General features: G+C 34.6%; 4 protein-coding genes across 5 annotated transcripts; 2 read left to right on the top strand and 2 right to left on the bottom strand.

Annotated features, from left to right (window-relative positions):
• Positions 1-6,749: 6,749 nt before the first annotated feature.
• Positions 6,750-25,050, bottom strand: Mms19 (MMS19 nucleotide excision repair protein). 2 transcript variants are annotated; one of them, XM_089637055.1, is made up of 7 exons: positions 24,927-25,050; positions 24,460-24,843; positions 23,136-23,485; positions 19,939-21,402; positions 18,764-19,027; positions 17,570-17,737; positions 6,750-8,980 (listed from the first exon to the last, which is right to left on the bottom strand). In XM_089637055.1, the coding sequence occupies exons 1-7, from the start codon at positions 25,015-25,017 to the stop codon at positions 8,774-8,776; spliced, it is 2,928 nt and encodes a 975-aa protein (XP_089493181.1). In that variant the 5' UTR covers positions 25,018-25,050; the 3' UTR covers positions 6,750-8,773. The 2 variants fall into 2 exon arrangements, with proteins under 2 accessions (XP_089493181.1, XP_089493182.1); XM_089637056.1 differs by lacking the exon at positions 24,460-24,843 and having other exon boundaries at positions 24,927-25,037.
• A 1,887-nt stretch (positions 25,051-26,937) lies between these two features.
• Positions 26,938-28,619, top strand: COX7B (Cytochrome c oxidase subunit 7B). Its single transcript, XM_089637054.1, has 3 exons — positions 26,938-27,075; positions 27,550-27,710; positions 28,399-28,619. Exons 1-3 carry the CDS (start codon positions 27,033-27,035, stop codon positions 28,453-28,455), a joined length of 261 nt encoding a protein of 86 aa, XP_089493180.1. The 5' UTR covers positions 26,938-27,032; the 3' UTR covers positions 28,456-28,619.
• A 3,954-nt stretch (positions 28,620-32,573) lies between these two features.
• Positions 32,574-68,541, bottom strand: Sec3 (exocyst complex component Sec3). Its single transcript, XM_089637334.1, has 15 exons — positions 68,015-68,541; positions 62,447-62,642; positions 53,635-53,795; positions 53,184-53,290; positions 52,932-53,052; positions 52,470-52,600; positions 51,505-51,757; positions 49,643-49,816; positions 47,609-47,686; positions 44,423-44,676; positions 42,549-42,765; positions 40,941-41,088; positions 38,830-38,975; positions 38,386-38,580; positions 32,574-38,190 (listed from the first exon to the last, which is right to left on the bottom strand). The coding sequence occupies exons 1-15, from the start codon at positions 68,264-68,266 to the stop codon at positions 38,038-38,040; spliced, it is 2,586 nt and encodes an 861-aa protein (XP_089493460.1). The 5' UTR covers positions 68,267-68,541; the 3' UTR covers positions 32,574-38,037.
• Positions 68,542-68,929: 388 nt separating this feature from the next.
• On the top strand, positions 68,930-70,457 carry Pfdn2 (prefoldin 2). Its single transcript, XM_089637053.1, has 2 exons — positions 68,930-69,111; positions 69,318-70,457. The coding sequence occupies exons 1-2, from the start codon at positions 68,981-68,983 to the stop codon at positions 69,613-69,615; spliced, it is 429 nt and encodes a 142-aa protein (XP_089493179.1). The 5' UTR covers positions 68,930-68,980; the 3' UTR covers positions 69,616-70,457.
• Positions 70,458-72,089: the final 1,632 nt, after the last annotated feature.

The raw sequence follows: 72,089 nt of genomic DNA, 5'->3' as shown, positions 1-72,089 counted from the left end.
ATTAAATTTTAAAAAGTCTCTATTTTTAATTAATGAATTTAAAATAGACATAACTAATTCTTGCTTTAACACTTGCTGCAATATGAAATATCATACTCTTGATGTTTCTCTTAATTTTATGTACTTAGAAATTTATTTTACTTTATTTTTAATGAATACATTCAAAATATATATATGTATAACCTTTTCTTACTCAAAAACTCGCTAAATAAGAAATATTATACACTTAACATTTTTCTTTATTTTATTTACTTTAATCTATTTTCAATCAATACAATTAAAATACATACTTTTATTTTTTGCTATAAAACAATATACAATATGAAATATTATAGGCATTCTTTTACCTTACTTTATTTGTATTAGCTTACAATGATATATTATTCTAAAGACTTTTAAAATTGTTATTTATGTTTTTCATAATTTTTCTTTTGCTATATTTATGTAAAAATTTGAATTTTTTGTTTTATACATATAATTGTAAAAATGTAACTGTAAATTCACTATAATAAGATTTATAATGAAAGAACCCGTTAGACAAACTGCTAAAAAGCAGTTTATCGGGACGTTTTTTACATTATATTTGTAAAGTGTATAATAAGAGACGAGACAGAGTGCTAGATCCATTGCGAAGGATCACACTGTGTAGCAGTGTGTCACACCTCGCCACCGATCACACTGTGTAGCAGTGTGATCAGTGGCGAGGTGTGATGGAGAAATATTTTAGTTTTTTTTTTATTGAAAAAAAATATCACCGAACAGCAAAATGACATCTACATTTTTTTATTCCAAATGTGCTCACAGAATCGCTGGTAAACCCTTAGTTTGTTTAAAATGTTTTATATTTGATTAAAAACAATTTGTGATATGGTTTGTCTAGATATGTAATTGTTCATGTCACAATAAATTAAATGAAGAATTACAAATCCACCCAGAAAATTCTGTCAAAAATAAGAAATACTATAAATTAAATAAATCAACTTTATAATAATGTTAAACGTTTTCTGACTATGAGAATATGTTTTCAATTTTAAAAATAATTGCTAAAATGAATAAATTAATTCCTTATTACTTTGGTTTTATCCTTATTATTGAAACAATATCAATACATTTCTGCTATAGTGTAAAAAAGTTGCTAGAAAATAAAGGAAAGGTCAAATTAATCAGTTATTTGATAACTCGGTTCAAACACCAAGATTATAAGAAGACACTCCAGAGGAAAAATAGTATTCGTTATTATATTATCAGACTTGATACAAGTGTTTATAGCAAGATGAAAACAATTATGTTGATTTTGGTTTGCACAAGTTTAATGTTTTCGTGTATCCACTCGCAGGCACTATACAGAGGTAGTGAGACATCAGAGACTACTAAAAAGGTTGGAGAAATTGTGCAAGGAACAAGCTATGCGGTACTTGACACTGTTAGAAATATTTTTGGAATGTTTGTTCCGAAAACACCACAGGTCGTTCCAAACCCCCAACCAGAGCCTATTCCGGAACCCAAACAATCAAGTGAGGAAGAGATTTTAAGGCAAGCCCAGGAAATATTAAATAGGAGAAGAAATGATGGAAACAAAGTAGCAACAGAGTCAACCTCCAAAGCTAACAAAGTACAAATAACCGAAGAAGAAATTGCAAGACTCGTCGATGAAGAAATTAAAAAATCCAATTACCAAGAACGAAGAAGACAGTCGAAGCAGAAAAAACTTGAAGCCAATTCGGTTTGAGGCAAAACCGACGTTAATTTACTTTGTTAGAAGCATGTTATAAATTTTTTTTTATTTACCATTTGTAATATTATGTTTATCATGTGGTGGGTTTACCATTGTTGAAATTTATTCCAACCAACGTCAATTTACAGTGTATATAAAATTAGCATTTTCTAATAAAATATATTTTTATGTAAAACAACAAAAAAAGTGAGATGATAATAATGTTTATGTTTATACATTTGCCTAGTAAAATGTTTTTGTTTTCAGTGTTTAGAAGAAAAAAACGTAAAATGAGCCATTTTAAAAACTTTTTATCATTGCATTAAAAATTATATGTATATTTCTAATAATAAAATTTTAAAAGCATTTTTCATTAAAAAAAAAAACTCTGTTTAGTTTTCGGATATGTTGAGAAATATTCCATTTATTTGGATTTTATTGCAAAGTGGAAATACACAAATTCTCCAATAACGACCAATATGCCAGAGGCCTGAGGGGTTCAAAATAAAGTAGTCTTGGTATGGGGAAGGGATTGAGAAAGGGAAGAAACGAGTTGCGGAAGTGAAGCATTGAGCTGGTGGGGAGAGAAAGTGACTTATCTATAATTTTGTTGATGTAATGTGTGAATGAAAGAGTATGTGTGCAAGCGAGATGGAATGCTTGCATAGTTAATAAATAGGTATGAAAGGTAGTTCTCGTCCTCTTTTGCCTGTGACAATTGCCCGATTAAATACCACAAGATACCAACCAAAGTGTTCTCCCTTGTACCCACATCGGCATACATCCAAAGGTATCACATTGGCGCAGCTGGTATTGGAAGTAAATATCAAGATCAAGGAGAAGCAAAATTGAAGACGTCAGATTGTAAGATCCAAGACGCAGAAATCGGGAGAAAAAAAAAATCCGGAAGAAAGTACAACATACAACATATCGTACATTCTGGAGAATATTGTTGCAGAAATACGCAATAATCACAAACGTACAATCCGTGGAGGAGTTCAAGAAGAGAAGAGAAATCAAGGCAAGGGTTTGATTTCTGACGCCGCAACCAGTTCAAGAAAGTGGGAATCAAGGCAAAGGCTTGGTTTCTGCCAGTTCGAGAAAGCCGGAAATCAAGGCAAGGGCTTGGTTTTTGTCGCTGCAGCCAGTGGAGCTTGGACAAAAGGGCTAAGGATCCGCAAGCTGCAGGGAGACGGACGCGTGAGATCAGCGGTCGGACGGGGCTAGCTGGACGCGCGAAATCTGTTGCTGTCGCTGTACTGTCGCTGTGAGGCTTCGGTGTGGCGTGGTCGTCGGCCGTATCCTGAGATAAGTTCATTAATAAAATTTGTTTCAGCTTTTCTCCCATGGAGGGTTTGTGTAAAAACCTGGGGACGTTCTGCCATAGGAGGGGAGATTGGTCTCTGTTCAGAGAGAGATTGGACCAGGCACTCATTTTATATGATGAGAAAATATTGTCACCGGAACGCAAAAGAGCGTTTTTGTTAAATAACCTAACAGAAGAAACTTTTTCTTTGTTAACTGATCTATGTTTTCCTAAGAAAGTTTCCGAAACTACTTTCGAGGAGCTATGTAAATTCTTAACCTCACATTGCAAACCTATTCATAATGTGTACGAATCTCGTGAGATATTTTATAGATGCAAGCAGTCTGCTTGCGAAACAGTTAAAGAATTCGCCGCAAAGTTAAAGAAAAATAGTTTACTATGTAATTTTGAACAACGATTAGAATCTTGTCTGAAAGATATTTTTGTTATTTGATTATTTAACGAGAAAATTAAACATAAATTATTTATGGAGGCTTTAAATAAACCTTTTTCAGAGTGTGTAAATTTGGCATCTACTTGGGAGCATGTATTAGAGTTAGATAATTCTAATTCTAATTTAAACATTGTGCAAAAATTTAATAAGCGTAAAAATAGATGTGAAAATCGATCAAGTGATAGAAACTCGCGTACTAAATCTCCTTTTAAAAATAACAGTAATAAAGCATGTTTTATTTGTAATAAAAATAACCATTTTCAGAAAGATTGTTGGTATAAAAAGTTACAATGTAACGTATGTAAAAAGTTGGGTCACTTCAGTTAAAATTGTAAAAATAAAAATATGCTAGGCATGACGAATCATAAAGAGCGCGTGAATACGATATACGCGGTAAATGAATTCTCTGATAGCGAACCTATATACGTGAATTTATTTATAGACAACATTACGCTACGTTTTGTGGTCGACACAGGTGCTAGTGTAAATGCAATTTCTTACGAAACTTATATGGAAAACTTTGCTCATAAGGCATTAGTGAATTACGAAAAAAATTTATTAAGCTTAATCTCGGTTAAGGTCGCATTTAATTATAAATGTGTTGATAGGGAAATTCATCGTAATTAAAAACGGTAGTACAAGCATCGAAGGTAGAAATTTTTTGAAATGTTTTGGTGTTAAATTGAGTGGAATAAATCTAGTGAATAATGAGGAAGTTGATCATAATATTCCAAGTGTTTTAAAATTAAAATTTCCTAAAGTTTTTTCTGATAAGCTGGGACGTTTCAAAAACTACGAGGCAAATATTGAGGTTAGGTCAGACTTCAGGCCAAAGTTTATTAACCCCAGACCGATTCCATATAGTTTACGTGATAAAGTCGAATGTGAATTATTAAAAATGTTAAAGGAGGGTATTATTGAAAAAGTGGAAATTAGTGATATAGCTAGTCCGATTGTTATTGTTAAGAAAAAGGACGGTTCAATAAGAATATGTACTGATTTTAAAAATACGTTAAATCTAATTTTAGCACCTTTGAAATATCCTTTACCCAGAATTGAAGATTTAATCTCATCGTTAAATGGGGCGAAATATTTTGCAAAGATTGATTTGCGTAATGCTTTTACACAGATTTCGTTGAACGAGAAGTCGAGAAAACTGTGTGTAATTTCAACTCATATTGGTTTGTTTGCATATAAGGTGTTACATTTCGGACTAACAACAAGTCCGGCTATTTTTATGCAGATAATAGCATCTATTATGGGTAGTTTTAAAAATGTTCGTGTATTTCTAGACGATATATTGTTATTCGGTAACTCGAAAGAGGAATTAAATTCTGTTTGCGAAACGGTACTAAAAAAATTAAATGATTGTGGTTTGACCGTTAATGAACGTAAATGTTATTTTTATGAAACGGAAATTGAATATTTAGGCTTTAGAATTTCTCAGGAAGGAATTATGCCGTTGGATGACAAAATCAAGGCGATTAAGCATTTAGCCGTGCCGAGAAATGTCTCGGAACTACGAAGTCTATTAGGGGCAATATCATACTATAGAATGTTCATACTGTTATCTCAGATATTTTGTCACCTCTCTACAGTTTGTTAAAGAAAGGAACCGAATTCATATGGTCGGAGGAATGTAATATTGCTTTTAATTTAGTGAAAGAACATTTAAAATGATAGATAACAAGGTTAAAAACAAAATGCTAATTAGTCAAAAGAATCAAAAAAATATTACCGAGGTAAAAAGTTTAAGAAATTCTTTGAAATAGTGTCTAAAGTTTTGACTAAAGATTTTAGAAATAATAATAATAAATGGATTCTTGGAACAGTGATTAAAAGAATGGGGAGTAGAATCTACATCAGTCATACTCGACCTGCGGCCCGCGGGCCGCAAGCGGCCCGCCAAGCTATTTTGTGCGGCCCTCAATACATTTAATATCAGGAACATGATTTACAAAATCTGGCATTCTATATGGCTAGCTTTAGACTTGTAAGTTTTTTCGTAAATTTACGACTTCTAGCCAATGGGCATATTGCATTTTGAAAATCCAATATACCCATTGGCTAGAAGTCATAAATTTACGAAAAAACTTACAAGTCTAAAGCTAGCCTATCACGTTAATTTGAGATTAATTGCGACTTTGACGTACAGACATTGAAACCGAAGAAGATAGCCGTTGTCGTGTCAACATCAGATCTGGTATAAGAGTGTTGCTACTGCACACGCTAGATCTATCTCCAAAAAACAAAGATTTGACAGACAAATATGCGCGCAAATAATTTTGCTCGTGGCAACACATAGATTTTTTACAGCTCCAAAGTTAAATGGTTACCAGTGCTGCTAACCGAAGGCGATTTATCGCCATTTAGGCTACTCAGAACGAGAATCGGCGACGAAAAAATCGAAAGGGCGATATAATATTTTTTGCGACCGGAAAAATGTGAGGAATTTTTCGAAATGGAATTCCGTAGGTACCCCCCCCCATGGGTTTCGAAAAATTGTTGTGGGGAATTACATATGATGTTTTTGGCTGTGCGGAATTTTTTTTTCAGCGAAGTTCTGTAACAACCCCCACTCCATGGATTTCAAATATTTTGTGGGGAGCACTCATTTTAAACTTTTATAACGGGGGTGGTGGGTTTCATGATATATTTTGTCATAGCAGTATAGTGTTGCGGCCCGCGTAGCTTTACAAATATATAAATGTGGCCCGCAGAAGAAAAAGGTTGAGTATCATTGATCTACATGATAAAGATAAAATCAACGGGTCAAGTTTGGAAAAGACATCATGATCAATTAACTGAAAGGAAAGTTAACTGGGGGGAGAGTGATTCTGATAATGTGAGGGACTTTGGTCCACTCTCAGATGTGGACATAGCCGATTTTAATCCCCATGTTTTTTCCAGATCTTGCTCTCCATGGGAGGAGAGGCTGTGACCCAGGGGACCACGCCCACGCTACCCGAAGTGAAGAAAATGAATTACATATATATAAATATATAGTTTTTTGAATTGTATAAAATAGGTGATTAAATATATATATGTAATTGTTGTTTAAGTGTGGGGGTGTAATGTGTGAATGAAAGAGTATGTGTGCAAGCGAGATGGAATGCTTGCATAGTTAATAAATAGGTATGAAAGGTAGTTCTCGTCCTCTTTTGCCTGTGACAATTCCCCGATTAAATACCACAAGATACCAACCAAAGTGTTCTCCCTTGTACCCACATCGGCATACATCCAAAGGTATCACAGTTGAATATCAGATAATAGCTCATTCCAAAGCTCATGCAAATTTATATACTAACTCAATGATTAATTGTCTGAATTATTATAAGACATACAAGATTTTTTTTGTTCAACATATTTTTATTGTTATCTATTTTGATCAACAAGAATAAGCCCACAAAACTTATCAACATTTATTTTTTGAATTATTCACATATTGTTTGCAACACTAGAATTATCTAACAAGGTTTATATAAATAACAATTTAATTTCTTACCATTTATTTCTTACTAAAATCCTCAATCTATTTAGTTTTTACACATGTATGTACATTCATGTGTACTCGAAAAATGACCACATTCAACATTGTTTCCAAAAATATTTAAAAATTAATTATGGTTACTAGCTGAAGTCCCTGGCATTACCGGACTTACCACAGAGTTTTTCAAAATCAGATGTAGACAATAATTTTCCTCTTCTTTTAAGATCACATGTGCGAAAATTTTATCAAGAAGTATCATAATTATGCTTTAAACGTGGGAAAGAGGGGGTTGGGGTGATTTTCAAAATCTCGTGTAGACAATGACCTTCCTCTTGTTTTAAAGATCAAGTGTGCAATGTTTCATTTATCTCGGAATAAAACTGTAGATTTGTATAACAAACAAAATAGATAGAAGAGGATCAAAGTACATTTTTTTTTATTTTTTACATTAGATACATAAAGGAGACATAACAGTAATAATATAGCATAATGAGAGCATATATTTAAAATGAGTAGGTACAAGTGTTATTACGTTTTGTTGGGTCGAATTTAGTTCCTAGCTAGGCAGATTGCCTGTTCTAAGGAACCAAATGTTAGGAACCAAATTAGTACGAGATATGAAGATATTTATAGATACGAGATATTTTATTAAAAAATATATATATTTAACTAAGCAATTTGTAATATTATAGAGATTCACCACAAAAACTCTCCCGTGGTGAAAAAGGGTATTATTTTCTCATCCCCATTTCAAATCCAATGTGAAAGGGAATTTATTTATATTTTAAGAAAAATAATTACCATTAGTAAAAGTAGAAATTAAAATTTGAAGGATTCAAATAATATGTATACTAGTCCCATCGTACTTACGTACATCATCTTCCTTCTCACACGTTTTGTTTGAAAACAAAAAAGACAGAAGATAGTAGAACGATGACACCACGTACGACCTCTCGCTGGGACTAGTGTAATGAGTTTTGTCAAATAGACCTATATTTGATTTGTGCTTGTTATGAATGTCTACACTGATCCCTCCGAATAATTTTAATTTAAAACAGTGACATGCACTTATTATTTGCTCATATGCAAATAAAGAAATTACACATTTTATTGATTAATCGGTGTTATTTGCTTATGCAGTTGTCATATCATATGTACATATTTCATAAGCCATAATAATAATTCATGTACGTACATACATAATATATGTATGTATTACTGAACAAATTCCAGGATCATTGCATATAAAATATGTACATAATATATGGAATTTGTATGTATTACTGAACAAATTCCAGGATCATTGCATCATTTAAAATAACATTAAATATGTATTTATATATTCTACACCCATACAGGCTTTTACAAATATTTGATATACATAATAATTTAGTGCTACAGTAATCAGGAAATAAAAGTTTGCCATTAGTTACAAAGAATATCAATGCAGAAGAATAGTATTATGCTTAGCTTAGTTATTAATATTATTGAGTTATGTTACTATAGCCTTCTTGTAACTATATTCCATGCATTTGAATACATCTACAATTTATGCAAAATCATTGCCAACTGCATGTAATCTAGGTACAAGTGAGTATCTAAATGACTCAGTCATGATATTGTTGTTGTGATTAAAAAGAATTTTCGATCGAGTAGTTCTACATAGTTGGTGTGTTGAAGGTGATTAGGTTCAATAAATCAGGGCTGTCTATAATACCAACAACAATTTTAAAAATAAAATATATGTATACATACATAGATAAAATTATGATTACTATTTTACAAATGGTTAACTGATAGGAAACGCGTCTATGATTGAATCTTGTCTTCACCTGGCGACCCCACGAGGAACCAGCGAGTTCTGGCCTTGACAGCTACACGCCGCACCAATCTTTTAGGATCGTCTAAGGTTGGTGAAAGCTGAGTTATCATGTCCTCTTTGTAGGGCAGAAGAATCATAGTTGGATAAAAGTTTGCTATGTCAAACAAACACTGCAAACTGCCCATGCGAAGTTTCTGCAAACAAATACCTTAGAATCAGTGGCGGCTCGTCTATGAAGGTCTTTTGGTCAAAGACTTCCCAAAATATGCTACAATAGTATTAATATAAAAAAGGATTTAACGAACTACCCGATTATTAATTTATTTTTAATATTCGTGCATATTCGTACGGTAATAGCGAGTTCCAGCGCCATCTAGCGTCCAAATGAGAAGCTGCTGTATGTACCTAGCGTGGATCACTTCAAGTTTTATCCCAAAGCTATCACCTTTCTTTCTCTTTGCTATACAGACGAAGGAGGTAAACGCTATCATGTCTGACGTATGCTTAGAATCATACAAAATTTATTTTCAAGGGATTTTCGGACATGACCGCGGGGAGATAGAGATATCTACGACCTAAGATTATTAAGGTATTAGAGGGAGATGTGAAAAAATTTCAGTCGTAAGTTTTTTGTATTATAAATGATAGCCATCTTGAACTTGAAATTATGTTTATCTATTGTTGACGTAATTTGTATGGAATAATTTAAAATGTCAAATTCTGTGGATATCATATCGAAAGAAATCGCAAACAATTCATTTATCGTGACAAATGTATTCAAATAAAGTGACAATTAGGTTATGTTACAAGAGAGAAAAATAAAGAGGTTAAAATCAAAAGTTATCATTTTTATCCGTGCATTTGGGTGCAATAAAATGAATGTATAGGTACTTTTGATTTCATTGTTTATTTTTTAAGTCTACTGATAAAAAATTGACTGAGTTTGGAGTTAATACAAATTAAAATTAAAACTAATAATAGGAAAAGATATTTAAAAGAAAAAAAAAACAATAATTAGTTTTGTGTAAATAAATAATCTTAAATTAAACAATATTGTACTACCGGCTTCAGAATAGGTGGGTACCGGGAAATTAGTTACATACATTGGCGTTTTTATAGTATTCACTACGCATTAGCAATATGAATTAACATTTCATATTAATTTTTTTCGATTGACCTTCCACTTTCGGACCCCTGGAACCGCTTCTGCTTAGAATTAATCCCAAATCTCACTGATTCTTTAACCTACTGAATTCCCCTTATCAGCAGAACTACTTGAGAGTAAACATAATATTACGGAAGCATGTTTTATTAAATACAGAAATATTTAAGAATTGAATGAATTGAGAAGAATATTTGGTGGGATTAAATATTTATGGCAGTTCCACAATGTTTCTCCTAGTCCCTTTTCTAATCCTATATTTCAACATACGGTACACTTACAATATTGTTTGACATGTTTAACTTAGGGCTTTAAAGAGTTTGATGCGGCTAAATCTAGAATAGATCGGCTAGATCCTAGGCACCAACATACTTAAACTTTTCTCTAAATATATATAGGGCCAGCTTTGAGCCAAAATGCAAGAGTCCCAATTGCTCCCAACCGTCTACAGCCAGTGAGACAATTGCATCCCCAATCGGGGTGAGGCTGAAGGTAGTGGAGAAGGGAAGGAGATAGGGAAGAGGAAGGTGGGGAAGTACCTGGCTATTCAGATCTGGTCATCTGGTCAAACATGACCAAAGCCATTTCAAACCATTTTTTTTTTACCAAAAATTGCTGATAAGTCACACATATTATATAAAAAGGGAGGAGGGGGAGGAAGGGCGAAAGGTTCAATCCACAGTCAAAGCAATTTTTTTACTTCGTTTAAATTGGCTACTAGCCAGCCCAACGGTGTAAAATTGTAAATAGATGTTTTATAGTAAGAAAAAATGTTTTTTACTGGTTGGTTTTTTCTTTGAATTCTTCTAGCCACCCCCGCACACCCCACAGGATAGGAAAATTTTCAGTTCTCAGATATTCTCCAGCAAAGTATCCGGTAGCTGGAACCATAGTGACAACCCATTCCATGTATCAACCATCTCTTACCAAATAGAAGTAGGTACGTATAACCCGTGTTTCAACGTACGTAAAAGGTGCCACTTATTTGTTTGCATGAACGCAAATTGACTGTAATTATATTATTTCCTTTCAGTTCTCGAACGGTTTATGTATGTGTGCATGACCAACTGCGTAGATATGAGAATAGTACACATGAGTGTGTGCTGCGGTTAAATGCCCGTCGAAAATGACTGATACATGGTAGAGTTACGTCACCTTTATTTTTAAAAAAATGTTGTAGATACTCTAAGTATCGCCCTGGCAAAATACCACAGTTCAGAATAGAAACATTGATTGAAATGGCTTTAGCTTTGTTTGGTGACCAGATCAGAAAAGCCAGGTAGGTAATTTCTAACATTTCACAACCCCTTCACCTCATCATTCATTTCAGCCATACAACATACCCCAATTGGGACTCTTGTGCGCATTCCCATGTCTATTATGGTATAAAAATATCAAAAATGCATTATTTCACAAAACACTCACCCTTGTAATATAATTAGCACAGGATCAGACATTTAAAATAATTACATATTTATTCGTTAATATATTATCGTTATAATGTTTACACAAGTTCCTGTCCGGGGCGACTTATTTCTAGATTTGTAAAACGTTGCATTCAAATATCAACGTAATGAAATGGTGAATGACCACCATATTTTAATTATTGTAATTTTTAGAAAAAATATCTGATAGTATTATTATCCTAATGACTGAAAAGTTTCGGATAGTTGTAAACGAAAGTGGCACCCTCTGTTATATTTAAAAAGAACCGTTGAAGTTTTCAATCAGCAACCCTGATAAGAAAATGTCAAAAAAAAAAATTTAAAAACTTGGAAATTCTCAGTTTCAAAATCTTTTGCCCAATTTATCAGAATTTGTCTTTCCGGTAACAAAAATTTTACAAATGAATAATTTCCAAATTTCACATAACAAAATCAAAAACATAAATGAATTTATAAAAATATCCCGAACAATTTTGGAGCTAAAATTTTCCAATTTTTTACGTTTTTACAGAAAGAATTATTTTTTCGAGAATATTAATTACCAACATGGAAAATTTACTAACCTCATTTAAAAAATGTCTTCCCGATTCATTTTCCGATTTTCACAAGAAATTTTTGGTTTTTAACAAATTCAAAAAGATAAAAGTCTAGTAAAACACAATGTTTTCCAAAGTTAAATTTCAAAATTGAACTCATGAACCCAACTGTCCGACGATATTCCTGTCACGGTTTTGTGACTGCTGCCACCTATTGAACCTACGAACCCAGCTGTTCGACGATATTCCTGTCACTGTTTTGTGACTGCTGCCACCTATTGAACTCATGAACCCAACTGTTCGACGATATTCCTGTCACGGTTTTGTGACTGCTGCCACCTATTGAACCTACGAACCCAGCTGTTCGACGATATTCCTGTCACTGTTTTGTGACTGCTGCCACCTATTGAACTCCTGAACCCAACTGTTCGACGATATTCCTGTCACGGTTTTGTGACTGCTGCCACCTATTGAACTCACGAACCCAACTGTCCGACGATATTCCTGTCACGGTTTTGTGACTGCTGCCACCTATTGAACCTACGAACCCAGCTGTTCGACGATATTCCTGTCACTGTTTTGTGACTGCTGCCACCTATTGAACTCATGAACCCAACTGTTCGACGATATTCCTGTCATGGTTTTGTGACTGCTGCCACCTATTGAACTCACGAACCCAACTGTCCGACGATATTCCTGTCACGGTTTTGTGACTGCTGCCACCTATTGAACTCACGAACCCAACTGTCCGACGATATTCCTGTCACGGTTATGTGACTGCTGCCACCTATTGAACCTACGAACCCAGCTGTTCGACGATATTCCTGTCACTGTTTTGTGACTGCTGCCACCTATTGAACTCATGAACCCAACTGTTCGACGATATTCCTGTCACGGTTTTGTGACTGCTGCCACCTATTGAACTCACGAACCCAACTGTCCGACGATATTCCTGTCACGGTTTTGTGACTGCTGCCACCTATTGAACTCACGAACCCAACTGTCCGACGATATTCCTGTCACGGTTATGTGACTGCTGCCACCTATTGAACTCACGAACCCAACTGTCCGACGATATTCCTGTCACGGTTTTGTGACTGCTGCCACCTATTGAACTCACAAACCCAACTGTTTGACGATATTCCTGTCACGTTTGTTACTGCTGCCACCTATTATTGCCCGATATTATTTTTCAGTATATGATATGTATGTGATAAGTACATTTTTTAACAATTTCTAATAATTGCTGTTGTACATACAATGGGCAAAACTCTATCATCAGGAAACTTTACTAAATTGGTCGAAACCATTGATGTAATTTGGTCAATGGGCGAAGCCCATCTAAAAACTGACTGCAGGGCTTAGTAGCGAAAAACCATATATTAAATATGTTAATGCATCTTTTTTTTTCATTTTTTGAAAACGTTTTTTGTTTTGTAAGTTGAAATTAATAAATTTTTATATCAATACAATTTTATGTTTCTATATACATATTCATAATTATTTTTTCAAGTCTTCGACACAAAATAAGTATTAAACTCTGAATATTATGAAAACATTAATTTACCTACAAATTTTGGTTTATTTCACAGTAAATAAATTTAGTGTTTGCATTATAAAATAAATAAAAAAAAGATATGGAGAAAATACGAAACACATTGTACATAAATAATATTATGTTTACATTGTACAAAAATATCCAGTCACTGTTTATTTTCCTTAATTTATTTTAAAGAATTAACTTTATACTTTGTAGAAACGTGTACAGTGATAAAATTATTATAATTTCCACAGATTTTTGTTCACAAGTACATAGATATTATTGCAAAGTAAAGTGAATACTTTCAATAATATGTACATGTTAAATCATTATTTACATTTTACAATGCATCGTTTAAAAATCGTAGGAATAACAAGTAGGTACTTAATAACCAGTAAAAAATAAAAAAAATCCCGTTTAGATATGAATGAATATCAACTGCTGTAATGTCATCCAATGTCAGAGAAATGCGTGTACATATGTTTTTTTTCAATTAAAAGCGATATTTTCAAATTTCAGTGACAAGGACCTAATAAGCTTGTACCACGGCCAATTTGTCTTGTATTACAGAAAAATTCTGAGATTATCTTCCACAGAAAACATAATATATATTATTTTAAATGAGTACAATATGAAATAACTCAAATTAATCAGATAAAATTTACCTGCGCACGCCAGGATTTGAACCTGTCACCTCCACCTTGTTAGTTGAGAGCCTTACCCCTCAACCACGGAGGCGGCCAAAAGTATCGTTTAAGTAGTAAAGCCAGTGTTTTGTTTTTTAGTTTAGTTGCTTCTGGGAGACACTAGTATTGTTGCACTTACCATGGACCCTCTGTGGGAGCTGAGCTTCACACAGCGAGGAATGAGGGACTGTAGACTGCCGGCAATGTTTGGGTTTTTAGTTTGACAGACTGGGAGTTGCTTCTGGGAGACACTAGTATTGTTGCACTTACCATGGACCCTCTGTGGGAGCTGAGCTTCACACAGCGAGGAATGAGGGACTGTAGACTGCCGGCAATGTTTGGGTTTTTAGTTTGACAGACTGGGAGTTGCTTCTGGGAGACACTAGTATTGTTGCACTTACCATGGACCCTCTGTGGGAGCTGAGCTTCACACAGCGAGGAATGAGGGACTGTAGACTGCCGGCAATGTTTGGGTTTTTAGTTTGACAGACTGGGAGTTGCTTCTGGGAGACACTAGTATTGTTGCACTTACCATGGACCCTCTGTGGGAGCTGAGCTTCACACAGCGAGGAATGAGGGACTGTAGACTGCCGGCAATGTTTGGGTTTTTAGTTTGACAGACTGGGAGTTGCTTCTGGGAGACACTAGTATTGTTGCACTTACCATGGACCCTCTGTGGGAGCTGAGCTTCACACAGCGAGGAATGAGGGACTGTAGACTGCCGGCAATGTTTGGGTTTTTAGTTTGACAGACTGGGAGTTGCTTCTGGGAGACACTAGTATTGTTGCACTTACCATGGACCCTCTGTGGGAGCTGAGCTTCACACAGCGAGGAATGAGGGACTGTAGACTGCCGGCAATGTTTGGGTTTTTAGTTTGACAGACTGGGAGTTGCTTCTGGGAGACACTAGTATTGTTGCACTTACCATGGACCCTCTGTGGGAGCTGAGCTTCACACAGCGAGGAATGAGGGACTGTAGACTGCCGGCAATGTTTGGGTTTTTAGTTTGACAGACTGGGAGTTGCTTCTGGGAGACACTAGTATTGTTGCACTTACCATGGACCCTCTGTGGGAGCTGAGCTTCACACAGCGAGGAATGAGGGACTGTAGACTGCCGGCAATGTTTGGGTTTTTAGTTTGACAGACTGGGAGTTGCTTCTGGGAGACACTAGTATTGTTGCACTTACCATGGACCCTCTGTGGGAGCTGAGCTTCACACAGCGAGGAATGAGGGACTGTAGACTGCCGGCAATGTTTGGGTTTTTAGTTTGACAGACTGGGAGTTGCTTCTGGGAGACACTAGTATTGTTGCACTTACCATGGACCCTCTGTGGGAGCTGAGCTTCACACAGCGAGGAATGAGGGACTGTAGAATGCCGGCAATGTTTGGGTTTTTAGTTTGACAGACTGGGAGTTGCTTCTGGGAGACACTAGTATTGTTGCACTTACCATGGACCCTCTGTGGGAGCTGAGCTTCACACAGCGAGGAATGAGGGACTGTAGACTGCCGGCAATGTTTGGGTTTTTAGTTTGACAGACTGGGAGTTGCTTCTGGGAGACACTAGTATTGTTGCACTTACCATGGACCCTCTGTGGGAGCTGAGCTTCACACAGCGAGGAATGAGGGACTGTAGACTGCCGGCAATGTTTGGGTTTTTAGTTTGACAGACTGGGAGTTGCTTCTGGGAGACACTAGTATTGTTGCACTTACCATGGACCCTCTGTGGGAGCTGAGCTTCACACAGCGAGGAATGAGGGACTGTAGACTGCCGGCAATGTTTGGGTTTTTAGTTTGACAGACTGGGAGTTGCTTCTGGGAGACACTAGTATTGTTGCACTTACCATGGACCCTCTGTGGGAGCTGAGCTTCACACAGCGAGGAATGAGGGACTGTAGACTGCCGGCAATGTTTGGGTTTTTAGTTTGACAGACTGGGAGTTGCTTCTGGGAGACACTAGTATTGTTGCACTTACCATGGACCCTCTGTGGGAGCTGAGCTTCACACAGCGAGGAATGAGGGACTGTAGACTGCCGGCAATGTTTGGGTTTTTAGTTTGACAGACTGGGAGTTGCTTCTGGGAGACACTAGTATTGTTGCACTTACCATGGACCCTCTGTGGGAGCTGAGCTTCACACAGCGAGGAATGAGGGACTGTAGACTGCCGGCAATGTTTGGGTTTTTAGTTTGACAGACTGGGAGTTGCTTCTGGGAGACACTAGTATTGTTGCACTTACCATGGACCCTCTGTGGGAGCTGAGCTTCACACAGCGAGGAATGAGGGACTGTAGACTGCCGGCAATGTTTGGGTTTTTAGTTTGACAGACTGGGAGTTGCTTCTGGGAGACACTAGTATTGTTGCACTTACCATGGACCCTCTGTGGGAGCTGAGCTTCACACAGCGAGGAATGAGGGACTGTAGACTGCCGGCAATGTTTGGGTTTTTAGTTTGACAGACTGGGAGTTGCTTCTGGGAGACACTAGTATTGTTGCACTTACCATGGACCCTCTGTGGGAGCTGAGCTTCACACAGCGAGGAATGAGGGACTGTAGACTGCCGGCAATGTTTGGGTTTTTAGTTTGACAGACTGGGAGTTGCTTCTGGGAGACACTAGTATTGTTGCACTTACCATGGACCCTCTGTGGGAGCTGAGCTTCACACAGCGAGGAATGAGGGACTGTAGACTGCCGGCAATGTTTGGGTTTTTAGTTTGACAGACTGGGAGTTGCTTCTGGGAGACACTAGTATTGTTGCACTTACCATGGACCCTCTGTGGGAGCTGAGCTTCACACAGCGAGGAATGAGGGACTGTAGACTGCCGGCAATGTTTGGGTTTTTAGTTTGACAGACTGGGAGTTGCTTCTGGGAGACACTAGTATTGTTGCACTTACCATGGACCCTCTGTGGGAGCTGAGCTTCACACAGCGAGGAATGAGGGACTGTAGACTGCCGGCAATGTTTGGGTTTTTAGTTTGACAGACTGGGAGTTGCTTCTGGGAGACACTAGTATTGTTGCACTTACCATGGACCCTCTGTGGGAGCTGAGCTTCACACAGCGAGGAATGAGGGACTGTAGACTGCCGGCAATGTTTGGGTTTTTAGTTTGACAGACTGGGAGTTGCTTCTGGGAGACACTAGTATTGTTGCACTTACCATGGACCCTCTGTGGGAGCTGAGCTTCACACAGCGAGGAATGAGGGACTGTAGACTGCCGGCAATGTTTGGGTTTTTAGTTTGACAGACTGGGAGTTGCTTCTGGGAGACACTAGTATTGTTGCACTTACCATGGACCCTCTGTGGGAGCTGAGCTTCACACAGCGAGGAATGAGGGACTGTAGACTGCCGGCAATGTTTGGGTTTTTAGTTTGACAGACTGGGAGTTGCTTCTGGGAGACACTAGTATTGTTGCACTTACCATGGACCCTCTGTGGGAGCTGAGCTTCACACAGCGAGGAATGAGGGACTGTAGACTGCCGGCAATGTTTGGGTTTTTTTTCTCAATGAGGAAAGATAACGTAGCCAGCGTGGTGAGGAGAAGCTCCTGTTCGGTAAAGTCTAGAGATTCTATCAATATGGATGAGATCTGAAATATTAAAAATATTTGAAACAGATGATTTTGAGGATTATTTGTTATCTAATGACAAAAAAAACTTAATTTCAAAGCATCTCTAAAACGATAGTTTTTTGAGTAAAGATTATATAATTTAGAATGAATCATCAAATTTAATAATTAATTTTGCAATCATTTCAGCAATAATTTTGGCGTTGAAAGCAATAACTGTCTTTGATAATGGCATTGACAACAATAAATAAATAAATATGTACCCTCCAGCGTTTGAGGGTCATATATGACCGGGTGTCTATATTTTATAAAGGTATTTTTATCTTTTTTATATCATGCAGAAATACTTTTTTTTATGTTAGAAAGAGAGATAATAATTCTTTCCAGTTTGCCTCAAATATTTTTACTGAAATCCATTAATAAAATCCTGAAAATAGGCAAAATGAATAATTCATATTTCGCGCAGCTATCTTAACAATTGGCTTAACTTTAAAAATTATTTCTTATTTTTTATTGTATGAACGAGATAAAAGTGAAAATACAGTTTTCTTCCAAATTCCTTAAACAAAATGAATGTGTTTTCAAAATATCGAGTTCCTGCAATTTTTCTATGATTGGAGTAACAATTTAAGTAAAAATGTGGTTAGCGTTTTTGACACGTTTGATATTGAAATTTTATTTTTCAAAAATAGTAATATTTATTTTAAATGCGTACACCTGAAAGTTAATTTTATCTAATTTCTAAAGCAGTATTTACGGAAAATTAAAAAATAAGATGTATATAGCACATTTGAAATACACAGAAAACATTGCAAACTGTACGAAAGTGATGCAAGTACTGAAGAGTTAACTTTTTAATTAAATCCATACCAAAGTACCAATAACACAAAATTTACTTGTATAAAATCCAACCTTACTTACAATAATTTGTGAAATAATGAACAGATATTATAGCATCCATTGAATTTTTTATTAAAGCAAATCAAAGAATAAAAACGAAAACAACCTTCATCTTTTTACATCTAAACATTATTGATTAGAACTAACCTTTGCTGATTCCATTTGAAGAACTGTTTTGGAGACAGACTGTATAATATATGCCCACGCCAGCAAGTATGGCTCCCGATTGACAGCAACTGTTAGATTCCCAGCTTTGTGCAGGAATAGCTGAAACACTTTCTGTCGATACAATAAGCCGACACTGCAGAAGCAATCGGTATTCAACGCTTCTAAACTGTCAGCCATTATTAATTTAAAACCTTTGGCTGCGTCCAGTCCCCATTTTGCATCAGTGATTATTTTATCGGTAATCTGAAAAAAAAAGGAGAATGTTAAAAGTTATAATTTAAAATGTTGAACGAACAATGATGATGTTTTGAAAAGAACAAGAATCTGCATTTTATTTTTAAAACTTCAAATTAACACCACTGTATGGCAGTTAGCTGGACAAAATAAATTGATTTACAGACGAACAAACATGAATGTCGAATTATACCCAGGAATAACAATGAATGGTTCAAAAATGTCGCACCTGGGTGGTTTAAATCTGAAAGATTACACTGATGCTGGGAAATCATATGTACACATCTGATAAAGGAGTTGTAAATCCAGCGAAACAGCCACCAAAGAAGTGAGAATAATTATGAAATATTACAAATACATAAGGTATTTTTTTAGACTTAGTTACGTTCTCAGAAAAAAACAACGCTGTACGGCACACATTGTTTTCGTATAAAATTTTTATTCGCAAGAACACTACAAGGTACATGCTGCTCGTCATTATTCCCTTATACAAATTTTAGTTTATTGATTTACTAATTAATTTGATTATTTTTATAATAAATCATTATTTAATTGTGTTCACCATTTGAATAACTGCATATTTGTGTTAAAATAAATTAACAAAATCTCTTATTAATAATTTTTTGTACGCATTTTGTAAGTGAGTAATGAATAAAATTATCATTGCAACGACTTCAATTATTGCAACATTGATTAGCATCCCCATATCTTATTTTGTTAGTCGATAATAAATAGATTACCTTTCTAATTTTATTAGTCGATAATAAATAGATTACCTTTCTTATTTTATTAGTCGATAATAAATAGATTACCTATCTTATTTTGTTAGTCGATAATAAATAGATTATCTTTCTTATTTTATTAGTCGATAATAAATAGATTACCTTTCTTATTTTATTAGTCGATAATAAATAGATTACCTTTCCAAGCCAATATGATGAGTCCGGGTGCCCGCTTTGTAAAAGGCTTTTAGTTATCCAAGACTGCAATGAAATAACGTTTGAACTGATTGATTCATTAACACATCCTTCATCCATTATTGTACTGAGATTCTCTTTTATTTTGCCGTATTGATCGGAGAAGGCCTCTTCCTTGCCATGTTTGTTCATAATATTGGCAATTAATAAACACGATTTGTATCGGATAAAAGATTCTTGTTCATTCAATGCCAGATCCACAGCTCGAGATAAAACTTCATCGGTCTGAATAAGTTTAGCATCTTGCCGGGTAGAATTCAGCAAGGCTTCGATAAGGAATATGTATTTACTATTAACAGATAATTGGTTCATGTAAATAGGCACATATAATTCCAAGACTTGGGACTGCACATTGCTTTCTAATGTCTTCATGATTCTTATAATTAATTTCGACACGCAGTTCAGTACTTCTGCGTTATTTTGCTTCATATTTTGATCAGCCCATTCCATAATATACTTTATAAGATTGTATTTTATTTGCATTTCACATATTTTATTGTCGGTGTACATTATTTTATTGTCAAAATTTTTTAATAATATTGTTATCAGGATATGAGCTTTAGAATCATGTTCGTTAAATATACTAAGAATTTTTGTCACAATAGGTTCACTAAATATATTGATACTTGACAAAGTGCACAACATGTCTAATCTTTTCTCCAACAAACTTTTATTGTCAATAATTTGGTCGAAATTCAATTTATCTTGCACATAACCTGAATACAATTTTGGGTCTTTCTTGGCCAATTCAAGAAGGCACTTTTTACTAGAATCTGCCAAAGATTCAATGGAGGAACTATGAATATTTTGGTCAAGTATTTGGCACATGATAGTTATTTCACTGGGTAGAATTATATCCGCCACCACAGCTATGGTGTTTAAACTACAAACTTTTAAATCGTCATTGGAACTATTCATTGCGTTTATACACATCGTTGGAATCTGTGTAAAGTGATGTGACATCTGTGAAAGAAGATTCCAACTAATACAAGATTCAAATACACAGGCGAACCATTCCAATGATGAAACTTGTAGAGATTCATCCAGATTCAAGTGATAGTGAACAATCAAGAGTGGCACAACATTTTCTATGATGAAAATACATGATTTTTCTGATGCATTCGCTATTGTTAAGAACACTCTCAACGGTAGTTCCAGGGTGTTTTTTGTTTTGCCATCAGCTAGTAATAGTTTCATTGTGATTAGTATTTTATTTAAAAAGGATTTTCCTATGTTGGGTTGTGACAGATCTGAGCACAAGTTGTTGAGCAAGGCCAGAAGACCGTTGTGAGCCGCTTGCACCATGTCTGAGTCTGTTTTATTGGCTAGTTCTAACTGCAGCATAGCCCAAATAGTTTGAAGATGGAGATCATAACTTTCAGCGGGAAATACACTGCAACTTTCTTTCTGTAAATGAAGAAATAAAAAATTAACACACCTATCTAAAAGAAACATGTACCCCACATTTGGAACCTGAGTTTAAATAATTTTATTTATGTATTCAACAAAGTCACCTTTCAAAGATCCATCAAACTTAACAACTAACATCACAACGGTGACTGACAGAACCATTGATGTATACACACTAGATCGATAATTACCGCGTCAAAGCATTGCCACTGCAATTAAGGCCACAGCCAACTTTGCCGCTAACGCCAGTTCAGTGCTCAGTGAGATGCCGACCGAGTTAAACCGAGCGACACGCCGTCAAAACTATTTCCAAAATGGGTAAATGCGTCGTTAAAGAATGCAATTCAAGGTCACAAAAACATAATAAATCATGCGGAATTACTTTCCACTCGTAAGTTTAATGTTTACATATTCACATTAAGTTAAAAAACGCTAAAATTGGAATAAAATACCGAATACTATAAATATAGGTTCAGTGTTGCCACTGAAAATTCGTTTTGGTTTTCCCACATTAATGGGAGAATACATAATTTATGGAATAAGTTACTATGGAGGTAACCTCTGATTTTAAATATTTTTGAAATAATATTAAATTATATTTTAATCTTCGTACAAAAGAATTCTTTAATCTTATTTTAGTTTATTAATGAATAATCCAGTAATTATATTTTTTTACGTATTTTATATTAATAATTTTGCAGTGTACCTAAAGATCCAGCACGCCGTGAGAAAAGGGTGGAAATTATTCGATTACTTAGAAAAAAGACAGACTGGCTGTCTACTAAATCTACAGTCATTTGTTCGAAACACTTCCGGGATCAAGACAAGCTAAGACCAAAAAGAGATGTTTGAGTATTGTATGCTAGGTATAATACAAAATATTGGAACAAAAAATGTCTTTATTATTTAATTAATTATGCTTACTTTTAGTCATATAATAAAAAAAACATATTAAAATAATTTTAATTAGTTTATCTTATTACAAACTAACTTTAAAAAAAACACTCTATTTTATTGCTTATGTCGGGTAAAATTTCAAATGGTAGGCAACACTGACGCGCCAACGCAGGTTTGTGTTTCTGTCTTTGTCTAATCGTAGCGGCAGCATTGTACTCGTGACTTGTGTAAGTGAGACAAATATATGTTAACTTTAAAATGTTTATTGGTTTCAAAGCTACGTCGTCGAGGTTTTAGAGTAGTTATGCTTTTTTTGACGCGCGGTAATGAAGCTTGCTTCTCTATTTATATAACTCAATGGACAGAACTAACAATACGTATATGTAGTAAAAATTAAAAAATAACATGTTTGAAATTAATATGCACATTTAGGCAGTAAAATTGTGGTGGAACAATATAAAATTAAATCTTTTACTTTTCGTACATCCCTGTTTAATTGGTAACAATATGGGGTGTACACAAAAAGTGTACACCCCATATTGTTACATAAAGTGTTAAGTTGAAAAAATCATTCGAATATTTTTGGCTCTGTGGGATCAAATCAAATATGCAGACTATTATTTCGGAGGCCACGAGAGAGACAGTTAAAGAATTTAGAGTGAAAAGGCAAAACTGGGTAAAGACAATTTTTGTGTCGTATAAAAAAAACATTTTTCATAACTGGTACTAGCAGTTGAATTATAATTAGTATTACAAATAGATAATTATATTACATGACTCAGTGTAAAATATTTTTCAAGATAGAAGTAATTTATACACTTTTGTCAACTTACAAGGAGTTTTAGTGAATCTAACTTAGCCATCCTCAGTTTGGAGTCTAGTTTCTCCAGCAAGAGTGACAGACAAAACTCAGCAAAGGCGGGAGTAGCACAAAGACAAGCACACAGCCGGTCAGCCAAATCATTCCTGGTGATTGCGTTTGGATCATCCGGAGGGGAGTTGAAATCTACTGGGTAGTAGCAGGCTATGACTTCAAACATCTCCTCAGATAAGTGGCCCAGAGGAATAGACTTGAGGAATGTGGGGAGGATGGTGAAGAGAAGCATCAAGTTACGAGGATCTCTCTCTCCGTCCATTGCGGCGATCACTCCATACACAAGGTCGGGGCCCATGGCTTTAAGTTCTGCAAGAAAAAAATAGTATTAGTACTCGAATTACTAGAGATCAATCTGAAAATCATACTTTAGATTGTGTACGGATGTCTGGATATCAGACATATGAACATCTAGTATCTCGATGCGCGCTCTAAAATCATGTACTTGAATGTGTATGAATGTCTGGATTTCTGATATGTATGGATTTGTAGTACCTAAAAGCGCGCTCTTAAATCATACATTTGCTTGGAATAAACTCCCTCCGGAACTAAGATCCATAACAAATCCAACAGAATTCAGGTCTAAACTAAAAACTTACCATTTTAAGCTGTCATACCCTTAAATTAAATATACCATTCGTGAGAGAAAGTCCAGTTATATTAAATTTTCCAATTATGTCCTAAATTTCACTAATAAACAATTTGATAATGTTAATTAAGTGTTAATCTCAAGTGACCTACCAGGTAAGTATTGTACTGTATATTATCTCCATAAATAGTTAGTAATAACATAGATCACTGTAGAAATGTATTATAAATTTGTACAGCGCCCTTGAGGTAATTTTGCACAAAAACAGCGCTATACAAATCATCCAATTATTATTATTTGGGTGTATTCGAATGTCCGATATGTATGGATTTCTAATTCCTCGAAGCGCGCCATCAAAAGGATGGATAAGGTTGAATTCGATGTATTTAATAGAAAAACTCAATGTTTTTGGACAAGAATAGATGCATTTGGAAATCATGGAAGTAACTGATATACATTGGCTATTCTGACAATGGACAAACCATTTAAAACAGTGCTGTGATTACTTGTGATTCTGCATTTATTCTAGTCAAGTAATAATTTTATCTTTATATTATCAACGTTCCATCACCCCCTTCTTTGTCAGGTATATGGAAGCAGTCATTATAAAGTTACATTTATTTACCAACCCTCTCATTAGATTTATACTTAAAACCCACATCTTTAAATTTAGAAGATATTTTTAACAAATTACCTTGGTTATGACTTTGTAAAAATGTGTTAATAATGGAGTAGATATGGTGCCTATCCGTTCGAACCTGTTGCTGACACGGTACATTATTATATATAGACATAAGGAACTGACTCGGAGCATCATTTGGTAGATTCTTCATTTTAGATAGGGCTACTACTCCCTCTAAAACTGGCGGTATCACCCGATGATTGTCTTTCAATCTGTCGACGTAAAAGCTTGAGATAAACATCAGTTGGGCCTCGGTCAGGTAATCCTTTGGTAGAAAAAACAGCACTTTTGAGAAGAAACACATCCCTCTGGCTCTGAATTCTGGATTAACATCTGTCAAGACACCAGAAAGACGCTCCACCAATACCGTAATGTCCACTTTATTGTCGAAAACATCTAAAATTAAAATAAACATAACCACAATTATATTAGCTTCTCAATTTCATTAATCGGTACAATAAAATCAATATTTTGGTCACCTTTTACTACGAGTTCGGCATTTTCGTGGAAGTTATCATTCTCTTTGATCGCTGTTGATAATTCATCAGTTAACCAAACGGATGAGGACATGATGTTTATCAGTACCTTACTTCCTCAATGACAGCAATGGACAGCAACATAAATATACCACTCTCTAGATCGATATCTTCGGGCTTTTTGTATGTAACGGAATTATACAGTACTTAACCACAGATATACAAGCAGCATACAAGCAGTACCTACCGTGCGGAGCAGAGCAGTAGACAAGGTAGAGGAAACTCAAGGCCATTTTAAAAAAGATGCGACCATAGACAACATAATTGCTCTCAGCCTACTCTATTCATTCACTAGCCCAAAAAAACTATTATAAAAATAAAAATGTCCTTGAAGCAGAAAAATGTCGAAATGTTTTCCAAGGGCAAGGTTCATCTGACTAAGAAAATAAACTTTTACAGTGCATTTCCTTGAGATGAAACTTGTTAATCTGAGAAGAAGAAACCCAAAATGACAAGAAATTTGCAAAAACACTGAAGAAAATTTCCAAAACATGATTGTCCGACAGTATGACGAAGAATTCCGACATTTTTCAGCCTCATGAACTCATGGTTACATATGTTTAAAAATCTTTAATTTCACCAAAACAATAAGATAATACAGGATAACACTAATCAATAACATGAATAAGTTTATCGATATAATAAATAACATTTATACGTTGTGGAGGAAGACATATGCCAAGTATGAAGCATTGTTCAAAAAACCGAACGAATAACTGTCAATTCACTTTAAACTTGAACTTACGTAGGTAGGTTGAATATATGTTTGTAACTCGCTAACACTATACTGGCTTATATTGTATTTTTATCACGAACAACTTTAACACGCAATATTTTCGACGGAAATGATAGTATTTCGGCAGCAAATGACAACCCGCGTGTATAAATAAACCACACTCATTTTGTTTGAATGATTTCAAACTGTCAGACGGCAAAATTCCGTCATCTCTTTCTGTTACACGAGTCATTATGGTAGAGAGCGAGAGATCAAACCAATCCTTCTTTTCTCACCAATGAGATCTGAGCTTATAGCCATATTATTCGTTTTCTATAAGAATTTTGAGGTGGGCGTGGCAGTTTCAAATGAGTTTCAAGGCCAAAGCTTAGTTAAATGCCCCTGGACAGCAATGTCAAAATTATGAACATCATACATTCCATAGAACTTCATTTCATGCCTTCATAAACCTTCATGGACCTAAAATGTCAAAATTTAAAAATAAATTCATATTACTCTATGATTTTAGTTGTGCCATAACTAAATATCAGAATTTCCCAAATGATGTATTTTTTTAGATACCTACTGGAGATTTATAACGTTTCGCATCGTACTAGTAATGTATGAAAGTGAGCGGAAGTGAGTGGGAGGCATAGAATTGGCCGAGAAAGGATAAAAGTAGACTGAATTCTGTTGAAATGAGATAAATGAGGCCTATGTGTGGTAAAACCTCATATGATCGTTTGAGAAATGTAGAGATCCGCAAAGAGTGCAAGGCTGATGTAAGCCAAATGAGTAAGATTAAGAAAGGGACGCTTACATGGTTTGGGCATGTAGAGCGAATGAGCGAAGAAAGGAGTGAAAGGAGAATATACAATGCAAATGCGAATGGTAGCAGAAGTCGGGGACGCCCGAGAAAGACATGGCACGATCAAGTGAATCAGATACTGGAGTCGGGCCATGTCAAGAGTCAAAATAATAGGAGAGTATGTATGAGTGTGAATGAGGCAAGAAGTGTGTGCCAAGACCGAGTTGTTTGACGGTCCGTCCTCTCTGTTTACTCCTGTGGAAACGGCGTGATGGTTAGTTAGTCACATCGCACTGTCTGTGGACACCTTTAGATCAATGTGAACTTTTCAAAAATCAAATGTTAATACTGCATAATAGCCTTTATTTTTGAATGCGTAAAGCTTATTTTAGAATGGTGGTAATATTTCGAATTAGCACCGAACATCTCGACTCCCGTTTTTATTCCATAGATTTATTATTTCGTTCGACAGTTCGATTTTCTCGAGTTCGATTATTAATTTCTAAAACTCTCAAATTTTATAAAAATGCAGGCAGCACGACCACTTGTGAGGGCTGTTTCTCAGCAAGGTAAACCAATAAATAAAGTATTTATTGAAATATCTAGCCCTTTCACTGAAATCAGCTACTAAAATATTACTTTTATTGTAATTTTCGTTATCTTGTAAGGTGGATGTTTTCCGAAAAAACCTTATTTATCGGTTTCCCATCTACCACGCGCCAATAAAAGAACATAATTGTATGATTAAAGTCATTCCGAACGGTTAAAACTATCTATCGCCCCCCTTATTTGTAATTACGCGTATTATGTAACTCTCATAACCCTACCGCTCTATTGTCACTTTCAATGGATAATTTTTTTACCTTATTTAAGATTGGTTCCATTTTCAATATTTATTTAAATAAGAATGAGTTGCCTTGCGCATATTTTTTTTTACTGATTGTCTACCGTATTTTCTAATGACTCTGTTATTTTAGTTCCATAATACAGCATAAAATATGATATTTCTAACTGGGTACTGATGCTATGATAAATGTTTGCAGTCCGTTCTTACCACGGCCCCCCTTCCAACTTTGTGCCCCCGCACATGAACGAGCTACCAGTCCCCTGTGGATCGTGGAAGGAGGCCCATGCAGCTAAGAACCGTTACTACAACACTGTTCTGGTCGCTGGAATCACTTTCGCCACTTTCTCATTCATTGTTGTAAGTGCATGCTCATGTATCATGATTTAATTTACCAATTTCTACTGTTGCTACTGAACTTAGAATAAAACGGCGTGATAAACATAACCTAAGTGAAATTAATGCAAAAATAAATTTATAGCAACAGGAACACATCTTTATTTTTCCTTGAGAAGCTAGTAAGATCTTGGTCATGATCAAACAGCACTGATCTTGTTAAATATTATCATGGTTGAATAAAATTACATTCAAAGTTATTTGGAGAACTTATGTTTTTTAGCCAGTTAGTGGATGAGTGATCCAATGCGTTGGGTTCCCACCGGAGTCGCAGGTTCAATCTGCTAGCTAATACAATTTGTATGTTTAACTGTTGCTTGACCGCTGGTAACTGTTTGAATGTCATCAAATTTCAATGTTAATTTTCAAGTTCTGTGAGAGTTGTTTTTATATCTTTATGGGCCAGTTGCTTCACAAAACTGTAATAATAACAGAACTTGAATAGAGCTTTCACAGAACTTCAAAATTTGATGATTTGTTCAAAATCTGCGAAACAACCCGTCCTTAGAGCGGGAAGACATTCTAAACTCAAATCTGAATTCAGTTCCTATAGGGAAGTAAAGAGAGAGAGACAGGAAATGGTATTGTGTTATTATTAGGACACCCCATGACATTATTGTATAATCTGTAATAAATTTTCTCTATTTCGCAGGGTAAATCTTCCGGATTGTTCTACTTCAATTACAACCCCCCGCAGTCCATCGATTAAATCCAACTCACCACCCATTGATTGCATCACACCATAGGGAATGTGGAATATTATTTTATGTTCTTGTTGTACAATTTATAATTTAGTATTATAGTCTTTCTCTTCAGGCAAATGCAATGTGATTAAAATTGCTAACTTAATAAATATAAATCTATAAAACCAGACTATTTACTTTTATTTTTGGCAATTTCAAACCTTTTCTCGGAGAAGAATATCGTAGGTGTAAGTCCAATACTGCAGAAGATTCATTTGTAAAAATGTCCAGGAGGGACAAAAAACTATCTATGGATATATGTACATGCTCTTGCTTGCTTAAGTATTGTGGATGGTTCATTTGCAGTATTGGCAATTTAACTTTTTCGCCGCTACGCGCATCAATTCATGCGAAAATAATTCGTGCCCCCCACGCTACGCGCATCATATCATGCGTTTCACTTTAGCGGCTTGATACTACGTAAATACGCGACGAATTTAGCAGATAACTGAACCAAAAAATAGTTCAATCCTTTTTCTTACTGACATCTGGCGTTTGCTGGTTAAAATATAATAAATTGTTTACATAAAACATTGTGAAAGCGATGATTCGTTAAATCTTCATTCAGTCATTTGAATGTCGCGCCGCTGAATCGTTGTGTCATCCATAGTATTTCTTAGGTGATCTAATCTGCTTTGATGGACTTATGCGTCGATGTAAAATATTGACCGATTTCTATTTTGCGAATCTTTTTAAGTAATTTATTTTTCTGTGATACATTAGTTTGTTTGTGAACTTAAGTGACGTGACGTGTTTTAAAAATAGTTATTTTACTCGAGACTTTTTGATTGACTTTCGTTTGTTTGTGAACTTTTACGTGACGTGTTTTAAAAATAGTTATTTTACTCAAGACTTTTTGATTGAATTTATTTTGTGATTTTATTTCTAAATTTTGTGGACAACCTAAATAGTAATTTATCTGTCTATATTTATAGGCTTACCGTTTATATATCAAAATTGAACTCCCTTAAAAATGGCAAACCCCAGTCTTACGGAAGACGAAATTTATGAAACATTTTTAGACATGGACTCTGATTTAGAAATAAGTGAAGATGATCAAGATATACCAATTACTGAAGAAGTTAGTGACAGTGAAATAAACGCCCCCGGGACAAGCCAAGATCATGAATCTCGTACACCTAACTTAGACTATACCGTAAATGCAGACTGCTTTTCTTCTTGGACCTCTGGTCCATTTATTCCAATAGTTCATGAATTTGATGATTTTGTGTCAGGTTTTGATCCATCCACTTTATTTTCTGGTAATTCATCAGAAATTGACTTTTTTGAATACTTCTTGAACAAAGAAATAGTGACAAAAATGGTGATCGAAACTAATCGATATTACATAGCCACCATATCAAAACAAGAACCTTCCCAAAAATCCAGACTTCGTAAATGGGTTGACACATCTGTCGAAGAAATGTCCTTTTATTTTGCACTGTTAATGTTAATGACGAGAAACCGACATCTTACTATCGAAGAACACTGGTCCACTGACCCATTGCTCGCTAGTACAATTTTCGGAAAAACCATGTCTAGGGATCGTTACGAAATTATATTGCGAATGTTACACTTCTCAAACCCCGACACACAAATTCCTGGTGACCGACTTTACAAAATTAAAATCCTAACTGACCATACCCGAAAAATGTTCAAAAAAACTTTGATACCTTATGAAAATTTATGCATCGATGAGAGCATAATTGTTTTCAAAGGGCGTTTAATTTTCAAACAATATATACCATCCAAACGTCACCGGTTTGGAATTAAAATGTTTGTATTGTGTGACGTGAAGACGGGTTTTATATTAGACTTCATTATTTATTGTGGCAAAGGGACTGACATAACTGACTCTGAATGTCTCGGAGTTTCGGGGGCTGTAGTAACGACACTACTTCAAGATTATTTAAATAAAGGACATAATCTTTTTATTGATAATTGGTACAGTAGCCCTCAACTATATGATTTTCTCCATACTAACAAAACCAATGCATGTGGTACGGTGCGGAAGACACGAAAAGGCATGGCAAAATTTAATAAACTTAAAAAGGGTGAAATGAAAGCACAACATCGTGGACCTCTGTTGGCTTTAAAGTGGTGCGATAAAAGAGAAGTTCACATGCTAACAACCTTACATGACGACTCCATGGACATGACGGAAAAAGTTGATTGGAAAACTCGTCAACCAATTATGAAACCCAAGTGCGTTCTAGACTATAATAAGTGTATGGGTTCTGTTGACAAAGTGGACTTAATGTTAAGTAGTATTAATTGCCTGCGAAAAACAATTAAGTGGTATAAAAAAGTGGCCTTCCATATTATTGATCTGTATTTATTGAACTCTCATGTAGCTTTTAAATCAATTACAAATAAAAATGTTAGTTTAGCAGATTTCCAATTAGCCGTAATACGACAATTATTGCAAAAATATCATGAAACTTCCCGATCTGAGCCTCATTCTCGCTCTTCACACGATTTACCTCTGAGACTAACTGCTAAGGCATTAGCAAAACATATGCCCCACCCAATAAAGGGAAATAATTCTCAAAAACTTCACCGAGCCTGCCGAGTGTGTGCCATTTCTAAAAAAAGGAAAATGTCCCAGTATAAATGCCCAGAGTGCGATGTGACATTGTGTGTGTGGCCATGTTTTAGAAACTACCATGAAAAACAAAACTTATAAATATTTCTCCTCGTGTTAACTTTTTATTAAAACTTTATTTGTTAGTAGATATAATAATAAAAATAATTGTGTTTTGATGATATCGGCGCAGTGGTCCAAATCCCATCAGACCGGGTAAGTAAATACTATAAACAATATAGCAGTGTCCATGCGATGGCGACAGTTCTTGTTGATTTCTTGTGATGGGTCACTGTTTATAATATTATATCTGTATCCTGCGGTTTATTGTTTATTTATGTGTTTCAACAAACTTCAAGAGCATTAATAAAGCTTTTAAGATAAGCAAATCATAAATCTGTCTAGAAATAAGAGATTTATAGCTGTTTCAAGTGGTAGGTTTTGATTTTCAAAGTGAGTACCGCGTACGAGTGTAATTTTCGGTACATTTGATCGCGGTGAAAAGGTTAAAACCTTTTCTTGGAGAAGAATATCGTAGGTGTAGTTCCAATACTGCAGAAGATCCATTTGTAAAAATGTCCAGGAGGGACAAAAAACTATCTACGGATATACATGCTCTTGCTTGCTTAAGTATTGTGGATGGTTCATTCGCAGTATTGGCAATTTAAAACCTTTTCTCGGAGAAGAATATCGTAGGTGTAGTTCCAATACTGCAGAAGATCCATTTGTAAAAATGTCCAGGAGGGACGAAAAACTAAATACGGATATACATGCTCTTGCTTGCTTAAGTATTGTGGATGGTTCATTCGCAGTATTGGCAATTTAAAACCTTTTCTCGGAGAAGAATATCGTAGGTGTAATTCCAATACTGCAGAAGATCCATTTGTAAAAATGTCCTATCTTGGGATATATACATGCTCTTGCTTGCTTATGTACTGTGAATGGTTCATGAGAGGTAAAGAATTTAAGCAAGTGCAAGCAGTCTATTGGCCAATTTCAATATTTGAAAGCACCAATCAATGCAGCATGTGCTGTTGCGCTGAAAGTGCAAAAAAAACGTATTTTGAAATTATTGGTTCATGAACTTACACAGATGATATGCTTTGCAACATCCTTGAGGTGTATTATTTTAATCTAAGGTTATTATAAATTTTTAAGATTATGAAAGGTACGCTTAGATGGCAAGTAAAGCAGATGAATGAAAAAATAAAAACACATGATGTGGAAGTCAATGATAGAAGTCGGGGACATCTGAGGAAATCATGACAAGATCAAGCGAATCAAATACTTGGGTCAGGTCACGCCAAGAGTCAGAATAACAGAAGAGTATGTATGAGATGATATATGAATGTAAATGAAGCAGGAGTGTGTGCCGATGCAGATTTATGCGGCAGTCTATATCTCTACCTACCCCTGCGGGACACGGCGTACTGGTTAGTTAGTTTTGTATAATTTTTATGGGAAGTGATAAAAAAAACAGATTGATCATATTATTCAAAGGCACTATAATACATAAATATAACATTTTCAATCCAACAATATTATTGACATGTTTGATTAATTTTTAAATTACAAAATTATTCTTGAGCACTGATAAAAACTTTTTTATGTAAGAATGAAGAATTGATGGTAAATGCGACAATGAGAATAAGGCACCAACAACACCTGAGGAATACCTAAAGACAACGGGTTCTGTCAAGGGAATAATGTGAAACATAACAAAGCGTAATGGCATATTCATTCTGGAGAACTTGCGGTATTATATATGAATTAATTCATAATTAACACTGGAAATTCAATAATACAGGGTGTATAGGAGTAAAGTGCGCTTGTACTATCATTTAGAATCACCCCCCCGAAGTTAGCCCTGTATATGAAACATTATAAAACCATTTTTATTTTATTTTAATACTGCAGGTTCAGCTTCAGTGGCGCACCCCGGAGAAGAAATGCAGCATTTTATGCTTGCAGTGGTTTTAATTAGATTAAGTGGATACTGGCTCAAGCACTGCACATTATGGGAGTTATTCTGTCATTTATGAACAATCTTTTTCCAACGATTATCGAATTTTGTATAACTTAATGTGTATCACCAGTAATTGGACTGCAGTTCTCAGTGGAAAATTTTCTAAAATGGACTGCGCCTTGGGAGGATAAAAGAATTTTCTTCTGTACTAATGTTTTTCACGGGTAATTTTATTGTAAAAAATTAAGCTTGTTATTCAAAATCAAATTATGTCTAAAAAATTATGCGAGATATATCGAGATTTTTCATGAAAAAAATGAAAGAAGTTGGTGTTGGTATTAAAAAAAAAACTCTAAACATTCAGGTCCCTAATTATGAATCCTTATTTTTTGAAATCGGCTTGTTCTCACGCACGAAAGAACACATGTTTTATGTTTGTGACTGTTATTGTTTTTCATTATTTTAACTTGGCCCCCAACAAGACACAATCCTGGGTGCGTCACTGTTTAGCATTAATCCTCAGAATTGGAGCGTAAACTGGTATTTGCTTATATTCCGGCAACAAACAAACTTGCCTTTTTAAATACTTTATACATACTCCACGCCTGATGAAAAATTGTGATTTCCACAATGTTACTGTAAAAAAATGTTAACCCAACAGGCTGATTTGTTCAGTTCTGCAAACAAACTTTTTGGAAAAGCTTATATTATGGTCTCATAGAAATTGTTGTATCTCCCTTACTGTCATGGTGAGAAATATGAAATAAACAGTTTTAGAAAAAGAAAACCCCAAGCTTTATATTCAAATCCAGAAGTTCACCACAGAAGAATTAAAATGTATACCTCTACGACAGCAAAGGTTTCAACCGCATTTTGAAAAAAAAGTTATGATATTTGTGAATTTTTTACTAATTATTTTTATATGAAACGACAAAAAAGTAAAGTGGCAGTAATATTTATAATACATTTTTCTGGTAAAATATGTGTTTTTTTTTCTTCATTATCAGTAATTTTAGTTGAGTTTAGATGAAAAAACTAAGGTGAGCCATTTTTAAAACTTGATTAACATTTTTATATTTCTTAAATTATATGTATATTTCTAATAGTAAAATTTCACCTTACAAAAACAATTTTTAATTTTTTGGATTCTTTCTGAAATATTACATTTATTTGGATTTTATTACGAAGCGGAAATATGCAAAAATTCTCCGACTTTTTGACAGCTTCTTTAAGAAATAATACGGTCAATATGCCAGAGGCCTGGGGGTTAAGCAACTATTTGAAGTGCATCAGGGAAAAATAATAGCATTATTTGGAGAAGTTGAACAAATAATGGTGAACGACACAAATAATCATAAATATATATAGGGTTTTCCAATAAGAGGTGTTATTTTGATATTCAATGGTAAAAGATCAATGATTTCGTTGCTTGTGTGGCACATAGCGCCGTCTTGTTGAAAGTAAACATTGTCCAGATCAATACCATCCAATTCCGGCCATAAAAAATCATTAATCATCTCTCGATAGCGATCAATTCACTGTAACTGTTGCTCCAGCCTCATTTTCAAAAAAGTAAGGTCCAGTGACTCCGCCGGACCATAAACCGCACCAAACAGTCACAAATTGAGAATAAAGAGGCTTTTCAACAATAACTCTTGGGTTTTCCGAGCCCCAGATGCTACAATTTTGCTTGTTGACGAAGCCACCGAGGTGGAAATGGGCCTCATCACTCAAGATGATTTGCATTTGATTCACTCAAGTGAATTTTAATAATTTCAATGCATTGTTGAAGCGTGTATCGTTCCATTTTTATTAATGGCGTAGTTTCTACTTGTTAAATGTCAAAAAATGACAGCTTCAAAAGTAACATCTACCGAAATAGCGGGCTATCCAAAATAACACCTCATATTGTCAGTTTCATCATAATTCTACATTTCAATGTTCCATGTTCAAGTGCACTAAGCCCAAAATGTGCCATTCATCACGGATTGTGCCAAGCCTTCACATGTTTAGCAGATGTACATAATATTTAAGCTAAACTTTGAGAGTTAACTACCTAAATATTTTGAGAGTTAAAAAATTCTGCATGATCATAAAAAAAATTGCATAAAGCCCTGTGACATTATTTGCTTAAACAATGAATAAAATATTCGCTCAGCCATGAAACATTGTGGCGTGGCTGTACACATGCGTGTATGCATACACAATGTTTTGGCTTTACAAGGCCAATGGAAAACAAAATCATTTGTGTATGCATACACAAAAGTTTACATGTTTTGAAAACATTTTGTCGTACATATCAACATGTACAAATAAAATTACTTAACAGTAAAGTTATGGAGGCTTTTTATTAGCACCTAAATGGAATATTTTTGTGATAGATAAATCTAATAAAAGGTAACGAAATCATATTCGACATTGTAACTCTAATTAAAGCCGTACTTGCAACAGCCATCTTAGTTGATAAGAAATAAATTAATATAATATATTATGTTTGTTTATACATATTATACATTTTGAGAATCACTTTTGTTTGCAAAATATTGTCAATCTGAGACTTCAATACATAACTAGCACATACTCGTGATAAATTACAGAATAGTTTGAATTCTTAAGAAATCAGTTTCGATTTTGAAAATGACACTTAACCACTCGGAACATTAGAACGTCAAAAGACGTAAATATGATAATAGCGGTCAAGACATTAGAACGTCTTTTCACGTAAACGCGCGAGATTTTACAAAAATTGATTTATTTCCATCACTAGTATACGGATTGCCATGATTTAAAAAACAGAGTATCGATAATGAATGCTACGCGTCTGTATTCAAGAATATCTATGGAACGTAGAGTTGCATTATCTAAGCCGATTGAATCTGTCATCTTGTTCGTTCATAATTTATTGCGTTTCTAAATAATTTATTAAAAATATTTTAGTTTGAACGGTTAATATTTTGAGATGACTAATAGTTTCTAATTATATTTCTTCAATATATAAAGTATTATTTCTTTATGATACTCAGAAAAAAGTACATTTTTCAAAGCTTTGAAATAATTGTAAGCGATTTTTACATTTTTAAAATGTATATTTAGAAACGCAAATATTTACGTATTACAACACAATGCGACAGTTGATTTCATAATCTTTCCAAAACATTTTTTAGAATGAGGCTACGTTTCCCAAAACGTGAGTTATGAAGCTTTTAGCAAAACTCGTAAATAACACAAAAATTATCACGTTTTGACAGTTCTCAAAGGAACACATAGTAGATAAAAGTCTTTGTCTGAGAGGTTAAATTAAAAAGTTAATTTGAGTTCACTGAACCAGATTTCACATAGGACTAACTCACAACATAGATAACCGAAATTAGTATTTTTGATAAGCTATGTATATTACATTGAGTGTTCTATAAAAAATAGTATTTTACATATGTAGCAGCTTGCTGATAATAATTAACAAATAGATGTGATAACAAAAGAAAACCAAATATGTAAATAACATAATGCATTTGCAAACTTGCCAAGCTTTCAAATCTAATTTCAGTGAATCCCATTGTTATTTTTTTTAAATAAACCATGTGTATGTACGAGTATAATACCAAAAGAAAAGTCTTCAAAGCTTTGTGCAAAGTTTTTATGCAGCTGTTGGAATCACTGTTGTATTTGTTGCTTCCCCTGCTCCCAAATAAGCCTACGTGCATCTCACTGGAAAACTCAGCCTTGGCTTGGCAGGCGTTTGTAATGGAGCTCCCGCGGTATGTTCGTATGTTCTGTCAAGTGCAAAGTTCACGCAGTTATTTGGTTTTTGAACACAAAAGATGTAAAAACCAATTGAAATTCATCGTCAGTTGACGGAAACATGCACAATGTCAAAAACGGTCGTAAGTGGTGTAGGGAGTTTGCAGCTGGTCATACTAAAATTTACAACGGAGAAAGAAGCGGGAGACCTTTATTTTCCGACAAGGGTTGAGCAAACCATGCATGAAGATCAGCAGATCACTTTGGATGATCTCTGCATTTGGATTCCTGAGGTTTCCCGTAGCAGTGTTCATAAAATTTTTACAGAAAATTTGCAACATCGGAAGGTGTGCGCAAGATGGGTTCTTCGAATGCTCACAGAAGACCACAAACCCGCTTCACCCACGCTGACAAGGTGAAAGACGAGGTTCAACAGCTTCCCCAATGACAAGGCAGCGAGCTGGTATACAAAAACTACCACAGCGCTTTCAAAAATGCATTGAACAAAACAATGATTATGTAAAAAAATGTTTAAGCTTTAAAATAAGTAAAAATTATTAAAAAATAAATATTTCTTTGTATGTATTACTAAAAATTGGGACACTTTCTTTCGGAATTAACCTCGTAATATTTTAACTGAGGTTTTAAAGAGACATGGGCTGAAAAAGTCTCTTTTTTTATCGTAATATTGTCACTTTAAAAATGGGAGACTTAACTTTTGGGATTAACCTCGTAATATTTTAAGTGAGGTTTTAAAGTGACAATATTATGATAAAAAGATGGGCTGATAATTATTTCATAAAATTGACTTACATGTGCACAAGTGTTAAAACAACTCAACCCACATAATTACACTTTTAGCCATTTAAGAAATTATTATTTTCAAATAGAATAACCAAATATGTATAATATGTGTAACAAACATAATATGTATCTAGCAAATGCTTGCAGATTTAAAAAACATAGAATTATAGCAATTGGATAAAGCAACTTATTTATTTTACAATACGGAGGGGTTTTTAAAAATGAACTGATGTCATTTCGATGGGTGGGAAAAGACGAATGGTGAGGTGGGGTAGTTGTTGATTTAAAAATTTATTTTTTCATGAACAGAGGGCTACATTTAGACAAATATAATATAAAATCTCTATCCAATTATTATGTATTCTGTGTAAAACAACAAATTATCTAAGTAGGTATATACAAGTGACCACAGTACGATTCAATAAACTTTTGAAATGGTTTCCTCAGTCATTTGGGCTAGTGGGAGCGTGCAATCTCAGAGAATGTCTCGAGGATATCTTTGATGGTGAAGTCCAGTGCGATCATGGATCCTGGGTAGCACTGCTGAATGTGCTCCTCCAGGTATTTGTACTGCGTTATGAACTCTTCTTGCATGGCCCTCCACACCACCTGAAAATTAAGAAACCATCAAACTTATTGGTCATGATAGGTCTAAAACAAATATTTAACAAGGAATATAATTGGTTGTGACAGGTCTACAATAAATATTTAACAATGATTATAATTGGTTGTGACAGGTCTACAACTAATATTTGACAAGGAAATGAGTGATCGTGTCAGGTCTACAACAAATAGGAAGCCAACCTGTAATAGATTCTCCTCCTCGCACAGATGCTTCTCCACCTTCTTGTACAGACTGTCTAGCCCTTTCTTGACTTCCCTGTGAGGATAGAGAGCAATTACCTTCCTAAGCTCCTGCTTACTAAATGCCATCTGATAAGATATTTCGGATTTGTTCACTCCTTGACTTACTCTGCTCTCCACACCTTCAAAGAAAAGCTGAAACAAATAATATACATGTATTTAATTTTTTTTTACTTATTAAGAGTAACGGCTGCGCGGCCTTTTAACACAAAACTTGATTTGATTTGACAAGTGAAGTCAGATTTCATGATTTTTCAAAGGTCTGCGCTTTTCAGCTAACACGCAAATATAAATGTTACAATTATAAATATCTCAGGTCTGCGCTTGTATGTAATATTATTCCTTGTTTGATAGACTCATTACACAAATGAATTCCACACTTACATTAAGCTTTTCAAGTGGCCTCCCAAAGTAATAAGTGACATAAGCCTTCAGGGCCTCTGTGTATTTAACTTTTGCTTCCTTCCTCAATCCATCTAGAGCTGGAATCTTCAACTGACAGAGCAGTGAGTATAAATGGTGAAAGTTTTCTAGAATACACAATAAGAATATATTTGATTTACGTAAAGAAATTAATGGATGGAAGTCTACTACCAAATACATTTCTATATAATAAGCCTGCAGGTTGAAGGAGTGATGGGAGACCTAAACAACAATGGCTAGACGGTGATGAGGCAAATCGAATAGGAAACAATGCTTGAAATAGTTTGGCCGTGTTCAAAATTCCAAACCACCACTATCCCTGTCACATTCCCCAAATAGTTTGGCCGTGTTCAAAATTCCAAACCACCACTATCCCTGTCACATTCCCCAAATAGTTTGGCCGTGTTCAAAATTCCAAACCACCACTATCCCTGTCACATTCCCCAAATAGTTTGGCCGTGTTCAAAATTCCAAACCACCACTATCCCTGTCACATTCCCCAAATAGTTTGGCCGTGTTCAAAATTCCAAACCACCACTATCCCTGTCACATTCCCCAAATAGTTTGGCCGTGTTCAAAATTCCAAACCACCACTATCCCTGTCACATTCCCCAAATAGTTTGGCCGTGTTCAAAATTCCAAACCACCACTATCCCTGTCACATTCCCCAAATTAGGGATGCCGTAGTCTCTTTTGAGATAATCACTTGCAAATAAATCCTTGGACATAGAAACTGGATGGAGGAGGTGGGACAGCGGCAGAGGAGGTGTTTATAGCCGGGCCTAAAATATTTATAGGAGGGCCCAAAATTCAGCAAGCAATAATGAATGTTGGTTTCAAAACGCTCAACAAATTTGTATGAAAATAAGTGACGAATTATAACATGCAGCGATGATGTGAGTTTTTTTATTTTGTCCTACTTTATGCTTTATGGGATGTTATTATAATCTTAATGAATGTATAGTTTAGGATTGTTGTAAATGGAAGTGGCGCCCTCTGTTATTTTCTAAAAGAACCTTTGAAGTTTTCAAACCGCGGCGGCTAGTTTTTATTTACTAGTAACTTGTTGTACATTATTATGATATTAATACTGTTATTGTATACATTTTATGGGATTTGTGGGATTGCACAAACCTCCCCACATTCCGGAATAAACACATTATTATTAAAGTCTCCAGCATTGCCGGGCTTTATGCAGAGTTTTCAGAAATCAGATACAGATAGTAATTTTTCTCTTATTTTGAATGTCAAGCGTGCAACATTTCTTTAAGAAGTATCACAATTTTGCTTTAATGCAAAGCAAAATGTAATGCCAAATCATGTGTTTTTGGTTTGAAAATTTGATCAATTAGAAATATTTTAAATGTTCAATTAAATATTGCACCTAATAGAACACATCTGGGCCTTTGAAATAATTGAGTAGTCTTTTTAGAAGCCCAGAAAAAAAATAAGATTGAGGCAAATAAAAACTGCTTTAGTTCAAAATCTACTACTTACGAACCCATTTTCGGTTATGGTTTTATTGTATAATGTAACAAATTAACTTCTTCAGAAAATGATTGTAAAATAATAAAATATTTGTGCTTGATCTTTGCAAAATAAAATACAGTACTTTACAAAATACATTGTGACGGAGACCTTTGTCTTGTTTTGAAGGTCAAGTGCGCAAAATTTTATCAATCTATCAATAAATTTGTAGACTTGTATGAAAAAAAAACTAAATCGTCTTGCCACACCGGGACTTCGAATACTTCGATTTCGAAACACACACATTCAAAACAACACATGTTGAAGCATCAGTGATGATAACAGCGAATACTGATTTCTTGTTCATTTTATGGATCAATTTCGATATTTTCACAATTTTCACAAGAAAATTTGCAAAGACTGTCTTAACCTTTACAACATTTTAACCTATTTCAACGCAAAATATTACATGACCCGGCACCTTTCTAATAATGGTGTAATGAAACTTCACGGAACACACATGCAACCCGCGTAAGGGGATGGCTGCCGATGGATCACATATGCGACAGCCGCGGAGATCAGGTTAGTGTAATGTAATTATGTACCCATTTTAATGACTTGATGAGGGGTCCGGGGGTGCTCTTGCCTCTGAATGGCCTGACTCATGGCTGTGACCAGCTGCAAGTACCACTTGTCTAGATCTGCTCTCCTGTTAGACTTGCTAAATATACTCTCGGCTGTTCTGCAAAATTCCTGCAAGAAAAATATTCAATCAATATTTATTTATTTATTTATTAATTTACGGACAATATGTCCATTAAAACCATAATATTGACACGAATAAGAAAACATAGATGACAGTGAATGGAGAGTACATGAATGTGAAGGGCAAAGACAATGTAAAATAGAAAATGTTCATATAGAAAATAACTACAAGTCATAGCATCAATAACGATTAAGTTGTGAAAAATTACACATTACGTATCGCTTTTTGGAAGTCATTTAGACTTACACCAAAAAATTCAATGCTCTGACTTGAGTTTACAAGTCTCGACATTCTAGACAAAGAAGAATGGTACCCATAGTTAGTTGAATGGTGATTGAGGAACAACAATTCATTATTTCGGAGTCTACGGGATGGGGTGTTGAATTGAATGAGTTGTAGCAGTTCAGGTGAGTCGGTTATACTGTTGATTATTTTAAATATGCAAATTAGATCGGAGTCTTTTCTACGTTTTTCTAATGAAGATAGGTTTAAAGTCTGTTCAATTTCCTCATATGAGTAATCGCCTCTTTCAAGTCCTAACCTCCAAGCAATTCGCCGTAGGAAGCGATGTTGGACAGATTCGATGTGACTAATGTGGACAGCATAGAAAGGAGACCAAATGACACTGGCATATTCAAGGTGAGGACGAACCAACGAACAATATAGAGTTTTAAGTGTTCTTATATGTTTAAAGTCTGAGGTAATTCTATGAATGAACCCGAGTAGCTTAAGTGATTTATTTACGATGTTATTTATATGATTTCGAAAAGAGAGATTGCAATCAAGAGTGACCCCAAGGTCCTTGATGGATGTGACAGTTGATAGACAAGCACCATTTAGTTTATACTCAAACTGAATAGGTTTATTGGCTCTGTAAAAGGACAAAACTTTACATTTATCAACATTGAGTTACAAATATACAAATAACATTTTAAGTACACAGTAAAACAGTGACGAACCCAGGATTTTATCTGAGAGGGCGGTTCACTTTGTCACACTTCGAAACTACATCAATGACTCTTTTGAATGGAGTGATTGCTAAAGATTAAAAAAAAATAGTGACATAACCCAAGGTTTATTTTGTTAACATTCTTTGTCAGGGCAATTATAAACATTATAACTTTTGATTTGATTTCTTGAGATTTTCATGGCCAGAAATATTTGTTTATTTTTGGGGTACTATGCCGTGTTGCGCTTCCTTTTTCTATAGCCAACGTTTTAGACAGCGTTACAACGCTGTAACACTGTTCAAAACATTGACTAAAGAAGGAGGAATCGCAAAGTGGCCTAATGAGCCAAACAAAAATCACAACTAATACTTCTGGCCATGAAAATCTCAAGATATCACATGTTTATAATTGCCCTGACAAAAATAAAAAAAAAATAAACCAAATAAAAATAATATTAACCAAAAATCACAGATTTGCCAACAATAAATAATTCTAACCTCAAAAGTCTCCACAAAAGGCAGTATACCGCACTTGTGCCTCTTGATGGCGGCCTTGCACGGCTCGGACAGCGCGGTGAGCCTCCTCTTCAGGGCGGCGTCGCAGGCCCTCTTGGCCTGCACCAGGCAAGAGCCCAGCGACACGGACAGCAGGCTGCCCGCATCCCTGGCCGCCAGTACGTGGGTGCCTACCACAACCAGAGTCTGCATGCAGCCACTGTGGAATAAGACAACCTAAATAAAACTTGTCATTACAGTGAAACCCAATCTATCCCACCACACAGCAGGTTTAGACCCAATGTAAGTGTTTAAGTAAAATTCCATGGATTACAATATACAACATCAACATACAGGGATAGTCGCTGGTGGATCACATTTGTGACAATCGCGGAAGCAGAATTAAGAGGAAGCAAGCAAGTGGGTTATTGAAGTCTAAATAACCTAACTAAACTGAATTTAAAATAATTTTTATTTAAAAAGATTTACCATGATTTTAGAGGTAACTTTGGCAATTATGTGAAAGAACAAAATATATTAAATTTACTTGCGCATGCCGGGTTCGAACCAGCGACCCCCGAACAGTCGAGGATCTTAACAATGGAAGTCGTCAAAGCATAATTATTAAAACAACCAAACTAACTGTATGAACCCATTCATAATGCATAATAAAGAATAAAATAACCAAACTAACTACATATTATATTGTATGAACTAATCCATAATTGTATGCCATTATGAATAAAATAACCAAACTAACTATTACTATTAATTATTGTTAATCTATTATCTATAACTATTGTTAATCCATAAATATGACAATCAACACAGAAGTAACATTAAATTAATATACAAGTCTCTGAATATTTTACCTGTCTGTAGGATTATTGTTTTATAATATTGTAAGTCAACATGTTATATTGTCTGATTCATTGTATAGGGAAAGAGTTTGCCATAAACATAACACAAGATTCACTCAAAATGAAGGACTGGTAGTTCCGAAATGTACTAATAAATATGGTGAAAGAACTTTAAACTATATAGTACCCAAAATGTTTAACTTATTACCAATGACAATTAAAAATAATAACATGTATACTGCTAATGTTAAATATAATCTAAGGAAATGGTTATTGGATAATAATGATCTATACTGATGCCCCTGAAATGGAATTCATATTCTTAGAAAATGGAAAAACAATTATTTTGTAATACCTGACTACCTACCTCTATTTATGAAACTATTGATGTACTTGTTGATAATACTAATTTGTTCATACATTTATTTTTACTTGCTTATTTTATAAGGCTTTTATGTTTTATGTTGATAATACTAATTTGTTCATACATTTATTTTTACTTGCTTATTATATAAGGCTTTTATGCTGCTATTTAAACTTTTCTGCAATGTAACCAATTTATGTAATTATGTACCGTTCAAATTGTATCTTATGAATGTATAAATGTTGTCTCTATGTCCCTGCTGACAAACTACATAAGTAGTTTAGCGGGTTTAAATGTGAATAAATAAAAAAAAAAATTAAAAAAAACTAAGTATAGGACTTGTTTATAAAGCACAATGAAGAATAAAAAAATTAACTAACTAGGTATCAAAATGTTCATAATGCGCAATGAAGAATAAAATAACCAAACTAACTACATATTATGTTGTATAAACTATAATCAAACCTATAAAAGAGTATAATCAAACAAACTATGTATCGGACTCGTTTATAATGCACAATGAAGAATAAAGTAATCAAACTAACTAGGTATCGGACTCGTTTATAATGCACAATGAAGAATAAAGTAATCAAACTAACTAGGTATCGGACTCGTTTATAATGCACAATGAAGAATAAAGTAATCAAACTAACTAGGTATCAACTCGCTCATAATGTGCAATGAATGCGGCCAGCTCTTGCTCCAGGCTTGGAAACAGCTCGGCCATGACCTTGCGGACGTCCTCGCTGAAGGTCTTCTCCTGGCGCGACCTGGCCAGGTCGGCCGAGAGCTCTGCCGACCCCGGAGAGAGGTCGCGGCCGCTGAGGTCGTCGCTGGAGGGAGAAACCGCCAGGCTAACGGCTGACGTGTCAGCCGTGAAGGAACCGTCCATCGACTGCTGGCCACTCTGGAGACAGTTAACACATTATTTATATTGTCAGTTGTTCCATGATAAAACAGAACAGAAGAAAAATAACAAACAACAAATAACCATACAATACCTACCTACCATAACAATACCTAACCTAACCTAACTTTATCTAACCAATTATTTTGTTACTGTTCTGTTTTATCTGGTTACCATTTACAGCATAAATGTATCTGCGATACAATTAAAAGATAAATTAATTCGTGTGTGCGTATTCGTATTCGTATGGTGATGATCGTAATCAAATAATCCATTAATAATAATAAAATAATAATTGGATGACTTGTATAGCGCCGTTTTTGTGCAAAATCACCTCAAGGGCGCTGTACATATTATTCATCATTTAGATAAATTATCGATTCTGAAAATAATCAATTAACCACTCAAGCGATTGATTGTACATATTGATGGTCCCAAAGAACAATGTCAGATGTGCAAATTTGTAGTTTTGCATTGGAGCTGTTTAAAGTTTAGTTTCTGCAGTTTTACTGTTTTTGATAATATATTTCTCCAATTAAATAACAGGGGTTAATGCAAAATATCAAACATGTAACGGACGTCGTTGGCCACATTATTTATTTTCATCAAAATATGTTTCATTTATAAAATGTGCCTACCCCACGCCACTGGCGAAATCATCACTCCCCGCCACTGGTCATTTTGTTCCCGTTTTCGGCCAAACCGGCCTGAAAACTTTGACTCCGAAAGGCATCGATACCGCATTGCGCGCCTACCTCTGCCGAGCGGAACGATGATCAAATTTTTACTATGTACAATTTACTAAGAAATATCAATTTATTAAATGTTGCAAATGTCTATATTTTACTTGTACATCTCCTCGGCGGTAGTTAAATAAACACTATTTGCTATGTGCTACCACTGACGAGATATTAAAAATGCTGTTTTTAACATATTTTTATAACCATTTTTGTACAATTAATTTTACCTTTTTTGCCTGTACAAAAATCCAGGAACCTCGTAGCATAGTGAATCTTTTCTCTTTCTGAGCGCTATGTTACGGGGGACCTGAGAAAAATGCTAACATAACCATATTTACAAATTTGACTGCTTCAAGATCATTTTAACACTTTTATTTACAAACTTTTCTTATTTTCTGTCGTATCTTGGCAAACTAAAAATCTAGTTGTTAAGATACACATTCTTATAACTGCTATGTAATTAAACTATGTAATTGTTATTCAGGCGAGCCTGCAAAATCTTTACAAACTCGCAAATTTAAGCGTCTGCCTTCGGCTATAGCACCGGCAAAATGAATATGCGACATTTTGCCGGGGCATATACATAAACGCATTACTGGCGCGGATAGGATCCCCCACAACTTTTTGACTCACAGCCCAATGTCGGCTGCGAGTCAAGCTTATTGCATATAAGCAGCAACATAAAAAATAAAAATCAGTTCATCTTTACCACCAAAACAAGCGTTTTATTATCAACAAGTGACTCCTGCCCATCAACTGCCTCACCTCGCCAAGTCTTCTGCTCCAAACCTTCTGGCGTTACCTCATCGAGACCAGCCGGCCCTACTCGGGAAAACCGCCAACGCCAGAAGCGAGCAGAGACGAAAGCACACCCAGTGCCCAACAATCACCGAGCACCGGGTGCGGGAGGCAGATTGCTCATAATTTGTACTACTATCATCATCATCGGCCGTAAAGGAGCATTTTCATCGGTTGAAGACACGGTTTGGAACCGGCGCCCAAATCTACAGTCTTGTGCGGACTCCCGTCCAGTACATAACAACACTATATTTTTTGATCTCAAAAACAGTTAAAATTCAGAAACTTAACTTTAAACAGCTCTACTGCAAAACTACAAATTTGCACATCCGACATTGTTCTTCAGGACCGCGGATATGTATATACATTTACCTTATTTCTCAAAATATTAATAAGAAACATATGAACTGCTTTGCGGTTTAAGGCCAATCCACCTAGATTTCGCCGTTTCTTGCATATTTTAGATTCCATAAATTTGGCACATTATGACAAGTGATCGCTCAAAACGTTTTTCTTAAAACTTGCTGTAATATGCCAACAATCGCTTGAGTGGTTCAATTTCATTCAATATACATACATGCATACTTACCAACTGCATATTTTATGAGTGTTGTTTCGTGATGGCCGATCTATGCTATTGGTTCACAATGGGTTTGATTTGATCTGCACCAACGACAGAGCAAGGATTTGAAATATTATCATCAAATTTCCACTTTTGAAGCATTCGACACCCGCATTCAGTTTAAATAGACCTTAGATCTGTAACGACCTCGTTCGGTTGTTCAGTTCGACGTAATCGCCGTGGAGTTGTCAATGACATATAGCCCTGTAACGACCTTGTGAGGTTGTTCAATTAATCTGTGTGGAATTCTTAGTCATCTCAAGTAGCATCGTTTGCCGGGAGATGATGAATCTTCAGAAGTGCCTGTGATCTTATGAACATCTGTGTGATAAGTGCAAGTAAACTATCCTAGTCTGGGCCCCACTAAAGTACAGCCAGGAGACTTTCTGCCTTAAGTATGCTCTATTGTGTAGTACTCTCTTTATAAGGGGCATTTGGACTTGCATCAGAATCATATATAATATATTGTATATTGTTTAAACTATGTAAATGAATATGTAAAAGCCTTTTAAACGGGTGTAAATAAATAATATTTCAATATTAATATAAATTAATTCTTTTAAATAATTGATTTCTAATTAGATTACATAAAATGATAATTTTCAGGGACATAAAATCGGTCAATGACATTGAAAACCTGGAAATATTATTTTTTTTAGGAACAAGGGAGGCAGTTGAATTTGAAACACCTTTAGATTAGTTCAACGTTTCGATTACATCCCTCATTAACTTGAACACTTTTTATGATTGGAATGAAGTAGCCAAATATTACCTTAGGTCCATCAAGCTGGAAAAATGCTACACAGAATTGTTGTTCGCTGAGACAAACAGGCTCAAGTTGAGAGAGTACCTGAAAAGAAAAAGATAACTATTATAGGACATCGCATTATAGTTTTTTCAAACAGTTTTTTTAATTGTGGTTCAACTTTCCGCGGTTCATTTTATAAGAAATAAATATTATTACAAAAAACTAGATTTACTATACTAATATAGATACAAAAATCCTTTCATTAGACAGATACAACATTTAACCTTTCCCTTACTGTGCTAAAAAAATACACGCGTTACGGTGCTGTGTAGTCAATACACATCTCAAAATAAGCGATTTAATATCGGAAAAATATGAATATTCATAGCTAATCGATTATTTTTATTATATTTTATATCAAAAGTGATAATAATTGTAATTTAATTGCTGAAAACATGAAAAAACCATCGGCAGATGCTAAAAAAACGTGCGAGGGGTCCACATCTAACGACGGTTCGCGGCCAACTGGCTAGCGGCACAAACACAGCTGTGCGGTCGTAGGTATCGATGGTCTAAATCAAAAACTACAACTGCAGAAGTGTGGATGTCTCATGTTTCCGCATAGCGAATTAAAGCGGGACAGCAATAGCGTGTCATTTCCTCGCACACTCTTCGCGTATTTAGTATCACACGGTTGATTGTATTGGTGTATTTGTTCCCGATTTTTAACAAAAAAGTGGGTGTGTCAAGCCTACGCAAGACAGAAGTGAAACTTCTAGTTTCAGCTGATGCTTGGCGTGGCGCAGTTCGCTGGTGTCTGAGAGAGAGGAAAGAAGAGAAGAGAGAGAACGTTCGTGAGCGGCTCCCCCACCTCAACAAGGTTTCACTTCAAAAATGCCACAGCCGAGAATCGAACCTCGCTTAACTGATTGAAAGCCAACCACGCTGAGCACCAACTGTAAGCAAAGCCGCATAAATTGATTATATTATGTAGGTTCTGAAAATATGAGAGCTTGTTATGTTTTATAATGTTACCTACATCACACCCAAAATATAATATATTTTTAAAAATAATGTACAATGTACAGAAATAGAATCCCACACAAGATCGCGTAGTGCGCTCTAGCGAACGGATATTTTATCAGAGGGAGATAGTTTTAATTTTTTTTTCTGTAAATTATTACATATTATCAAAATAAATAAATTAATTAAATAAATGTAATACAATTATCATAATATACGGATTAGATAATAATTTTAATCCAACACAATAACGCAAAGCGCGCTCTAGCGGAGTAATGTTTTATCACAGTGAGATAAGTGTTTTTATTATTTTGCAATATTATTTTCTTTTAAAAAATGTTCTGACCTACTAAAAAATAAGATATTGAATGAAAAAGGCGTTAAAAACAAAAAAATAATGTGCGATGGCCGAGAATCGAACTCGGATCAACTGCTTGGAAGGCAACTATGCTGACCATTACACCACCAACGCCAGTTGTCGGGATGAGCTAAGAAGCATTTATATGTTACTTCAAAACTTTGACTAGATCAAATGAACTTTAATCGGTGGTGGGGGTACCCGCATTTTCGTTTCGGTCATGAGTCGGTTTTACTCCGGTCCTCGAAATTGCATGACGCGCGTAAAGAAGTTTCACTTCAAAAACTCTGATTTTTAATTGAATTTGAAAACTATGTCATATATTATTTTTTAATTCAGTGCATAAATGTATAACGGAGGAATACCTAAAATCTGAACCCAGAATTTATTATATTTATAGAGTTATTAAAGTTATTAGAAGCAATGTGTAGTAAATACACACCACAGATGTGGAAAGGTTAACAACACAATTAGAAGAATTTTTTTTTTCAAAAACACTGCACTTTTTTATGAATTTTATTTGGGTATTTAAAACAAAACACAAAAATCAATACAACATTGAAGGGTTAAGATTGCAAATGACCTCCCCTAGCCCCACTTTGTTTGTTTGATCCATAGCTTATGGGATACATTATATAAATATATTCAAATTATGGTTAATGTGATTAACTACTCACAGTTTCCAATATGGCATCAAAGGAATGTGATGCGGAGGAATGATTGGAGGCATCTTCTCTAATGTTCTTCTTATCTTTATTTCCTGCTGTGGATCCCCCAATGAGTTGGCGGGCGTGCTCAAAGAAGTTCTTGATATCTCGATCATAGAGCTTACTCAGAGAGGATGTGTACACCTGACAAAAAACAAGACTTTGATATTTTCAATACGTCAATCTTAGATTTCCTTAGCGCACTAGCACACTGCACACGGTTTGGCATGTTTTTACCGGTTGGTGCTGATTTATATGGCAATATACTCAGGGTATCACTTCTACAAAAGCAAACCAGTGAAGTTGCGTTGGAAGTTGTCAAAAATATAAAATCTTGATCAAAATGATACGATGACATTTTAAAAAATCAATAAACTTGTCAAAAAATATGTGATAATAAATAATTATAACTATTGTTATAGGAAGTAACAAAAGAATTAATATTCCATTCAAAGATGAACAATTACTTTTACCAATGCGGAGACTATTTCATATGATCTCCTTTGAAGCTTACATAGATTTATTTGTAGCCAGTTTCGCATTGGGAGGTATCGATATGCACTAATAATTTTTTTTAAATTGTTGGAAATAAAATTCAATTTTCCATTGTCCGTAGGCGCGAATGCATAACCGACTTGTAAAGATATGATATCTATGGCGAAAACCGCCCGGCAGCCGGCTGCAGTGTGCTACCTTGTTGAAATAACCGGCCACTTAAAAAGAGCTTTAGAGATTAAAATTAGTCTTCAGTAGGTACCGAGAAAAAAAAGTTTCAGTACCTAAACAAACTAGGTATTTTATAGTTTTAACATTCTAATTATGAATTTGAAAATTATTCATTACATCATTCAAAATTATACCTACATACAATGACATTACAATATATATAGATGCGCTGTAGAATTCCCAAAGTGGAAAGCCAAAAGCGAGTCAATTGTAGTACGTACTAAACTGCCACGCGTCGCGTACGGTTGTGTGCTTCCTCTAAGTATATTGCATTAAAAAGTGCTAAAATGCCCTCGTGTGTGATGAGAATATGTTTTCATTACTTGGCAAACACTAAGAAAAACCAAGAAATAAGATTTCTATAATAAATACACACAAATTATTTAATTATTATTATAAAAATTTCCTTAAGATTTTCAGCACCATTAGAGAAGGAGGGGTAGCGAACATGGCAACACATAAATAGCACAACAACAAGACAACCTAATAGCGGTAGTCTCATACAGTATTCCGTGTTCATCTTATAGTGTAAGCGAGTAAGCGTATCTTCTTATCTCAGTCACACCTGTGTATGCAGAATGTAGTATTCAACGTAAATACGAAAACGCCATCCGCTATCGTTTATTTCGCTCATACGCACACATTCTTTGTATGTCTATCTTTGTCATACATGAATAACGTTTGAATTAAGAATTCACTGGAAAAAAATTTTATCTTGAGTTTGTGAGACAACGTCATTGCCTACATACTGCTGTTTTTAGACTAAGGACGGGTTGTTTCGGAGAATTTGAACAATTCATCAAATTTCAACGTTCATTTACGGGTTCTGTTAAAGTCTTATTCAAGTTCTGTTATTATATCATTATAGGCTAGTTGCTTGACAGAACTGAAATAATAACAGAACTTGATAAAATCTTTCACAGAACTTGAAAATTAACTTTGAAATTTGAAGAATTGTTCAAATTCTCCGAAACAACCCGTCCTTATAGTATACTGCTCTGACAAATTGGGAAAGATGAGGAGTAAAATAAACAAATAATCTCATGTCTCCAAATTACTATCAATCTTCAAAGTCTGTCTATTTTCTTGAATAGTATTGTTTTTACCTTAGTGAGTGCATTATACGCCTTGGCATCCATCAATTTGGTCCAGTGCATCAGGGGCGCATACTCCATCAGTTCGGTGTGAATGTGAAACCTGGATGGCAATGTCAGCCCATCGGCTCCGAGCATGGAGGTTTCCTGGCTCGCATCGTTGCCCAGGTGGATTAGAAGATTGTTTAGGTGGCGGGTCAGCGCCTGTGTGAACTTTTCTTTATATTTTGTGACCTTGCGGAATTGTTCTTGCGTAGAGGCCAGTCTGAAAATTATTTCTCCAATAGAATTTTTGTAAGAGCACAATGAAATAAGCAAAAAGTTACGAGGTACATAATTATATGGTCACATTATATACACATGCTCATGTACGTAAATATATGTACACGAGCATGTACTGATTTGATGGTTGTAAAACCATAACATGTAAAATAAAATAAATCATTTCTGAAGAATAAACATCTCGAGCCTCGACAACAACAAGCAGGACCCAGCACCTTCACAAGAAATATGATTGTGTATAAGTATTTGAAAGATTCTATTTGAATTTCATCATACATATACATTATGGACCAGTCAACATTAGTTTCTAACATTTTCTAATAAACTAATATCATGACATCATTTTTTTTTTGTTTTATTTGGTCTGTAATATCAAATAGGAAAGATTTTTTAATTACATTATATTCATTTATTTTTATAGGTAATACACTAAAGGCAATTAGAAGAAAAAATATGGGATAAAATTAAAATTCTGAGAGAAAAGAAATAAAAGCAACAATACAACTAGGCGCTCATAATAAATTATCAGATAACATTTATTAATAATATTTCCAAACCTGTCCTGCCTAAACCTAATAACCATTTTGCTATTTTTGGCTGAAGGATGACAATTCAAACAGTTTCAGTTGTGAAGGTATTTTGTTATATATTTTTGGTTGAAATATATAATAATAACCTTGCACTTGAGTTTGTACCTTTGAACGAATGGCGGTTGTGGAACTGTAAGAGCATTGCGCAAGATATTTCCAGCATTCAGTGCCGCCTCTCGTCCTTCAGCCGTGGTTAAGACAATGTCCATGGACGCCCCGGTCACATCTAACCAGGCCTGTAAACATCAAATCCAAAACATAAGCGATTGGTTCTGCAACTTACACAAATAAATATGAAAAACAAGCTTGCATACAATATAGTGTATACTTAAAGAAATGAAAGGATGGTGGAATCACAGAGCTATTAGCCTGCCTAGTTAAGTTGCTAAACTATAAGATAGAATTTTGATTGAAAGGGTACAAATGAAAACAAAAAAGATAAATAAAAATATGGGTTCAAGGTGCTTTCAAGAGTCCAAGGCGGTGCACAGATCAGATTTTCAAGACATGGAAATATCAAATCAACTTCTCTGTGAAAAATTTCTGGTTGGTATATGAAAAACTTACAATAATACTTTCGAGTTGCTGTAATAATTTCTGACTGTTTCTGTTTGCCGTCTCTATCATGCCATTTTTTTCCTCCATCTTGTCCATGGTATCTCGGATATGACAGAGCATCTCGTCGTATCTGGAATTATTAACAAAAATGAAATTGTAATTTTTTTTTTTTTGTGTTTTATATAGATTTACGTTCACAATTACACTGCAAGCAACTGTCAAATAGTGTAATATGTATTATAATGAAAACAAAACTATTACCTGTCTAATCTGGCTTCAACAGTTTCTGCATGTGAAATAGCTTCTTCTAATTTGTTCATAAGTGATTCTACTTGTACTTCCGATGCCAACATACTTTCTATATTTTCCTAAAAAGACCAAAATTTTCACATTGAATTTATATTGAACATTGCAACAAAATAGAACTAGTCCAAATTTTGATATACATATTTATTTCAAACTTCATGTATTGTCCATTGTAAGCTATATTATCGGTCACGCTAGCAGTGCATGTTTCAACAGTAGCTTGTTCCATTGAAAATTGGGGAATTTGGACTATTCCATGAGCTTTTTTAATAAAGCCATAGTAAGAAAGAGTTTATTGAAGTCTCACCGCGGGAACCCTAAAATTTCCACTATCATCACAAGTGGGACAAGTGGATTCATTACACAGAGAATATTGAAACTGAAAATGATGGAAATGTTTTCTTACCCCATCCAAAATAGACAATTTATCTCCTAATTGTGACATAAACTGTTCTGCGTTCGATATGGCTAAATCACAGTTCCCTAACAAGGACATTAGATCTTTAACATCGTCTAATTCTCCGGACATCGCTTGGAACTCGTACCCTGGCTCCTCCATAGTTTGGGCTGGAAGAAGGTTTTCACATTAATTTTCTGCAGAAAAACATTCAGTTTAGCTCACATTGATGCAAGAAATAAATTATTAACATCCCTGGAAATCCCATTGTCATATAAAACATGGTAAACTTGACGAATTCCGCTGCACGCAAAGACTTTTTAAAAAACAACACTTGGGTTTGATTGAGAAAAAATTGAACCTTAATGCATCTTTTACCATCTCCCACCACATTTACAGTTATTTCTTGTAGTAATTAAGTTGAAACCAAGTGGTATTTATATATTTTTTGCGGTTCCATGATATTTCATCAAAATAAAAATTCAACACACCTTTAAAAAGTAATATAGAGTCATTAAAAGTGATGAAACAAAAACTAGGTTTATTAGTTACTTATGGAACCTATTTATCCTAGTTTTTGTTTCATCACTTTTCATGACTTTATATCACTTTTTGTAGGTGTGGTGAATTGTCATTTTGATGACATACCCGTTCACCATTTTTTGCATATTAAGAATGGGTTGTTTCAGAGAATTTGAACAATTTATCAAATTTCAAAGTTGATTTTCAAGTTCTGTTCAAGTTATGTTATTATATCATTCAGGCCAGTTGTTTCACAAAACTGAAATAATAACAGAACGTGAATAGAACCTTCACAGAACTTGAAAATTAACTTTAAAATTTGATGAATTGTTCAAAATCTCTGAAACAACCCATCCTAAGTGTGTAGCAGAATTCAAAAAATTTATCTAAAACATCTATTATAAATTAATATTTTTGATAACATAACAAATAATATGGTATCTAATTCTCATCAAAATAAAATTTAACCCAACCCCTAAATGACTTTAATTTATATCTAACCTATCCCCCCATTCATTAATTACAATCTGACAGTTATATACTAGTTATAAATATGTTTTCAAACCCAGAACATTTATTGTTTTAATTTGAAAATCACTACTGGGTAGGAAATACTATATTCAAATTAAAAAAAAAACAACAACAACAAATTCATTGACAAAGTATTCATAAAAGTTTGCCTACACTCATCACCACAATCAGATGCCATAATAATATAATGCAGCTCAAAACAAGTTGAAACTTTGAAAGATTTACATAAGCACAATATTTGCGACCGGGCTTGCAAATATTTTCATTACTGAATGTTCTCTGAGACAGACATATCAAACAGCATGTGTATTCTGCTTCAAATTGGACCTAGTCCAAATTAATGGAATATTTTTGCGTAAGCCTGTAACATGTGTTGGTCACATTAAACAATGTGATTCTGGCCAAATAAATCAACAGAAACGAATAATTACTACTGGTTAAATTACACAGGGTATCCCAAAAGTCAACGTTATTCCATGGAGGGCTAATAGTCCAACTTGTGCGGACCAGAAAATCGTGATGTGATTTTAGTAAAATGTCCTTAGTTTACTCGACATCTTAGATCAGTTTTTCGAGTGCCACAATTACAAAATTACATAATCTGAGATTCTAATTTTTATTAAGCAACCCTGACGAACCCTGCTATTGATCATAGTCTAAACTAGGACTAACAGTGCCTATAACTTTGGAAGAAAATATTTTTGCCTAATTCATAAATTTTTTTAATTAGTTAATTTTGGCAACTCATACTTTAAAAAAAATGTACCACATTAACCTTGCAAGATATTAAATAATACAGGATGTCCGGGGGTAAAGTGCACTAACTTCGGGGGTGATTAAAAAGATAAATAACCTTTTCGAAATTACAACTTTTAGGGGTACTTTTCAGGTAAAAGGGTCTGCTGTATGTGGCTGGCATTATTATTTTGCTTTGTTGCCAAATTTACCGTTCTGCGTCAATAAGTGTTGAATTTGAATGCAACTTTACTTGCATAACTAAAGTGATCTGATAATTTTATGTACTTGATTTAAGTAGTGTTCTACGACTTTAAAAATTGGTTGACATAGTCAAAAATTGTTAACGTAGCATAACTTTATCTAGTGTGTATTTATTATATCTTAATTATTGAAGACAATATTAGCGATTTCTAAACGAAAATCTGAAACAAGAAAATCAGAAAAGGATACGGTCACATCTAGGACCATCTAGTACAATTTGAGGTTTTAATCAATAAAGTTATTCCGAAAAATAAATATTCATTCTAGACTTGCAGAAAAAGTCAATAGATGTATCACATTAAAAATAATAAAAAATAAGATAGGTTTATCTAAAAAAAAGACGCTGTCTAGATTGCATTTAGTTCGGGTTGAATCTTGCGATCATACATAAAGATAGTTGCCAATAAAAATGTGCGGTGAAAAAATGAAGACAATGTTGGTAGTTCTTATTCGAAGTATGATACAGTTAAAAGTGACCGAGGGGGATAGGGTCCCATTAGCTCAGTCGGTAGAGCGGTGTCCCGGAAAGACAAGGGTCCTGGGTTCGTGTCCTAGATGTGACCGTATCCTTTTCTGATTTTTCTGTTTCAGATTTTCGTTTAGAAATAGCTAATATTGTCTTCAATAATTAAATATTACAATTTGAGGTTTTACTCAATAAAGTTATTCCGAAAAATAAATATTATATCTTACTTAAAAGAGCAACTTTATTCAGTGCGTGTTTTCTCCTAAGACATATTGTTTGTTTTGGGCGTAATTTTGTTATTTAATTACTGTGTTATAATGCCTGGCTTTACCCACGAAGAACGGGCAGAAATTCATTATGTTTACGGGCTACATGATGGAAATGCACATGCCGCGTACCGGGAATAAAAAGTGTGACTACATTTGGTTATTTTAGTTCTCTTTTTGAATATGGGTTATAACATACGATTTTGTAGCACATTGTAAATGTCAAACTATGTTATTGTTTACATGCGGTTTCTGTGGATATGGGCCAAACCCAAATATGCAATGTTGCCACACTCACTCTCGACAAGCTTCCAATGAATTTATCGGGTAAGTTTGTACCTCACACTAAGGATTTTTAGTAGGGATGTCTTTTGGTATAGAAAAAAAACATTATACTCCTACCATCATGTAGAATCACATCACAAAATTAGGGCAGCATAGTGTAGTTTTTCAGAAGATATAATATTTTACTTTAGAAAAATAAAGATTGGTCTTTCCAGAATTAATGCGACAGTACCTATTGTAAATAATTTAGACATAAGATTCATTTTCGCACCATTTTTAACATCATCATAACATAATATTTTCTCCACATCTGCAAACAAGTAAAATAATTTATCTAACAGCCTGGGATTTTATAAACACAATGTCCTTCAATGATGTCACGAATTCTAGGATTAAAAATTATTTCTCAATGTGAAATGTATGTTTAAGTGTTGGTTCATTTGCATTGACCAATTCTCTTAAGTACCTACTTTCCGAAGTCTTAGATTATTATTTGTTTATTTTAAAATCTCCCAAAAATTTGTTGCACTGAGCTCTAAAGAAAGGGTCAGACTTTATGGCCCACTGGGGGTGTAATAATTGCATGGATACCTCTGACCAAGGCAATGCTGATATTGTAAATCCATAATAAATAAAAATTTCAAATTCATTCCTAGGATACCCTGTAAATATACTGTTAATCTCCTACTACCGCCACAGTAAGCGGAAAATGTTACATGTGTTATGATGGAGGACTTAGTCAGCTGAGGAATTAAACACACTGTGCCTAGGTGGGACCCAAACGCGATGTCAACTCAGCCACCGACCGGTAACCGATTTATAACTAGGCTAACCAGAAATTTTAACAATATAAAGTGTATTAAATTGTTATATTTTACATATATAAGAAGTCAACTGGAGTACAATTCTCCTGTCTGGAACCCACATAATAATGTATACATGTACAAGCTGTTGAAAGAGTACAAAACAAATTCTTACATTTTATAAATTTTAAAATGGGTATTCCAGCAATTATGTTGAACTACAATACTCTGTTAAATTATATGAATATGATCAAATTGTCAGACAGAAGAATTTTCACTGACTTGGTATTTCTATATAAAATTCTAAATGATTTATTTTGATAGTCCGGTATTGCTAGAATCGATAAGCTTCCGGATTCCACAACGTAATACTAGAACTCAAGATTTATTTCAGTGCAGAAATTCTGGGACTAACTACCATATGTATTCCTCTTTTCCCAGAATACTAATGGAGGGAAACGATTATATCAAGTCAGTGGACATCTTCAATTTATCTTTAAACAAATATAAAATGTTGTTAATGAAGCAATTCAGTTATGTACATTTCTTATTATTCATATGTAAAAGCCCCGAAAAAGGGCGTTAATTAATTAATAAATAAATAACTATTTATGTGGTGGGAGATGGTAACAGACGCATTGAAGTTCCATTTTTTCTCAATCAAAGTTAAGTTTGAAGGTAAGGAAATATGCACAAATTATTAAAATAACCCAAACTAAACTCTAAAAACCTATTTTGTGCATGTTTACTTATACCGCACACTTAAATAGTGGTCTCCATTTGACATTTAAGTTGAATCATGTGTTGTTTTTTAAAGCACCTGCAGCATGCAGCGGAATTCAAAAAGTTTACCCATTAATATATTGAAATCTTTTTGAAAAATTTCTCACAATAGTATTTTATTATCTTTCTAAAGCATCAAAGAAAGAGTTAATAAACGCTTTAATATTTTTTTATGTATGAGCAAAAAAAGGAGTAGGCTATATATGTTTATTACGTAATAGCTTGGCGTGTTTTGTGGACCTCTTGGGGTGTGATTTACATTGTATCGGTCTAAAATTTTGCAACAATACAAATTTTAATTAATATATTCAGTTTTCAATATTGAAATTATTGTTTTTTTGTGTAATTAACCTCTCGAGAGCAATGTGATATAATAATATTTTAATTTAATGTCGTAGTTAACAAAAGAGTTTTAAGTGACATTCTTATATTATATTATTAACGTAAAATAAAGAAAATAATTTTACATCAAATACATTAAAATGTATGAGAGAAAACCAAGGCGTACAGATCATACCGCCAGTATGCGCTAGTGTAGCATGTTGCCATCAGAATGTATGGGTCTAATTAATATATGTCAATGAGGTATTATTAATATTATAGGGTATTTGGTTGAAGTTAAGGCGATGCACTAGGTCGTGTAATATTTTAAATTGAGCCGCTATCAATAACAACCCTTACGTAGATGGCGATAAGGTTTAAATTCCCGCTTAACACCATCCGCCTGTTTTGATTTATGCAAGAAAAAAACATGGCCAAAAAGTGCCTTTTATTTTATTTTGTGGATGTTCAGGCATAAATATTTTTTTTTTCAATCATTTTATAAATAACTTAATTTGCCACATTATACCATAAAATCATAACCGAAAATTGGTTCGTAAGTGATTTTGATTCGAGTTCGATTTTGAACTTTAAAGCAATTTTCGTAAGCCTTTACATTATTTTTTTCTGGGCTTATAAAAAGACTTATCTAAAAAATACTCGATTAATTCAAAGGCCAAGATGTATTCTACTCGCAGTATTTAATTAAAGCATCTGAAACATTTCTAGGCGACCAAATTTTCAAACCAAAAACACATGATTTTGCATCACTACGCATGGCATCGCCTTAAGGCGAAATAGGTAGACTTGACCTGAAATTTGGCATTTTGAGGCCAGTTTTAGATGTATGGAAACTTTTCTAGAAAAAAACACAAATTGATTTTGAAAGATCGTTATTTTATCTAGTAAAGCAAGATGTTAAATTTTGAAAATAATTTTATTTTCATTTCATAATGAAGTGTTACCGTTGGACGTTGCGCAGATTTGTTGCATTTTCAAGGGTGAATTTTGTATTATACAACAAATATTTCAAATCATATAATAATACAGTATAAACAATCAATAAATTATCTACCAAAAGTATGTATTAGAATTTTGTTTTTATTTCAAATAAAATTACTAATAAATAAATCCGAACACGCGTTTTGTGACGAAAATCCCTCAATTTGACTATTTATTTATGGTCTTACAAATTGGTATAAGTAGTTCAGATTTTTTTACAAAAATAATTTACCAAGACATTATTGAAATATTAGAAATAATTTATGACCAAAAAATATATTCTTAAAGTATATAATAGTAATTTATTTCGATTCGCGGTTTGTGCATTTTTATTAACTTGGCGCAAGACAAAATTTTGTCATTCTCCGCCGCGACCGGGCGGCGAGCGGACGTGTAGTCCACGCCGGTCTAGTTAATAACATTTTAAAGAAATTCCTCGCTTAAAAATGGGGAGGAAAATACCCTTGGAACAAAAGTTTTATTAGAAAATACAAACTACGACATCAAACACATACGTGGGAGATATATTTTCAAAAAAAACAAAGGTTGGTGATATTTAATTATCCGTGTACACTGTACGTACTTATATGCTACAGGGTCATTCGAAAGAATAAGTCAGAATAAGCACATATTTTTAATAACATTTGGCGATAATTTTGTGTTGTTTAATTTCCAGGGAAAAGAATCAACTATGGGGGCTATCAGGAGTTTATGTCTGTCATCAATGTTTCATGTATAAATGTTAAAACTTATGCCAAAATACGTGAAACTGTTTGTGATTGGTGGTAAAAAAGTGCCACGAACCAAATGAATTTTGATTCGTGATGTGCGATTCAAATCATTTTATTGTTCATAATTTCTATCTTATTGTCCAATTCACTATTACATTGGTATAATTCAATATATTTAATATTTTTTGTGTTACTTTTTGTCAGTTTCATAATGTCATATTTTGAATTGAGCTTCTTGTTTTAGGAAAAAAGACGAGGTTATTTTTGACATACTAACCTATCATTTTTCAATCGAAATTTACCTTGTGAATTTAAAAACATTTCGAAAATTAGACGAGTCAGGTCGCTCCGTTAACCATGAAAATAAATACATGAAAGCGATACAATATTATGCAATCGTAATTAGTATAATGCAATCGTAATCGCAATAAGTACATATGTAGGTAGGTACCGTAGAAAATAATTGGAAATAAAACCTAGTTTTAATATATATACTACTTCAGTTTTAAGGAATAAACCCTCTTTTCAATGTCATACGTATCAAATCAAGTAATACTTTAAAGATAAGTATTAGAAATAAAACTTACTGGCTTAAACCGGTAATACCTTTCAACAAACGAATAAATATGTAGAACAAAAGATTTTTACTCACTTTTGGAAAACCTATGTAAAACAAATTTTAAAAAAAAACAAATTAAACAAATATTTGAATTTTTTTTAAATGTATATTCATATACCTACATATTTTATATCTACCATGTCAACGCACTGCATTTGTATTTATTTATGTTTACGCACTCCGACGTATAATTTACAAATATGTATGTAACTACTTATTAGGAAGAAAGCTACAACCGAGAATTCAAAAACAATAATAGTTATTTCATCGGAACCATGCTGTAGTTTTCGTCAGCCGCGCGGGTGTACGGCTTGCAGTGGAATGAATTCGGTATTTCTGTCTCGGTCTAAAAGAACGTCCGATCGCGAGACGGTCTTTTAGCGAAATTTGAATTCTCGTCCGCTGGTTAAGACGCCTTAACTAGTTGTTTTATTTCCTAGGCGCTGTTAGTATTTATCTATATCTATATCAGGGCTTTTTTTTAGCTTAATATAAATCAAATTTAATAATATTATTATTAAGTTCTGCAAGGACGCTAACTCGGACTCGGATTCTACGTATATTGGAGAGACGGGAAGGGCTTTCGCAACTAGATTCAAAGATATAAGATGTTACAATAATAAAAGCATTTTTTCAAAATTCGCAGAACATCTCATAGTGAATAATCATGTTCCGCTTGACAACAACGAACTTAAATGCTTACTTATAGAAAGGGCCTTAGATTAAATTTACTTGAACAATTGGAAATCAATAAACAAACCAAAGACCCTAATATAACATTAATTAATAAAGTAAGGAAAATAATTTATTCCCTACTACTATGTTCACAAAAACCTAAACAATATATCACATTTAAATAAGTTAATAGCAATCATGTCATTATTAAACAATTAAGATTATATTAATGTGGGGAAAACAGACTTCAAAATACCCCACAGAATAAGAAATCTACTGACACAATTATTTTATCAGTAAATCGGTTTAACTGGTAATAAATCATTTTAGACATAATAAAATTTTAATTTCGAAACGGGCAAAATATAATGATATAAATAAGTCGTCTAAATGTGGTATGACCACAGTTTGAAAATGGCCTTGAAAGCTGAAACAGCAGTAACAATAATAAAAAACCAAAATACTTGCAGAACTTAATTATAATATTATTAAATTTGATTTATATTAAATTTTTTTGAAATTAAATGATATTCAGGGTTGCTTAATAAAAACTAGATTCTTAGAATATGAAATTATGTAACTGTGGTAATCCAAAAACTGATTGGAGATGTCTATTTTTTACGAAATTCATAAAAGTGCCAATATCTCAAAAATTAAGAATATTTTACTAAAATCATATCATGATATTCTGTTTCGTCATGAGTTGGTCTATCAGCTCTCCAAGGGATAAAATTGACTTTAGGGACACCCTGTACACAATAAAGTAGTGTTATTTAATTAAATTATAATGTATATATATAATTATAATGTAAACTTACTTGGGATGATGAGAGGACTATCGGGACTCTGCAGCGACTGTGAGCCGAGCCACTTGTCAGGGAACTGAGAGAAGTCCACCTTCACCTTGCTGTGGGTCACCATCTGATTCAGCGCCGTGACAAAGTGCTGGCGGTCGTGCTCGCTCAGCGCCACCCATCTGTACAGCTTCTCGGCGGTGATGTCTAGCGTCAAGCTCTATGAAAATAATGTTTTAAAGTGGAGGTGCCAACAACATAATTTCAGCTTGAACGCTTTAAAATGAGGAAATTATCAAATTATAAAAGAATCTTTTCAAATCGTTTGAGCAGGTGCCTTTACTTTTGCAGGCTATTTTTAAAAGTGGAACAACTGTAAGGAAGATTACACCCCATGATTATTTTAGTGAAAAATAAAGGGCCGTTAACATTCTCAAGCCCCCAAAAATAAATCTTTCACTTATTTTTAAAATCAATCAAATAACATTTTAACTTAAATAAAAATAAACTTAACAACCAGTTATTAGAACTTTATAATATGTGATTTGAGTGCAGTGTTTTAAAAGTGAATATTCGGAAATTTTGCTCAAAAATATTCGATATTCGAAACGAACGTCGATCTGTAAATGCACCCCAGATGTTTTCAACGGAATTCTCGGAAACTCTGAAGGCAAGTGTTTTGCTAAGCCCAGGGTAATTTATTATCCCGTCGCTTTTTATTGCGGGCAGAATGCACCACTTCAACAATCACCAGGAACAGGATTACATGGAGATGAATGATGAACTCGCCGAACGTCACAGCAGTGCTGCCAGGGTCTCTTATCTATGTGAGGTGTCAGCGCTTTATTAGCAGCAGACACACACCTGGATGCGGTGGACTCTCTCGCTGCAGCAGCTGGTCCAGTTTCTTCACCACCAAAGATTCTTGCTGCAGAGTCTCCATTTTCTATCTTCGTCGAACGTCACAGGTCTGGTATCTGTGAGAGGATATTGTGTCAGCGCTTTGTTAGCAGCAGACACATACCTGGACGGATGACGAACCTCGTGCTGGCACTGTTGGTGGACGCGGTGGACTCTTTCGCTGCAGCAGCTGGACCAGTTTCCTCACCACCTGGTATTCTTGCTGCAGAGTCTCCATCTTCTATCATCGTGTCACCTGTTTCTGTACTTCATTTTACTTAACTTAAATTCAGTTTATTTTTGTAATATTTATATTTTTTGTAATACCTGCATCAACTGTAAAGTGCCCCTGAGGTGATATCTCACAAAAGCGGCGCTATACAAATTGTCCATAAATAAATAAATAAATATATATTTTTTTAAAGCAGGGCAAACATTACCAGGTTACAAATAACCTGACAATATTTGAAAATCTTCTACTACCTTTACGATAAGCGAAAAATGTCGTTTCTGTAGTGGTGGAGGGCTTAGCGAGCCGAGGACATGTTTTCATGAGAGTCTGCTCGTACGCAGGATCGGATCTGCTCGTGCGCAGAATCGAATTGCATAAGCAGCCACCGCTTACGAAAACAATATGAATAATTCGAAAAAAATTGATAAATTTATTATTAATGAACATCTGTTTCTTCAAAACAAAATTGTTTTCTTAGACAAACTAACCACTGTCCAAATATGCTCCAATCATTTTTCAGAAGTCGGAGTGGAGGCTGCGAAAGATATTCCGTGCAGTGAAATACATAATCCTGCGCTCAAAAACAGTTGAGCGCAGGATTATAAGGAAAGGCGAAGGTAAGAAGTGCAAGAATTTATTAAGGAGCCAGAAAATGAAGCTCTACCGACCTTTGTGGTTCAGAATCTGCACAAACTACCGCCTGTCAATTTCGAACACGTAAATGTCACATGTCTCTTAAAAGATATCATGGCATTAACAGGTGAACAAATCACAATTCAGTCACAAATGTCCAAACGGAGATATATGGAAGTGTTGCGCTCTGAAATGGCTCTCCACTTACCCCCCGTACACCTTAACGAGGCAAGAATGACATGTGCGAACATAAAATACTTGGGGCACATTATTAATCAAATTATTAACCCATCGGATGGTGGTGATATTAAACGATAAAGGAGAAGTCTCAGCATAGTGTCTAATATGATTGCCCGCAGATTTTGCAAACGCAGCAATAATGTTAAAAAAAACATTGTTCAATGCATTTTGTACCGACCTGTGTAGGTATGAGACATGGTGCCACCACTGAACTTGCTCCATGGAACGACTGAGAATCTAATATAATGACGCCTGCAGAATCATATCGTTGCTTCCACCGCAAAATTAACTAACTCCAAAAATGTACTTTTTCAGGAAAGCGAAAAAACCTTCCCATTTTATAATTAGACTGATTTTTTTATTTTAATAAAAGACGTATCTAATGAATATTTTTTTCATTATATTTTATTTGGACAAAATATATTTTTTTTAAACAGTGTAGTGGCAGCTTTAGATAAGTATTTTTGCATTGAAAAATTTTTTCACTTATGTAATTTTGCACGTAAAATTTACTACCTAGTAGTACTTCCAGAACAGAATATTTACATAATATTCGTTTTATAACACTAAAGAGACGAAAATAAAATAAATCAACAGCAAGATGAACAAAAAATTAAGAAATTAGACGTCTTCGGTCTATCAAATAATAATGATTTTTGATAAAATAATATAAAACTTAACACTGTTCTATGACACTTATAATATTTAATGAAAAAGTTTATCATAAAACTCCCAACAGAATTTCGGAAGGACACTTTTCAAATCCTGGAGGTGGTTGAATTTTTCAATTTTGTTTAATTTTTATCTGTCTCTTATACAGCTGTGCTGGTTGAGCGTAGTCGTTTAAGGTTGAAACTGGTGGCTTTGATAATGGCTTCCACAAATCATTATAATTAAGTTTAAAGTTAAGTCTACCAGCCAAATATTGCAAGCATCTTAAATCTGCTACTGTTGGATCAACTCGTCTATGTCCTGGACGAATTGAACTATAGACATTAACATCGTCATAATTCAAAAAATATTCGTAACTTAAATACTGAAGTGGGTTGAGAAATTCTAGCTTCTCTGCATACTCCCAGATAATCGGTTGAGAAGTAGATTTAGTTATTTTGAAGTTTTCTTTCAATTAAACTATGGCAGCTATGTACTTCCATTTGGGTATGACCCTTTTCTAAATAGTTATGCTCTATTTCTATATTAATGTGAGTTAAACTTAATCTAAGTAGTGCGTTTGAAAGAGTTGTGTTTTTGTTTTGATAACCACAACCATCTGTGTACAAAACTATATTTTTGTTTGGGTGTTAGCTGCTATGTATGATTCTAAAACTTTCACAAGTATTGTAGAAAATATATTGGCAATCAAACGCCCTTCACACTCATCCCATAGTTAGCAATAGCAAAGCAATCCTTTGTTACCATGTTATAAATCGTATAATTGTGGACACAAAGTTTTGTTTTATAATAAAGTGCACTTGCTTTCAAAACAGGGGGCAAGTTTTACAGCTTGCATATCAATAGTGAACGTATGCCCTGCATTAATGTGACGGAAGCTTCGCTAGATTCTTTTAAAAAAATTATCATTACATTTCGCCCTTCTTCCATAATTATATTATTATTGCGTCTGCGTAGTGGGACTTTCGAATTGGATGTGTGTGTGTGCATACCACTTTTGAAGGCTGTAATTCAATTTGTGACAGTAGCTGGATCTAAATCAAAAATACTGTCAAATGTTTTCTTACAAACTTGCTTTTTTATTTACCATTGTTCAAGTAGTAAACATGAGAATATTGCCTTCTTGACTCTCAGACAGAAGGCCGCTTTGTAGGAATACTATCTGTTAAAGAGCTGATATATAATTTTTCATATTTTACCAAAAATAAGTAAACATTTGTTGCCTCTGATTATCATTAAATTCATGACAATGTTTGTTTTTAGAAGTCAGGCAGAAGTCAGGAAGAACAAATAGGTGGGATTCACTCAACAAGTATTTTCCATCATTTTGTTTTTTAAACCCATATAATCCTTTCCCTGCATTCTCCTTCTTTTGTTAGTTTCTCTTGTAGATATTGTTACTATGTTAGTATCATTTTCCAAACTAACATCTTCAATATTGTCAACACTCGTACTCGGAGGAAATTGTTTTCCTTGGGACATCGCCATCAGAATTTGAATCATCTGAGCTACTGCATTCTAATGCAGCCTTGTAATCAGAATCTAGGTTAACAGATACATCTTTCTCTATTATTTTCAGAATTATATGAAATGTTGCATTCTGGTACAGCTTCGTTATCCGGATCTAGATTTTCAGACACTTTTTCCTCAGTGATAATCATTTCATTAGTTTATTTATTTCATTTCTTTCTTTTTTAAATTTAATAAATTAATATATTATCCTTCACTACTATCAAAAAAAATACTACAGCAAACATACATTTATGTAAAAAGAATTATTTAAGTACCAACTAACAACAACATTTTTGTACACTCCCCTTCCATACACAAGCAAATGCTTTCAATGGAAGAGTAGTAAAAAAATACAAGATGTAAAATGAAACATAGTACCATGTAAACATATTATTAAAAATAAAAAATAATTACAAAAAAAAAAAAAAATTTAATTCATTCCCAGGATCATCGTAAGGAAATGTAATAATATCATCCATCAGCAGAAGTTGCTCAATATCAACGGCAGACAAGTTATTCTCATTCATTATGTATGATGTAAAATTTGATAACTGCTAAAAAAATGGCGGTGACATAAATATTCTAACTTGCAAAAATCTATAACAGACAAGTTCAATAAATTGTTATATTTAAACATAATTGACTAGTTATAAGTGTATTTCATGTATAAAATGGATTTATAAATATCTTATATATTTGTCACAGTTCACGTTGCATTGTAAATTCTATTTTAAATTACAATTTTGGAGTTTGAATGCAGCGCAACACAATGCGTGAAATCTCTCAAGTTAAAATAGCATTTAGATAATTTTGCAGGCACAAATGAAAAGCTGTCAGATAGGTAATTTAGTATTTGAATTTTGTTTTAAAAACCATATTTTTGTTTATTGTATAATTTTGTATGGACGTAAGGGTCATAATTGCAGACAAATTTGCATCATTAGTCCAAAAAGTGAAAATTGTCAGTTAGGTAATTTTGCGGTGGAAGCAACGATATTTGGATACAAAAGATACAGCAGCTTATAGACAATGTTCACGGAACTAGGACTAAATGGATTCACCGGCCTGATGAGACACCGGGTCTTTGGAGCCAGGATGCCATACTAGGGATGCCCCTGTATTATGGCGGGTCTTATTTTCTTGAGTATTAATTGCTTATTTTTTAATCTATTTTTGGATTATCTTATATCTCGTAATGTTCATTGAATTCACGTAATTGTTGTTTATTTTTAGATCTCTGGTATTTCTTAAAAATTGCTAATTTGCAGACGTTGTATTTCCAAATAAAATCGTTATATTCACATATCTATTGTACATTTTACAATCAATGTGTATACCTATATGGGACGTGTGGGATTAATTATTATTATTAAATGTAAAATAAAATTACTATTTAAACTTACTGTTGCATCGGTTCCCCCGTCAACACTCTTTATCTCACTCAATAACCATGTCCTCTTTTTTTTAAATGTATTTTTATCAATTCTTTTTACTTGGCAGATAGACACCGATGTTGGTAAGTCGGTATTGTTTACAATGCACAAATAGCATGTTTTCTTCTTCTTCAGCAGTTTAGATACTTCACACACAACTAGTAATCGTTCGGCACTACTTTCGAAGACTTCTTTCTGTAAGCTATGGCGTATCGCAGCCATTATGCAAAGCACTAAATACTTCTACTGGAAACTGCTGTCATAAAATGACTTTAAGATACTCCCACTTTCATTTGGAGATATTAAAAATAAAACAAGCACGAAATTGAAAACATTGTCCGTTTGTGGACTACTACCAAAGAGGCGAAATGTGCTTTAATTACCAGAGCATACACGGAAAAATAAAACCAGCTTAGTAAAAATTTAAGTAAATAGGCAAATTTGAAATTCAGGTTGACGAATTTGTATGTCCAGCCAAGTTGTCAATTTTCAATTTGTCAAATGTCAACCCGCCCATAGAAACAAGCGGGCAGGATTATCATCGAGTAGATCTTAATCATCTGAATGGAATTCAAAATCTTGTTGGTAAACGTTGCATTATAATTCTATTTATATTTAATTATATAAAATAATTGTTTCTTGTAGTAATTGTTGAAACAAAGTGAAATTTCCATAATCTATGCCGAAAAGTGCGGCGGTTAGGGAAATAATTACCTAAAATTATAACTGAGAATAATGTAAAACGGGTGACATCATAAATTGTAAATAATACATAAATTTTTAACGTGATCACTGAACAGCCATAAATTTAATTTTGATTCAATGGTTTTTGTTACACCTTTCTATGGACAATTGTTAAAAAAAATAGCGGTGACAGCTAAGTGAGCTAAGGTTAGAAGTTTTTTTGGTACTTTACACTCACAAAACCATATCGAAATGGCTTCTAAAACGGCTTCGAAACCCACTACAAATGAGGAGATTTTTGCCGGCTTTCAGGGTCTGCGTAATGAGCAGCGAAATCTAGTGAACAAACTTTCGGAATTAGAAATGGATCTCAATGAACATAAGTAAGAATGAAAGCACATGCCACTAAATTGGATATTTTTTTAATAACTATCGAAACGTATTTGATGAATTTGTGTAATAAACAATAAAATAACCCCAAAATATCGTTAGATTGCCTCATTTGTTAAATTAATATGTATCTAAACTGTTTTTTCGTTTGTTGGGAGGGTGCTTGGAAAAATATTTGAATTATTTTGTTTTATTTCAGAATAGTGATAGAGACACTTAAACTGGTCAACGAAGACAGGAAATGTTTCCGAATGATCGGTGGAGTATTGTGTGAGAGGACAGTAAAGGATGTAATGCCCGTCCTCACTTCAAACCGAGACCAGCTAACAAAGGTCATCGGTTCTCTCACTGAACAGCTAACCAAAAAGGGAACAGAAATTAATGAATACAAGGAAACCCACAACATCCGTATTCGAGGACAAGATGAGATACCGCAACAAGAGCAGAAAGATTCTTCCGCGCCAACAAAAAGCAATGTCTTGGTATCAAACAACTAGTGCGCAGTGATGAAGTGCTACGAACAATTTAATTTAACTAACATCTCGCATGTAAACTAGGTTTATGCTTAGCGCCCTTCATTCAATCCTAGATTCACAAACAAATGCTACTATTAAACAAGACGGGAGAAAGTTTTTAAAAGCTATACAAATTAACATCTAGAGTTTAGTTGCCCAAGTTAGCAATCTTTCAGGGCTACGATTTGTTTTGGTTTTTACATAGTTGCATTTGGAAATGAATCATTCTAAATAACGTCCCGCTTAAAATCCAGTTACCTGAACATCTGCCAGTCGGTAATCCTTTGATGCCTCCCAATGCCCAGAATATTATTATTTAGCCAATGATTATTACCGAACTTATTGCTAAAACTTCAAAAGAAAATATTTTGTTGTATTTAGGGCAAGCGCAGGCATTTGCAGCGTTGGTTAATCTTTGATTTCAATACTTTAAATATAGATATTTGCTATATGCATTTATAATTACGCGCCACAATGAAGGACATTAATTATGCTTTAATAATTGGCAGTCAATTGCCACAATGCTTCGACTTTTATGATAATTTTTTTTTCTATTTTTAATTCATGAATTGAATTTATACTGCATATCTTTTATAAAAACAGGGCAACAAACCTCAAACATCTTCACCACAATATCTGCAATAAAATTAAAAAAAAAAAACAATAGGATATTAACCCCTCCTTTAAAAAGTATTAAAAATTTACTACATGAATTTATTTTCTTTTTATTTATCCTTTTTTATGTTTAATAATAATTTTGATGGGAGTTCTTTAAATTTTGCAAACAGTAATAATTGTGTATAAATACAAGTTTAGTAATCATTGTTATTCGTCTGTCATTTAAAAGAATTGTAAACTTTGTAATACTGCGTAATCTTGTAAACAATTATTATTTATTGTGGGATTGTTTCTCTTTATTTAACCCTGATAACTAAAAAATAAATTTATGACATATTTTATCTTCGCCTTGTTTATTAAAACCTTGGTACCTACTTGATTTAACGTTACCAAGCTTAGACCACTTGTTTTTTTTTTAAATTTTTTTTATTTTTATGTGACACCTCACAAGAGTGTCCCTGCCTGTGCAGTGCACAGACAGGGGAACTATGTCACCACCCGGTTGGGCGGCGTTGTGAGGCGGAGTAAGGTAGGGGCTGTAGGAAGGGATTTGTTAATGCGGGCCTTGAAGAGGCTCGGATTATAGGAGGGAGGAAAAACAGATGCCGGTAGCTCGTTCCACATACGAGCCGACTTACACAAAAACGAGTCGTAAAAACGGCCCGTTCTCATGAAGCCAACGTCAACCGTGAACGGGTGTTCAGTTCGTGTCTGTCGAGTTTCGCGCACGTGCACCGGTGCTTCAGGAATCAATGCTGCTAGCTCCTTGGAGCAGGCTCCATTGAAATACCTGTAGAACAGACACAGCATGCCTACATTGCGTCTATGCATCAGAGAAGGCAATCGGTCTGTTAACAACGGATTGTCAATCAGACGGATCGCTCTCCTTTGCACAGACTCAAGCAGGTTTATCAAGTATTTTGGGGCACCAGCCCAAAGGTGGCTCCCAAATTCAATAGTTGGGCGGACTTGAGACTTGTACAGGGTCAGCAGCTGGTCACTGTTGAAGAATCTCCTAGCCCTGTACAAGACGCCCAACTTTTTGGAGGCCTGATTTACTCGGGCTTCTATGGATCCCCGATACTTGAGCTGGTCTGATATAGTAACTCCAAGCATTTCAATGGAGTCTTTATTGGGGAGAGTGCTCCCATCAAATTGCACCAGACAGTCATTGATCTCCCTCTTAGCCGAAATCAGACACGCTTGGGTTTTTGAGACGTTGAAACTGACCAAGTTGGCCTTACCCCAGGCACGAACCATCTCTAGGTGGTGGTCAATTTTTCGCTTCAAAACTTCCCGAGCTGTTCGGACATCATAGGTGGAAGGGGGCCTGTCAAAAAGATAACCCTCGTGAACGGTGCTGTCATCAGCGTAGCAGTGAATTGGTGCACATTCAACGAGATCGTTGATGTGCAATAAAAACAGCGTCGGAGACAGCACAGATCCTTGTGGCACCCCCGCATTGATTTGGTGCGGTGAGGAAGAAGAGCCGTCAACCACGGTTTGAATTGTTCTTCCCCTCAGAAAGTCCGCAATCCAACTATGCAGGGTTGGGTGGACCCCACCCGATGGTAATTTCCCGATAAGCGCCCGGTGCCAGACTCTGTCAAAGGCTTTGGAGATATCCAACCCAACGGTTTGGGTTTCACCAAAACGTTCCATGTACCGCCCCCAAATATGCGTTACATATCCGAGTAGATCGCCACACGATCGGTTTCGACGAAATCCATATTGCCGATCGCTTAGGATATTGTTATTCTCGAGATATGTGAGCAATTTGTTGTTAACCACCCTTTCTAATACCTTCGAGAGTATGGAAGTGATGGCTATGGGGCGGT

The sequence above is a fragment of the Hesperophylax consimilis genome, chromosome 11 (genome assembly GCF_061612785.1).
Source record: "Hesperophylax consimilis isolate HC1 chromosome 11, BYU_Hcon_1.0, whole genome shotgun sequence".
Taxonomy (NCBI): domain Eukaryota; kingdom Metazoa; phylum Arthropoda; class Insecta; order Trichoptera; family Limnephilidae; genus Hesperophylax; species Hesperophylax consimilis.
This window is presented reverse-complemented; position numbering and strand designations above follow the sequence as displayed.

Coding starts and splice junctions, on each gene's coding strand:
- Mms19 (XM_089637055.1), bottom strand. CDS start 25,017: ATGTCCTCATCCGTTTGGTTAACTGATGAATTATCAACAGCGATCAAA. Junction 23,486..24,459: donor TTTACAAAGTCATAACCAAG/GTAATTTGTTAA, acceptor TTTTTCTTGCAG/AACTTAAAGCCATGGGCCCC. Junction 21,403..23,135: donor TAGATTCACTAAAACTCCTT/GTAAGTTGACAA, acceptor CTTCATTTACAG/AAAGAAAGTTGCAGTGTATT.
- COX7B (XM_089637054.1), top strand. CDS start 27,033: ATGCAGGCAGCACGACCACTTGTGAGGGCTGTTTCTCAGCAAG. Junction 27,076..27,549: donor GAGGGCTGTTTCTCAGCAAG/GTAAACCAATAA, acceptor AAATGTTTGCAG/TCCGTTCTTACCACGGCCCC. Junction 27,711..28,398: donor CCACTTTCTCATTCATTGTT/GTAAGTGCATGC, acceptor TCTATTTCGCAG/GGTAAATCTTCCGGATTGTT.
- Sec3 (XM_089637334.1), bottom strand. CDS start 68,266: ATGGCTGCGATACGCCATAGCTTACAGAAAGAAGTCTTCGAAAGTAGT. Junction 44,677..47,608: donor TCCAGCTTGATGGACCTAAG/GTAATATTTGGC, acceptor AACTGTCTCCAG/AGTGGCCAGCAGTCGATGGA. Junction 38,191..38,385: donor AGGAGGAGAATCTATTACAG/GTTGGCTTCCTA, acceptor CTTAATTTTCAG/GTGGTGTGGAGGGCCATGCA.
- Pfdn2 (XM_089637053.1), top strand. CDS start 68,981: ATGGCTTCTAAAACGGCTTCGAAACCCACTACAAATGAGGAGATTTTT. Junction 69,112..69,317: donor ATGGATCTCAATGAACATAA/GTAAGAATGAAA, acceptor GTTTTATTTCAG/AATAGTGATAGAGACACTTA.